The sequence below is a fragment of the Populus nigra genome, chromosome 12 (assembly GCF_951802175.1).
Source record: "Populus nigra chromosome 12, ddPopNigr1.1, whole genome shotgun sequence".
NCBI lineage: Eukaryota > Viridiplantae > Streptophyta > Magnoliopsida > Malpighiales > Salicaceae > Populus > Populus nigra.
This window is the reverse complement of record NC_084863.1, coordinates 7309803-7381891: the sequence shown is the minus strand read 5'-3', so window position 1 is coordinate 7381891 and position 72089 is coordinate 7309803. Positions and strand designations below refer to the sequence as shown.

The 72089-nt window shown below is 32.7% G+C and overlaps 4 protein-coding genes across 7 annotated transcripts; 3 read left to right on the top strand and 1 right to left on the bottom strand.

Annotated features, from left to right (window-relative positions):
* The first annotated feature begins 12554 nt into the window (after positions 1–12554).
* On the top strand, positions 12555–17099 carry LOC133669244 (uncharacterized CRM domain-containing protein At3g25440, chloroplastic). 2 transcript variants are annotated; one of them, XR_009833858.1, is made up of 6 exons: positions 12555–13043; positions 13132–13492; positions 13567–13968; positions 15891–16037; positions 16230–16367; positions 16712–17099. XR_009833858.1 is itself a non-coding variant. In XM_062089304.1 (5 exons), exons 1-5 carry the CDS (start codon positions 12958–12960, stop codon positions 16260–16262), a joined length of 1029 nt encoding a protein of 342 aa, XP_061945288.1. In that variant the 5' UTR covers positions 12555–12957; the 3' UTR covers positions 16263–16633. The 2 variants fall into 2 exon arrangements, 1 of the variants encoding a protein (XP_061945288.1); XM_062089304.1 differs by lacking the exon at positions 16712–17099 and having other exon boundaries at positions 16230–16633.
* A 14158-nt stretch (positions 17100–31257) lies between these two features.
* Positions 31258–32492, top strand: LOC133668907 (LOB domain-containing protein 15-like). Its single transcript, XM_062088912.1, has 3 exons — positions 31258–31455; positions 31605–31857; positions 31995–32492. Exons 1-3 carry the CDS (start codon positions 31442–31444, stop codon positions 32385–32387), a joined length of 660 nt encoding a protein of 219 aa, XP_061944896.1. The 5' UTR covers positions 31258–31441; the 3' UTR covers positions 32388–32492.
* A 10459-nt stretch (positions 32493–42951) lies between these two features.
* On the top strand, positions 42952–60644 carry LOC133669258 (protein TOPLESS-RELATED PROTEIN 2-like). 3 transcript variants are annotated; one of them, XM_062089323.1, is made up of 26 exons: positions 42954–43564; positions 43944–44123; positions 44344–44457; positions 44530–44688; positions 44888–45071; positions 45155–45281; positions 45370–45479; positions 45608–45746; positions 45854–45963; positions 46228–46297; positions 46398–46471; positions 46545–46640; positions 46718–46813; positions 46987–47114; positions 49733–49967; positions 50052–50219; positions 51335–51442; positions 51517–51660; positions 55382–55492; positions 55577–55759; positions 55885–56013; positions 56456–56551; positions 57522–57707; positions 58828–59000; positions 59394–59873; positions 59983–60644. In XM_062089323.1, exons 1-25 carry the CDS (start codon positions 43485–43487, stop codon positions 59599–59601), a joined length of 3408 nt encoding a protein of 1135 aa, XP_061945307.1. In that variant the 5' UTR covers positions 42954–43484; the 3' UTR covers positions 59602–59873; positions 59983–60644. The 3 variants fall into 3 exon arrangements, with proteins under 3 accessions (XP_061945308.1, XP_061945307.1, XP_061945306.1); XM_062089322.1 differs by having other exon boundaries at positions 59391–59873; XM_062089324.1 differs by lacking the exons at positions 58828–59000; positions 59394–59873; positions 59983–60644 and having other exon boundaries at positions 42952–43564; positions 55885–56024; positions 57522–57659.
* A 2211-nt stretch (positions 60645–62855) lies between these two features.
* LOC133669919 (uncharacterized protein At1g51745) lies at positions 62856–67339 on the bottom strand. The gene is made up of 4 exons (XM_062090252.1): positions 66699–67339; positions 65158–65735; positions 64693–64989; positions 62856–64512 (listed from the first exon to the last, which is right to left on the bottom strand). Exons 1-4 carry the CDS (start codon positions 66878–66880, stop codon positions 63242–63244), a joined length of 2328 nt encoding a protein of 775 aa, XP_061946236.1. The 5' UTR covers positions 66881–67339; the 3' UTR covers positions 62856–63241.
* Between the last annotated feature and the right edge of the window lie 4750 nt (positions 67340–72089).

The following is a 72089-nucleotide window of genomic DNA, read 5'->3' as shown; positions in this document are numbered from 1 at the left end:
AAATCAGATTGTGTTGAGAAAATTGTGAAATTTAAATCTTTGGGTTAAAATAAATGTTATCATCTAGACTTCAAACAATTAAATAAAATAAAACAATTATTTATTTAGTTTAGTTTGGCCATGACTAGTTTCATCCTGTCCATATAATATTGTTCAATATATCAAACATTATCTAAAAAATCTAGTTTATTATCTCACCTACTTCATTGTTCATATGAACAAAGAAGCATGTTTTTTTTAATTTAATTTAATTTTTTTTTATCTTTTACATTCTTCTTATTTATTTTATTTAATTGTTTTTTATTTTTTTATTCCATCATTCAACAAAAATAATTGGTTTGCCACCTCACCTGCTCTATTCATATAAATAGTGAAGCGGGTATTTTTTTACCCTTTCTTTTTTCTTTCTTTTTCATTTTTTTTTTCATGTTCATCATTTTCTTTTTCTCAGCTTTATATTTTAATATTTTCTTGATTTTGAATTTGTCTTTATAAATTTTTTGGATTTTTCGCGTAATGTTGATTCATCAAATTTGTCAGCATAAAAAAAAAAACAAAGAAAAATATCATTTTGAGAATGAATATTTTCATATTTAGTTAGAGTCATAAATTTAATTTACTTTTATATTATAAATAGAATATGAATATTTTTTTTTAACAATATAACTTTTTCATGATAATTTTTCTTTTGAATAAAATAAAATAAACATTCTATAATTAAATTATTGTAAATATAAGATATTAAGTTGAAAATTATAAATTATGGTTTTGATTTTTCTATAAAAAATATTTGTAATCTTGATATATTTTTTATTTTTTATAAATTATTTATTTTCATTTTCAACAAATGAACATATTTTCTAATTTTCCATTGAAAAATAAAAAAACTGAAAAGAAAAAAAAACTATTTTCTATTACTAAAAATACCCCCCTTTTTGTGGAATCTATTATTTTTTAAAATAAAAATATGAATTTTAAAAATATTGACAAAATGAAAACACATCATTCTCTGCTTACTATTTTCTGTTTTGACTTTTTAAACATACCATTTTTTACTTTTCTCAAATAACTTAAAAACAAAAGAGGAAAAAAAGAGAGCAAAGAAAAATATTTCAATCAAAGAATAAATAAAAACAATAATTAGAGATGAAATTAAAAAGAAATATCGTGAAAAGGGTTGAAATTGGCTAACTAATTAAATATTTGAAAACTAAGGACTGAATTAGAAAAAATACTACAACATGCAATGACCATTTTAATTCAATTAGAGAAGAAATTGAGAAAAAAATTGAAATTAAATAAAAATAATATAAAAATTAAAAATGCAAGGAATGGATTAAAAAAAATTAAAAGACCTCTTTAAAAACATGAAAATTTATTAAAGTTAAAACAACATTATTTCATTTGTGTCAAAACAATACCATTTTGTTTAAAAGTGAAATGACATGTTCCACTCTTGTAACAATAAAAAAGCATTAAAAAAATCTCATTTGTGTACATGGGTTCAAATAGTACCCTCTTCATTGTGCATGATTTCTGCCACTATTTTTCTTTCTCTTTTTTTTTCATGGTTTTGGTTGGAATTTTCTCTCTTGCATGCCTTTTACAAATGCCAAATAACCCACCATCCCTCCCCTCCATATGCAATGCATGCTTATAAAGAAATATTAATCTAACCCTCTAAATTCAATGCAAAAATGGTACAAAAAGGCCAATGTTTTAGCCAAAAAGGTATAACCATGGTGGGAAATTAAGATTACTGAAGGAAACAATGGTCATGATCACTTCATCAAGAGCAGTTCTAGGAACTTCCATCTAGCCTATAAATAAAAGGAAAAAGGAAGGAAAAAGGGAGACCAAAGTTAGAGGGAAAAAATGTCAGGAGAAAAGGAGTGAAGAAGAAGAAAAAAGAGAGTTTTGAGCTAAAAAACTAATTTTTTTTTTAATTTTCAAGCAATTTCTTATACCATAAGTATTTTAAAGAGGGACAATAGTCATAACCTATTTTCTTATACCATATATATATATATATATATATATATATATATATATATATATATATATATATATTAAGAGAAAGTGAGAGAAACACAAACATAGAGGAAAAAAGAACAAAAATTTCCTTTCATCAAAACTAAAACCTAGTCGTCCTCTCCTTGTTTTTTCCTTTACTAGAATCTAATAGAGCACAACCATCCCTCTTTTAACCACAATTAGTCATACACAAATACTATTTTCCATGCACCCTAATTACCAACCACAATCGAACTTTAATCTCTCTCCTAACATAGTCGCTCATCAAATAACCATCATTTTCTTCTCTCTTCCATGTCATAAACCAACCACTCTCCACCTAAACCAAACAATAGTAAACCTTCTTTCTCTGCTTATTTTTAGACAAGAACAACTCGACACTAATAGTCATCAGGCAACCATTCCACCTTTACTGAAAATCACATCAAATCAACAAATCTATATAGAGAGAGAAAACAAAAGAAAATTGAAACCTCCCTCATTCGTATCTCACTTCTCAAATGGCAATGCACTTCACCACCGATATAGAAAGATAGAAGTGAAAAAGACGCACCTGATCCAACTAGTCAAATGCTTCATCCTTGTTAAGGCATAAATTCACATGCCACATCCATGACAACATACTGGTGTTGTTCCACCACTAGTCGAAACAACTTCCAATAGCTATTAAAGGTTATTTTTATCTCTTGGTGTATTTTAAGTCATTTTTTAGATATCATTACTTTTTATATATATTATAAAATATTATAAGTGTTAGGGTCTATCTCGTTGTTTGGTAGGCGTGTGGGTATGAAGCCATCAAAGACTTATATTTTTAGTTATGATAAGCTTGAAATTAATACTCCATGATGGGGTTGGATGGATGGGTAACAATTAGATAAATAGAATTATAATTGTTTGACCTCGATATGAAAATTTTATATGTAGATGTATTTGCTTTCTTATTATGATATTAGTGCTTTTATTTTATTAAGTAAACAATATGATTATATATGCAACGACTCAATATTTTCACAACCTTTCGAGTCTTGACCCATTGAAATTAGGGTAATATTTTTTTTTAACATATTTGCATCATGTTTCCAACCTTTATATTATTTATGACTTTATTGAAATTTAGATAGAATTTCCTTTAATGTGGACTATTCTCAAGTCATTTACTCCTATATACATAATTATATTACAATCTCAACACTATTCAAACTTCCTAGACCTTAACTAATCACATTGCCAAAACAAGAATAGAATTCATCTATCCTTCCTAATTTCTCATTTCACAACTCATATAGATAAGACTCATTACAATGAGATTTGTTTTTGAAAAATCTTTGTATTTTTCCACCTGGATAGGTCATCCATTACAATGAAATCACTTCTAAAAAAAAATCTTTGTATTTTTCCACCTGAATAGGTTACCCATTACAATGAGACCCCTTTATGAAAAATCTCCGTATTTTTCAAAAAAAAAGAAAAAAAAAAGAATAAGAGTTAGGGTTTTAACGTTTATTTTTCTTTACAAACTTACTATACAAAGTCAAAAGAAAATGAATTTTCCAAAGCCTTTGCAACCTAAGTATTGTAAAGAGAAGACAACCGTTGTAACCCAATTTTGGCCCGTTAGCTTTCAATTTAATTTTAAAAGGGGTTTAAAATGTAAAATTAAAAGATCAGAAATTTATTTCGATAAAAAGTGTGATTTATCAACTTGCATGAAAACTAGAGATTACAATGTGCTTTTGTCATTTTATCCTTATCTTTAAGATAATGATAGTTATCCGCTTTTAAATTTAATTTTTAATCAAATTCAAACTTCAAAGAAAAGAATGAGTTTGATTAAGACTTTGTTTCTCATACATGATGTGACTTTTGTAGTATAAATACAGATCTCGATCGGTGTATGCACAAAGAAAAGAAGGAGAGGCCATTACAAGAAACCCCGGACAATCCATTACAAAAAAAAAAAAACCTAAGAGCACATCACTTGGAAAAAAAAAAGAACAAGAACATCATTTTGCATAACCAGCTTATCCTCACAAAAAAGAAGCTTGGTGTTTCACCTTCTCCTTCCTGTCGTCTTCACCCACAAACCAAGCTCAAGCCAACAACTCCTCTCAGCAGCAGCAGCAGCAGAGTTCGTTACTCCCAGTCATGGTAATAGTAAAGTTTCATCATTATGGTCATAGCATAACCGATGTTTCCTTTTCTACAACCCAGCAGCGACATGCATATCCTTTAAGCAACACTACTACCCACCAACTCCACCTCACAAGCCTCCTATATATCTCCCTGGGATTAAAGGCTGTTTTGTTTTCTGCATTTTTTGTTAAACCAAGAGCAACCATAACGCCATCCCTTAACCATAGCAGAGTTTGTTTCTTCACCAACAATAGAGTTCCTTCTTCTTAGCCGTCTTCACCAGCACGCAACCATCACCAACAGTTGCAGTTCCTCAGCCATCGTAGGTGTGCAAGCTGGCAGCAATAGAGGGGTACTTTCATCTCGGCCATAGGTCACTCCTCCTTTCCTCCTCACTGAAAACACTAGACACCTCCATCAGCTACACTCTTACTCCCCCAGCAGCAACCTTCTTTTAATGAACCGTGACAGTCACCACCGAGAAGATCTTCATCCAGTAACCAACTCTGCACCAAACATGAACCGCAGCAAGCTGCAAAAGGCAGGGGCGGAGCCAGGAATTTTTCCTATCCTGGGCTATGATATAAATAAACATAAATTATTTTGTATGATCAATCATTCACTCGAATATATAAATTTATCAAGTTAACAATAAATTTTTAATTCAAATACATAACATAAAATATATAAAAAATAAAATTTAAAGTACATAAAATTTAAAATAAAAATAAAAATGAATTATAATATCAAAGTTGCACACTTCGATGTTTTGTAGAATAGAATTCATCTATGATCGAATAGGAATTAATATCTTCAATAAGCTCTCGTTCAATGTAAATCATCATAGAATCTACTAAGAACTCCTCTTTTATTTTATTGCGAAGCACAGTTTTAACATGTTTCATAGCTGAAAATGCCCGCTCTGTAGTGGCAGTGGAAACAAGCAAAGTTAAAATAAGACAAATCAACCTGTCAATCAAATGATAGTGCTGCGACTTATTTGTTTCAGCTAATCCTCGACATAATTTAGAAATGGTAGACATATTCTGAAAGCTCTCATGATGAATCACATCAATCTGATAATGCTTTAGCTGAGATCTCAAATAATACATCTCTTGTTCATTGAAATCTTCAGGATAAAATTTCTCAGCAAGCTTGTAAATAGCATCAACTTTAAATGATTTAAAGTTGTCTTTAGGTTCTAAAGCAGAGCTAAGTACAAGGACTTCCACTATCTCATCACTAAATCTAGAATTTAATTCTTCCAACTGAAAATCTATTGTTGAGTTAAATATATCATAATGATAATGCTGGTAAACTGTCACTAAACCTTGTTATTGACATGAACGACCTATAGCCTTTTTATACGAAGTATTCATATGTGGTATGTCAATCTTATATTTTGTGCAAACAAATTGCACATTTGCAAGGAGAAGATCAAATCCGGCATCTCTTAAAGTTTGAAGCAATGCTTTAGTAGTTGATACAAAATCCATTACATTTAAGATGTCAAGAGATTTTTGCTGCAAAAATCAACAAAATTAATCAGTAATCCCCATTATTTTATGCATCAAATATAAGATGAATATAAATTCAAAAGATTTCATCACAATCAAACAACCACCAGCTTCTCCACGTATAGAATTAGAAGATCCTTCTTGAACCTACTTTCAAGCACAATAATAGTTGCACCATACATATTTATTAAGCTGCAAATATAATCAAAATGAGAGCTCCAGTGAGTAGTTCCACTTCGATGTAAATTACCAATTTGATTAGCCCCTCTACTAGTCTCACGTTCTCCAGTAGCTACCATATGTGCCATTTCTATAGCCTGAGCATAATGTAACTCGATATGACATTTGGGAGAAGCACAAATAAGGTTGATAATAGTTGTTAATTTTGAGAAAAATAACCAAATAAAAATCTCATTTCCAGCTGTTGCAACTAATGTCAGTTGTAATCGGTGAGCAAAACAATGTACATAATATGCATAAAGACAATCTCTGAGAAATAGAGCTTATAGTCCATTCCATGCGCCACGCAATTGCTAGCACCATCATACCATTGACCTCGCATATTGAAAATATGCAAGTTATATCGAGTGAGCACATCATAAATTTCTTTTTTAAGTGTTGAAGAAGTAGTATCTGAAACATGCAAAATACTAACCAAAAAACACTCTCGTACAAAACCCTGAATGTCAACAAATCTCAAAACAATAGCCATTTGTTCTTTATTTGATGCATCTTTGGCTTCATCAACCAAAATACAAAACTTTTCATTTCTAACTTCTTCACAAATCTTTTTCCTCACTTTGTTCGCAAGAATATGCAAAATCTCTTTTTGAATAGTCGGCGAGGTATACTTTGTATTTTTCAGAGCTTTTTCGAAGACAACATCATCAATGTCAACATTTAGTCTCCCTATAAGTCTTATCATCTCCAAAAAATTACCTTGATTATTAGAAGCTGAAGATTCATCGTGACCTATAAATGCACATGCTTGTTAGCTAAGCCATCGAACACCCTCAATTGTTGTCATAAGTCTCAACTGATTTTTCTGAACTTCTTCAACAATTTGTGCATTCAACACTTTATCAATATGTCTACTTACTTTCATTAAATCTTTAGCAGATTTCACAGCATTATTATGTGGTGAAGTGGGACTTCCCACATGCATCAAAAGTGTACATCTAATCCCATGATTAACCCTCTTCCAACTTTTAAAGCCTTCGGTGGTGAATGTGAGATGACGAGGCACTTTGTTTTCAAATATAAAGCATGTAAAATAAAATACTACATCCTTTAATAGAGAGTACTCTAGCCAAGGAAATTGATCAAACCAAGTGTACTGAAATCGACGATATTGTATCCCTGATTCAGTCCTTGGATACTCTGCTAACTTAGGTTGATATAGACCCATTTTGATATAAGCTCTTCTAATTTCATCTTATTGATTAATAGGATGTCTCCACACTGGAATTCGTAACCTAGGATCTCGTCCAAGAGTATTAACATCAATTTCAACTCTTTGAGATTTGAAAGAGGGTTGTTCACTACGATTTGACACATCAACATTGGAAGGAGAATGTCCTTTACTGGTTGATGTTTGTTTGTTTGGTTTAAAGAATGAAAACATAGTTTTTCCTCTCTTGTTTCCTTGATTTTCCATTATAATTTATAACCTATTCAAGTAAAAAGGATTAGGGAAGTCAGGTGCAAGATGAAAAGATATTAATGTCACAATAGAATATTCATAAAATGCAGAATATACAAGGATAAACTAATGATGCAAACTACTGGGAGATTTGGAGAACTTAACTTTGAAATAACCAATAAATTATTAGTACTAGACTACTAGTGTGTTAGCATACATCCATTTCTAGGATATAGTCTACTGTTTACTCCACTAATAATCTATTGTAATGAATGTGAAACATTGAATTCAAAATGAAAAGTCACGGCTTGTAAATTCTTACCTGATGATTTTACACTCTTGTGGCTCTCTATATAGATTCTTCTTCAAAATCCAAGCTAAATTTGTTTATTATTGAGAAGAAAAATAGCTAAAACCCCAAGTTATTTAGAAGACATATGAATTAATTAATTATTTATATTTAGATAGATTTGCTGTAAAATATAACTAATTAATTAGTATTGGAAGAAAAGGTAGGTGGCTAATTAATTAGTATAGCTGCGGAAAGTAAAGTGGCGGCTAATGGCTAGTAATTAATTTGTGTTGCAAGGAAAAGTGGGACACTAAGTTTGTTGTAAAAGATGCGGAACATGGGATATAGGTATGTTTAAAAGATAGGGAAAGTGGGACATAGGTTTACTATGTAAAAATTAAAAGGGAAAGTGGGTCATTAATTTTTTTTTAACCTAGGCTACAACCTTCTTTAGCCTTGTAAAAGGCTCCGCCCCTGGCAACAGGCAACCCTCTCTCCCCACCGTGCTCATCCAGCCAGCATCCATTAGCTCTGTCGTGAGAAGCTCTTCTCCACCGGAGTCAACTTCCTCTCTTCTTCCTGGGACCGCAGCTCTAGTTCAGCAACTCTAGGTGAGTCTCTTCCTTACTTTGCAAATTTAGCTATTTGATACAGTGCGAAGGTAATTATAATTACCTTTGCACTGTGCATAGCATGCATGAATAATTCACGCATGCATGCACAGTGGCCAAACCGGGTCACTGGTTTGGGCCGGTAACCCGGCTGGGCTGGCTGGATCCAGCCCCTAAAAAAAATTGTTTCTTCTCCATTTAAATTCAAATTTTGTGGATTTATTCACTAGCGTCAAGTTCAGAAACACCGTACTTTGTGGATTGTGCAATATTTACCAATGCCAGAGTTAAAAATATTTATAGGTGAATATATGCTAACGCTAGAGTTAGGAATATTATAGGATGACCTTAAAAATAGAACAAAGACAAACTCCTAGTAATTTAAGACAAAACCAGCAATGCAGTTTGCTTCAAGTATGACGTTTAAGGGGTGATAATATCTTTCATTTCGCGTAACCAGTCCCATACCATAGAATTTTTTGTGACCATTTAGGGTTCCTAGTGAATATAGTACTAGGTGACAACTCCTTAAACAAGACCTTTTTCCCCCAAAGAACAAGATGTCAGATATCTGTTATTTTTTCAAGAGATTTACTTTTAATCGGTCATCACGATGTCCGGGTATGACAATAGTATAAGCTATTTTACACCAAATGACATAAACAAAATATATAAACTAATTACATACAATATTAACTGAATAAAACTAAAGTAGGTTTAATGTCATATTACAACCCCAATAAAAGAGATTAATAATTAAGTTACGAAGCATCCTTAATGTTGATTTCATTTATGTTACAAAAGGTATTCAATGTATTAAAAAATTACATCATCATCACCTAACCAAAAGAAATGCTAGGTAAGGTCTATTGTTCTATCCGAGTCAGTGATATCCCTAAAAATAATTTATTTTTATAATAGTAGAGTATATTGCAATAAATACATATAAACACACATATATCAATGATATAAGCAAAACTAATTTCACCAACTTTTTAGTAAATACATTAGTCTATGTCATAAACTTTTATTTCATCATAGTACTTATTTAACTATAGCAATCACACTATGAAAATTCTTATTCCCAACACTTTTAATTCATGCCACAATTTGGTTCATCAAACACATCTAATTTGTATGGTTGTGTGTGTGTGTATCATGACAATATCTAGTTCACACCAGTGTTTTAATTCATAATATGTTTAAATTATGTCACTTTTCATCTCCCAAACATATTTATGTCCTTTCGGCTTCCAAAATACTTAATTTATTCTAACCAAACACTCATGTTCTCTTACCACGTGATTTGCTATTTTAACCTTTTGAACGATTATTTGACTAGTTTAATCTCTCATAGTCCATACTTATCATCACTAGGTTTCATCGTTTCAATTTCTTTTTTAACCCAAGTTATGATCCTTCATACTATTTTTTACTTTTTTCCGAAAAGACTTAAGACTTGCATTTTACCTTGACTTATTATTTCTAATGGAAACTTTCCTAACTTAGTGAGATTTTGTTTGAGTTTCTTTTATCCAAAAATCTATCTAACTGTTGTCTTGCCATTTCCTATACCAAACATTTTATAAAATTCCAACGTCACTATCACATGAGTAATTTCATATAATAACCTTATTTTTTATCGCATTTCAGATAATTTGCTAGACATGAATCATTAAAAATCCTAGAAATATTATTATTTTTATTTATCCATAAACATTTTAAACAATTTCATGGTTCAACAATCCCGGACCTTTATTATATCACAATTCAAGAATAGAATTCAGTAAAACATTTATGTCATGAACTCAATCACAAATTCTTATTAATCCAACACTTGATGCCATAAGCATAATTTACCACTTCTATTTAACAGTTGGGTTTCACTCAAGATTTGGTTAACAATTCAACTAGTCGATCATCTAGGCAATAATAACTCAACACAAGTCCATTTAAACCAAATTACATATTCCAGTCATCAAACAAATTGATGCCACTAGTCCATTGTCGGGCACTAGTCTCATTACTAGGTAACTAATTCAACAACATAGCTCATTATTGGGCACTAGCCCTATTACCAAATAACTAATTTCGCAACGTAGCCCATCATCGGGCAATAACTCTATTATCGGGTAACTAGTTCCACAACATAGCCCATCACCAGGCACTAGCCCCATTTTCGAGTAACCAGTTTTATAACATAGCCTATCACCAGGCAATAGCCTCATTTTCAGGTAACTAATTCCATAACATAGCCCATCACTGAGCACTAGCTCCATTGTCGGGTAACTAGTTCCACAACATAGCTCACACCGGGTACCAATCTCACGATAATATCCATTTATCAGTCGACTGGCTTTCTCACATGTTAGTTATTTTATTGTTCTCGTCACCCATATATTTTAGACGTTGACTTTTTTTTCTCTCGATGTCATGGTCAAACATGAATTACACGTGATTATTGTCATTATGATCAATAACAGTTCTTACATAGAAATTTTTATCATTGTGGTCAAATACAAATTAAACAAGATTATCACCGTTATGATTGATAATAGTTCATACATAAAAATTTATGTTGTTGTGGTCTAAAGTCAATTATAAGTAATTTATCGTTGTTATGGTCAATCACACTTTATAACATATCATGTGTTTTTCACTTATACATTTAATTACAACACATATCAATTCTGTCTCGAAAGCATAAGCCTTTAATTAATAATACAATACATAACACAATCAACTAACCATCACAAATTTAACAATTTCCAAACTACATTTAATTAGATAAATAGAGTAAATCTCTTATCTTAACTTTTACTGTCCAAGTTATCGTGAAATTGAGTCTTGCCCTGCACGCTTCTCCTACAATTCCACATAACAATCATTATCACTCACATATTCCAATTTAAATTTTATTGATTTTATTTTCTATACAACACATCCAAACAAGTTCACATCCAAACAAGTTCGCAACCAATTTATATTATGCATTTATACATAATTCCTTAATCGTCTACGTATAACCATTCCAATAATTATCTTATAACTCATACATACAATTTTCTTGAGATGCCTTACAATATGTTTTATAATTTATACTTTGAAATGTTTAACATTTATAAAAATTTAATAAATTCTTTCAAGTGTTAGCTTAAAAGACTTGAATTTAAAAAGTTAAGAACAAAGTAATAGTTTTTAATCACAAAATGATATTTAATTTTAGATAATAAAAGCAAAATTTTCTATTTATTATAATAACGTTGGTGAGATATTTTCAATATCATCATATGCATGGTCAGATTTTTTTTTTTTTGTAAAATCAAGTTACTAATCACAAATAATAAGTAAAAGGATTTAATATATATATATATATATATATATATATATATGATATTAAATTCTTGAATTCTATGTCACTTAAAGTTGGCTTGAATAAAATGGATTAATGACATGTTTTGTATCTCTATTTTTATTTATCTATAAAATTTGTTTTTATATAATTTTTTAGTATAAATAGCTTAATCTATCAATTATGTCAATTTAAAGATGGTGATGGTGTAAATGCATTTCGTGCTTTTAATCCATCTCAAATATTTTTATATTTTTTAAAAAATTGTTTTTGACCACTGCAGAGCGTGGGAATATGCTAACTATTATATTATTACTTAATGATTATTTTTTAAAACAAAATTTTAAAAAGAATACATTGAGATAATATTTTTTTTTATTTTTTAACATTGATTTTTTACATCATCACATCAAAATAATACACAAACATAAAAAAATATTAATTTGAATTAAAATAAAAAATAAAAAATATCAATTTTTTAAAGCATTTTTTTAATGCAAAAACAAACATGCTTTAATAAAAAAATTTGACCTAACCTGAAATGAAAAAAAAAATTATCATCACTCAACTTTTGTATAATATAAAAAAAGTTATATGAATTTTTTTTTACTGTATGAAAAAAATAAAATGAGTGAAAAGAAAGAAAAAATATAAAAATACAAAAAAAAATGAAAATATCTGGCGGCCTAATTAGACCCAACAATATTTTTTGACTAATAAACAGAAAAAACAATGCATTTTAGATGCTAAAGATGTTCATAGTATAAACACTATATCTATAATGTGGTTCTATATAGTATTTTTCTCAAGATTTTTAAATTATAGTATAATATGATAATCAAAATAATATTTTAAAAAATAAAAGTAAATGAAAAATGTTATTAAAGGAAATCAAACAAAAAATGAAATAAATTAACATTTATAAAATCCAAAAACTAATAAATTTTCTTTTAATCACAACCATTGATTAGCACCGGCTAAAACATAACATCATGCTGTTGACCAGCTTCCATAACCCACCTCCTCACATCACGTTGACACCACCCTAGCCACCATAGTTCCCACACGAATCTCAAATCCTCCATTGTGAACCACCCAAGATCACGCCACCATTACCAACCATGATATAAGAATTGGCCTTATATAGCCTAAACCACAATTACTAACCAGCTCTGCAAGCACTTTCCCTGTTGCATGAAAGGTTTTCGACAATTTGTCCCAATAAAACACACAATTAAAAAGAAGACATTTCTCTCTCTCTCTCTCTCACACACACAAAAAAAAAAAAAAAACAGCAGAAAACTTGAGTTGAATTTGCTACTAATAAATCAAGCTCTGAATGTGGTCATCAGCTATGATGGTTCAGTGAATTAATGATAATAATAATAATGTTGGGTATAGCAGCTTCAATAAGAGGAGGCGTAGGCATTGGTCGCCGGCTTAGCTTCGCTATCAGAAAGTGTGTTTTCATCTCCTCTTCTCTTCTCCTCTCCTTTTTTTTCTTTAATAATTTTTTTTTGTTCTGTGACTGCCATTTATTTATGCAGGGAATCTTTAACTTGGTACCGTAATCTAGTAGTTCAAAACCAGTCGGACAGTTTTAATTACACACCATCTGTTGTATGCTGTTTTTTATGGGCACAAAGACCTGGAGTTGTTCTTGAAAATTTTGCAAGGCATATGAGCACTGCATCATTGGAGCTGAGGACAGACAATGATTTTGTTAGATTTTCGATTACTAAAGATGGGTATTCAGCAAAAGAGAAGAAAAGTATGAAAAAGGTGCCCAGATATGTTAAAATGTCTAAAAAGGCGAAACTTAATGAACTCCGGTTCTATCGCCTCAAGGCCAAAAAGAAGATGAATTCTCCTAATCCTGAAGTTAGGATTAGATATAAACTCGAAAAGGTTGGACCATTTTTTTTATTTTACTTTTTTTTCAAGCTGGGCTTGCTGTTCTTAAATTTTGTTTTTTGGCTCAGGCCAAAAGGAAGGAAGCATGGTTGATTGAAAAGCTCAGGAAACTTGAAGTCCCCAAAACCCCAGGTGAAGCATATGATCCTGAAATATTAACAGAAGAGGAGAAGCATTACCTCAAGCGTACTGGCGAGAAGAAGAAAAACTACGTTCCAGTTGGCCGACGAGGGGTTTTTGGAGGCGTTGTTCTCAATATGCATCTTCATTGGAAGAAGCACGAAACCGTCAAGGTTACTTGCAAACCTTGCAAGCCAGGCCAAATTCATGAATATGCTGAAGAGCTTGCTCGACTTAGCAAAGGGATCGTTATTGACATAAGACCTGACAACACCATTATTTTCTACAGGGGAAAGAACTATGTGCAGCCAAAAATCATGTCCCCTCCAGATACCCTATCTAAAGATAAAGTGAGTTTGCCTAGTTTTTTTTTTATCCTTTGAAATATCAGTTGAATTAGCATATTATTTCAATTGAAAATATAGCACAGAATTATTTTTTTTCCTCTTCTTTTCTGCTGGTTTCGCTAAATGCCTTCTTGATAAATACATATTTTCAGGACTGTTCATTGCTTAAATACTTGCAATATTCTGGTAGGATATGAACTTCAAAAATTTTGTGGAGGAGCTAATAGTTCGAAGCTTCAGTTTTCTTAATTTTTTGTTTGATAGGAAAGCAATAATAGATCACTAACTTTCTTGTGAATTTTTTTCTGTTAATGGGCACATTTTATGCCTAAAAGATATTGGTAGAAGATTGTCCACTCAGGTTTTTATTCCTGAGGGACTTTTTTTGTGCAGCTATGTTGCTATAATTTCTTATCTTTTTTTCTGTTTTAGAGCTCAATGTTTTCTCTGCATCTTGCTCTCTTTTTCTTTCTTTCTGGTTCAGTATTTTCAATGACTCACTGAAATTGAAAACTATTTGGTAGACGAGGACACAGTTTGCAATCTTCAAGGTGTGAGGGGATTATGGGTTGGCAAGCTAGTACTCTTACCAGGCTTTTTCTCTTGATGTTGTTATGGAAATACTAGTCCTTGTAGTCATGTGAAGGTAAGCGTGGGAGGATTCGATTTTCAGAAGTTTGCCAACAACTGAAATTTCAGAAGGTTGTAGTTTGCATTCGGTGAGACTTTTAAAAGGTTTTGGCTTATTATGGTGGGATAGACTGATGCAACTGTCATTCTCTTACGGGGAAAGTATTTTCAGCTCTGACACAACATTTCCTGAGGAAATACTAGTCTTTGTAGGCATGCGGCAGTGAAGGTAAGCATGGGAGGATTCGATTTTCAGAAGGTTGCAAACAACTGAAATTTCAGAAGGTTGTAGGTTGCATTAGGTGAGACTTTTAAAAGGTTTTGGCTTATTATGGTGGGATAGACTGATGCAATTGTCATTCTCTTATGGGGAAAGTATTTTCAGCTTTGACACAACATTTCCTGAGGAAATACTAGGCTTTGTAGGCATGTGGTGAAGGTTAGTGTGGGAGGATTTGATTTTCAGAAGGTTGCAAACAATTCAAATTTCAGAAGGTTGTAGTTTGCATTAGGTGAGACTTTTAAAAGGTTTTGGCTTATTATGGTGGGATAGACTGATGCAACTGTCATTCTCTTATGGGGAAAGTATTTTCAGCGTTCACACAACATTTCCCGAAGAAAGTCTCATCAGGGCTTTGCCTTTTCATTCTTTTTGCTTTTTTTTGCCCCAAAATCTCAATGAACCGGGAGGAATCAAGTTTTTGTTATTTTGAATGGTTTGGATAACTGAATGGCACTTGAATGGCTTAATCTGTTATAGTGATCCAAGCATAGGAAGTGAATTGATGAAAATTCTTGATCCCTTGCCAAGGGGAAAAGGCCTGTGTTGTAGGTGGCAGCATATTATTTGGTCAAGTTATTTTGGCAGTAGTGACAACACATTTGACATAGCATCATTGTGTATTTAGGAGGTGGTTCCTTGAAAGGGAATTTAGTGTATAGTTTATGTATGGTTTTTGAATCATCTGGAATTTTGTATTTGACTAAATCTCTTTGTTTAAAAATTCTTGAAGATAGTCTATAAGCCAACCATTTAGTTTTATATTTTTTTTTTATTTTTTTTCTGGAAAATATGTACTGTTGGCCATCGGAAATCATGGTTAATTTTAACTCATCTTCTTAATAAAGTTACCAATGTCTTTGTCATGGTGACATGAATCAATTCCTGGTAATAAAGATTATTTCTTGGCTTGTTGACCACCCATTAATCCTGTGCAGTGAAGGTCTAGGTATTACTTTATCTTGTCAATACTCAATTACTGGCGTTATAGTGGTTTTCCTTTTGAAAATTGCAGGCCCTGGAAAAATATAGGTACGAGCAGTCCCTTGAGCATACAAGTCAGTTCATTGAGAAATTGGAGAAAGAGCTTGAAAATTATCAGGAGCATGTTGTTCGTTACAAGAAAAGGAAAGAAGCTGCAGTAGACAGTACGATTGCTGATGTATGAAAACAAAGATCTAATAATCTTTTAAAAGTTTTCTGGAGTCAAAGAACTCATGTCGAAGAAAAAAAGAAAGACTAATATGTGCAAACCAAATAAATGAAAAACTGCAATAGGAGCCCTTTTGGTTGACAAAGGCTTTTGTTCATGATATTTGTCGTTTTAGAGATGGCCTATTTCTTTGTTTTGCAGGATGGACTCTCTCAAATAACAAATCAGAGTTGACTGTTTTACATTAAGGGGATGGCTCCTTCTGCTGATTATGAGACGGAATTTTGCTTCATGGAACAGATCAGACATGGTAAAGATTTCATCAACTTACTTGAGCAGGTAGAGCTTTTCATTATAAAAACCATTTGTGTATCTTTTCTATGTAAGATTGTGTGCTTCTCTACCATCATTGAAGTCCTCTTATCGGCTCTGTCATCTCCTTTTCATTTCCGATCAAAAGGGAATTGATTCAATGATACTGCCATCTATATTCATGTTCTTGTTTTCTGGAATTTAACTTGGTAGGCATCTATGAACCATGAAGTTTGGCCCTCATTTCTGTTTTTGTATTTTGTTTGATGTCTATGGTAGCTGGTTTTTCTTCAGTTTTCTTCCTTGTATAATTTCTGATAGTTGGTGTTTTAAGGATTTTGACATGCCCATTAATCTTTTTTATAAATCAGAAACAAAAAATAGAAGATGACCAACTGTAATGCAAATTTGAGAGGAGCAGATGAGAAAGAGAGTAGCTGTACAAAACGAGAGTAGCTTACCGTAATTTCTCCCATGTTCAGTAAGCCAGTAACGTTAGAGGACCCCTAATTTATCTACTGGGTACTTTCATTTCTCCCATTGTTATTTTGAAGGGAAAAATCTCAATTTAGTGCCTAATTTTGAGTGACAAGACAGGTTCATAATGTTTCAGACATTTGTCTACTGGGTACTTTCATTAGATCAATGTTTGTTTTTTTGTTGCTATAAAACGCCGATGTCTGAAACATTTTGGATATAGCTGCTAAAATGTTTAGTTTTAGGACTGAATTGAGAATTGGATTATATGTTAGAGACTAATTTGAAATTTCACCTATTTTTCATCAAACGGTGGAGGAGCTGATTTGCATGTGTGAACTAGCTAGACCCAACAAAATATTATAATAAGAAAAACACATTATAAAAATTTTGTTTCATTTTTTTAGATGTTTAAGTTAGCTTGCGTGTATTTCAACTAATCTCATAAAATCTAAAATTAATAACCATGTAAGCTTTCAATAACTTTAATATTTGTGGAATTTAAATTAGTAACCTTTAGAAAATAAATATAGGGTTTAACCAGTTGAATTATACCCTTTAGAGTTAATTTTGTTCCATCTTAAAATCAGCAGTGGTGATGATTTTTTGTAGTCACGCTTGGTATTTCTATGTAAAATCATCTTTAATTCTATAAATTGATTCATTTTATTGAAAAATTATATATCAGGAACTTTGTAACTCTGTAAAATGCAACAACAAAAAAATATTTTATTAATTCCAAGATTATTATTAATTTTTATTTAATAATTAAAAAGTTTTTATATTAAATATTATAATTTTATCATTAAATTAAAAAAATATATTATACTCGAGCTTTATGAGTTCATGACACCTATATGATGTAAAATAATAATAATAATAATAATTTATCATTATATTTCATTTAATAATAAAAAAATTCACGATGCATCAAATTAATAATAAAAACACTAGTAAAAGTTAATCATTGCACTTTCTTTTCTTCTGCACTAGGATTAAGCACCCACATTGAATCCTTAAAAGTTATCTCACCATCAAAGCAATCATCCCAGCCACAATACCAATCCTAACATCTTTTGAAAAATGATCACCATTGAAATAATTTTGATTCACATAAGACATATTTATTTCTTTCTCTTTCTTCTTTGCTTTGCTGAGCTTTGCTTTTTAGCGAAGCAAATTTTATTTCAAACAAAACATTTAGCTGGACAAAATTGTTAAAAATAGACTTTGCTTTCTCTTCTTGATTAAACAAATCTGTAGCATTTCAAATCACAGATCTGTAGCATTTCAAATCACAGATTTATCAAAAGCAGAACTACATTTCCTATTTAAAAAACAAAAACTTCAACCTAAGCGTAAATCTATAAAAAATAAATGGGTTTTTAAGATTAAATACAAGATAAATGGATCAATAAACAAGTACAAGGCTCATTTGATGCTGAAAAGCTATACCTAAAAAGAGGGAATAAATTAATAGGACATATTCTCTCATGTGATGAGATTTGCTTCCATTCAATTTATTTTTGCTATTATCGCTTATTTGAATTGGGAGTTACTCCATCAATATAAAGACTGTATTTTCTAATAAATACTATATTTTTTAATAGATAATTAAACGAAGAGATTTATGTGGATCAACCAAAAGGTTTTATGATAGAAGAAAAAGAATACAAAGTTTTCAGCCTCAAATGTTTTATCTATGACCTGAAACAATCGTCTAGGCAATGGTATCACGATTCACTAGGCTATTATTTTGATTGGTTTTGTGATGACTAAGAAAGATCATTGTAAATAGTCATGCTTTTAGTGTTAAACAATATCCCAGGACAAAGGAATAGAAAAAGCAACTAGTAAATGTTCTTTATTTAAGTGCAATTGGTAGTTTGATGTATGCAATGATATGTACTCGACCTAATATATATTTTGTTGTTGGCATGGTTAGTAGATATTAAAGTAATCTTGGTATTGCGTATTGGAAAATAGTTAAAGGATTTTTCAATAACTAAAAGGAACAATAAATATTTCCTTATGCTACCACGGTGGCAATCTCGAATTGATCAGATATAGAGATGTTGATGTATCTACTAATAGAGATGATAGGAACATTAGGATATGTTTTTATTTTAAGAGGTGGGGCCATTTCATAGTGTAGTATAAAGCAATCTATGTCTCCTTATATATGATGGAGTTAGAATATATTGCTTACGTAGCCATTGAATAGGAGGTCATCTGTCTTAGATGATTCTTGCATAGCTTGAATGTTACAATACTTATAGAAGATGATGTTATTATTTATTATGACAACACTTTGCAATAGCTTATGCAAGGGATCCCAAATATCATGGCAAATCAAAGCATATTGATACCAAAAACTATTTTATTCAAGACATCATTTCATAGGGTCAAATTTTCCTTAAGCATATCTCTACTCATGAGATGGTTGTTGATCCATTTATCAAACCTCTCCTAAAAGACATCTTTCTTAGGCATGTCAGAGGTTTACGATTATATAGGATTTGATAAGCTTGTATTTTACATGATTGAACATTGTGGACCTTTATGCATTAATAGTTCATGAGTATTCTTCTTGCATAATTATTGTTAATTTAAATTAGTGCACAATATCATATTAAATGTAAATGTCACCAGGGAATGATTGTCATTCTCACACAAGAAATTGCCCTATCGTTGATAAAGCAAATAGGACGAGATATATTCCTATCATAAGATGCATTTTTATAATGCTCATGATATGCTTAGCTCTTAGTGAGCTAACAAGGAAATATTTCTTGTTATTTTATGTCGTCTAACTTAGAGTTAAGATGAGACTTGTAAGTAAAAAATAGAGAGGTTCACATCTTTATAAAGCCTCTTAAATAGTCGAATGTGAGAATTTCAAGAAGGCACTAGAAGAGTGATTGTCTTAAGATACTGAGGTTAGGAGCAATTTTTTAGCTTTTAAGCCAAGGTTTGTATGGTGTATAAGCATGACATTCCTTGTAGTGGGAGCTCTATCATAGCATATAGTATCATATTATATGTACGTCGACCGTAAAAGGAAGTGATATAATTTATCCCTTCTTTGTCATTGTGTGAATCTTATAATTCTTTGATGAATCCATAATTATACCATCTAGAACTTAGAACTATGTCATGATGTGGAGATTTCGTGTTGCTACTTTAGTATGTTATCCAAGAGTTATAAATCAAATAGTCCAATGATGCATGTATAGGAAAGCAATTAAGTTAAAGTTAATTGACATAAAGGCTAAGGAAAAATTATTTGAATCGCCCTAATGATTTATGACTTATTGCCTGAATGATTATGATAGATAAATATATTTGAGATAGTCATAATTATAAATACATATAGTGAGAGTTCTTGTGTAGCTCTTAATATTATCTAAGAGGGATCAAAGATGCTTGATCTAGTGTGATTATTTAGTTTGGGGTATAAAAGAGATATAAAGTTATAATGTTATGTTGATTTTGATAGTGACTCAATATAACATCCTTACCTATGATTTTATTGTTTGGTCACGCGTACCATTTTCTATATGAAAATGAGAACAAAAAAGATACATCATCATAAAAATAAGGTTATGGTTTAGAATGTCTAATATGTACAAATGAGAGATGTAGATAAATGTCTATATGGGTATTCTATTTAGAAGATAAAGTCTAGTTTTATTAAGATTAAGTTTGGAGAGCCAACTTAATCTAGGACTCTTGTTTGAAAAAGTCCAAATAAACTTATAACTCTCCATCTATCTAAGGATGCTAATAGTTAATAGGTAGTGGTCTCTCTGAATATATTTTTTTTGTTAGTCAAAAACAAAAAACACTCTCTCTCACAATATCGTTGTTTGTTCTCTATAAAACACCATCAAAAGTTCTAAAAACTTTTAACATGTTATTTATTTAGGTGACTCTAATAGTCATTTAAAGAACGAGATTGATTTTTTTTTTTTTGTTTCATACAACATCAAAGAAGTTTGTAATTCAAGTGGACATTCTGGCTTGTAAATCTAGTATGTTACATTAACCTTTTTATTTAAATATACCAACAATATCCATCTTTGTCGTCTTGCATAAACTTCATTGATTTTATATGTATTTGAGATAGAGATAATTTTGATTTTTGAAATCACTTTCCTAACTAAATGTAATGTTTTTTTTATTCAATACTTGTCCCTTTCATTAAATATTCCTCCGAATAAAAAAGCTATCTAAAAAGAAAATGAATATGGGATATAAGATAACTATATAGTTTTTAGATTGAGTGATTTAAAAAAAAAAACAATTTCTTTAAAGGAAATGAGGGGCTATGAAATACTTTTAGTTTTGAGACTGACAATGTGCTCACTATCAAATAATGAAGAATAATTATTTAGATTCTAAGTAGAGCACAAATAATATTGGTAAGACTTGAATCTCTTAAAAAATTAAATAAAGTGAGATCAAGGTGTGTTATTATTATTATTATTATTATTATTATTATTATTATTATTATTATAACCCAATATTTGCCCCCAATTCCAAAATATTTTAAAAAATCCAAAAAAAATAAAAACTTAAAAAAAAGTTGTTTTTAATGCATTTCAATTTTTCGCATGTCCATTTTGTAATGTTCAACAATTTTATCTTGTTGATATCTTCTCAAAAAATAAATAAAAATACCCAAAAATATATTTTCTACACATTTTGACTATTAATGTGTTCATTTCATAATACTTGATTATTTTTCTTATTGAATTGGTGTTAATGTTGTCCTTTGAAAAAGAACCAAAACATAAAAAATACGAGAAAATCAAAAATCAAAATAGAAAGCCAAATAGATAAAGGACTAAAGTACAAAAATAAAAATAAAGGATTAAGATAAAATGGAGTGGGAGTGGCTTGAGAACCAAGTAATCAACAAAGAAAATGACAAAAGTCAAGTGGGCTAAAGTGTAAAACAAGAGAAATGAGGGACCAAAACAAAATTAAGCTACTTGGAGACCAAGGTAACTACAAAGAAGATGAGAAAATTTATTGGATATAAATACATGATTGAATTGTCACCACCATTTACTGTAACCACCCTCCAAACATCACTATACAACCCAGAAAACACCAGCTACAACCCCTACAAAATAGCCTTGAAAACTCTATCGAAATCAGATCACTACTCGGTTTTTGGGTCATTACTAGAGATAAAGATAAAACATATGCCTAAAACTTTCATGAAAAATACAAAACTCAAGCCTACCATTTTAAAGCTCAAATCATAGCCAAAATAGAGAAGTCAAAATCTATCTAAAAATTAACTATAGCTCAAACCCTATTTCAAACACTGCTAGTTTTTTAGATCATAATTAGAGCTACACACCTTGGTTTTAGGTTTTATTTATCTTGATGGAAAGATAAGACATAGGTATAAAACTTTCATAGAGAGTGTAAATCCTAGTTCTTCCATTTTAAATCTCAAAGCATAGCCTAAATAAAGAAGTCAAAATCTATCCAGAAGTTCATTGTAGCTCAAATCATGTTTTGGTTTTTGGCCTCTGTCTAGAAGTAAAAAAAAAAGTAAAAGCAAACTTAGAAGCATTGGAAATCTTAAAAGTAGATATAAAATATTTTTTTAAGGGTCCAACTCCAAATTATATGGTTTCAATGCTCTAAATCTAGCCATAAATTGTATAAGAAACAACAATATTACTTCATAACAACAACAACACTGTCTAGCACTTACCCCACTATTCCAGCCCTTTTTCTTTCTAGTCAGCCACCCCTAATAGATCCATTTCAAACCTCAAACCTTTATTGAATAATTCATCTTGCTTTATTGATGATTTTAACATGTTTTATGGTGAAATTTGTAGGATTGAATAATTTTTATTATATTGATACTATTGCTTGAATGATGTTAGCTAAGTCTATAAATCATGCATCCTGTTTTACAATTGATTCGATAAGGTTTTGGGATTGAGCAATGTTTATTAGATTGATATTTGTGTTTGAATGCATTTGGTCAAATCCTTTAAATTTTGCATATTGTTTCATTTCATGTTCTTGGTGATTTCATTATTATCATTAAAATTGCAACATGTTTTTCTTTGTGTATGAATATGAATCTATTCAATAATATGTATTGACATGGACTTTTACTTCAAATAGTAGAAAATCAATACTCATTCATGCATGCATCTATATAGGGTTTTGTAACTTATTTATAAAAACTCATTAAGGGTTCAACCCACATTAAAAGGCCTTAAAAAGGCCGACAAACCAAAACCCTTAAAAAAATATTTTTCTATTTTGAAATCACAACAAAAAAATATTTTGTTATTCACACGTCATAATCAAGATAAATATACTCATAACAAATCCTTTAGAGTGTTATTTGGTCTCCATCTTACCTAGGAAACTAAATATGTTCTAAAAATGTTTTTGAATTAGAGTTGATTTTTTGTTATAATGTTTTAAGGTATTTTCGAGTTAGAAATAGTTGAGAAAAAGGGGTGTTTCTATTTCAAAAATATTAGTGTAAACGGCACACCATCTAGTTGTTGACAATGCCGACTTAGCAAAATATATATATATATATATATATATATATATATATATATATATATATATATATATATATATAAATGGGTCATCAGGCCCATACTCAATCTTGGATTAGTATCTTGAATTTTTTAAATATTTATTAATGTATATAATCCTTAATTTATTTGATTGTACACACAATTAGTTGTTTTTTTTAGAGACAAATACATTTTTTTTTCATCTTTTAATATATATCTTAAATAACAAATTTTTTATACATTTAATTTTTTTTTTCTAATAAAAGGATAACAATTTCATTAACTATGTGAATCAAAGAAATAAATCACTATCTCAATGGTATATAGTGATAAGAAATACTAAGGTAGGAACACAACTTGTTGCGTTTAAAAAATTGACAAAACCTTTTAAAATAATAATGGTAAATATCAATCTTTCTGGTAACAAATAGTTTTTCATGACAAAACCCTTTAAAATAATAATGGTGAATATCTCTTTTAATGGCATCTGATTGATAAGACTCACTACATAAAATATTCAATATTTTTTAATCAAATTTAATTCATAGATATTAATTTGGACTTGTGACTCATTACGAAAAATAATTTTAATACCTCTATGAAACATGTTCAATACTCATTCCGTTATTCACTCATAAATTGCTTATAAATTAACAGTCACCTCTTTCTCTAAAATAGAGTATAAAGAAACCTTTAAGGACATTATATAACTAATTTCTCTAAAATAGAGTATAAAGAAACAAGAATGCAACACCCATGAGAGCTTATACAGGACATCACTTGACAAAACTCTGGCAGGTCTTACAAATAAAGAAAGTAAAAGTTCACAGCAGGATCTAATATCATGTTCTAATGTTAAAGCCTATATAATCTCACAATTTACGTTATTTCATGAGTGAGCATTTTAAAACAAAAATAATATGTTGAACAATATGGTTTAAAGTAGATTTCTTGATAATTAAAGTGAAGTGTTGCTAGAGAATCATACAAATAAAGGAAATTAATTAAACAACATTATAATACAATAATATATATATATATATATATATTCTCAAAACAGGACTAGCAGACTCAAATGGTTTGCACAACCAGAAAATTATCAAATATAATTGAAAATACCAATAGAAAAATTATCATCGATAAATTACGATGATACTTACCGATAGAAAATAATGTCACTATTTTCATAGGTATTCACCGACTGAAATGCTTCCATCAGTGAATACCAAAAAAATTACAAGTATAAGTCAACGAATAAAAAAAGGTAGGCAATCCCTCGTTATTTTTATTGGAAAATATGACATGTCAATATTATAGATGAAATTACTAATGAAAACTAATCGTTGCTAATATCAGTCAGGAAAACAAACTGTAATATTTAAGTTATAAAATCTCAGAAGACCCCCTGCCCCTCCCACATTTCTTCTTCTTCTTCTTCTTCTTACAGAACACAACACTCTTTCCCTTTTATTTTGTCACAAATCAAGCTTTTTCATCATCACAAGTCCGCCACCCCAATACTTAGTCTGTCAATATCCTTGTTCTGATTCAATTTGAATTAAGATTCGTCACATCAAATAAGCAAATCTACCTATTTTTTGTTGTAATCTTTTTTATGTTAATATTTTGACATGTTTATATAGTATACGTAGTTTGTTTATGTATTTACATGTTTTATAGCTTTTTCTTATAGAAATTTCTTGTATGAATGTATGATTTGTACATGTTAAGGTTTATTTGGAATTTTGAAAAGTTGTATTTGTTTGTTATTAGATGGTATTGTGTTTGATTTTATAACTTAGGTGTTTTATAATGAAATAAATAATGAGTTATTTAATGGGTATGTTTCATATTTTGTCAATTTTATTGTTAAGTTGGAGATTTAGCTAAATTTGGAGGATTTTGATTTTTTTTAGGAAAAATTAATTATCATTAAAGGGTACTATTAAAATAGATTAATAATTTAAATTCAACCAATGATAGCTAATTAACTCGGTATCAATAATTTGTTTACTTTACATTATTAATTAATATATGTTGTCATTAATATTCTATATATATTTCATATAAGTAATGGATGATCATTTTTTGATATATTGAGTTTCACTTGAAGGGTTACGTAACATGGATAATTGTAATGGGGTTGAGGGTTTTATTAACTATGTGCTATCTATCCAAAAAATATTAGTGGAGGCGGTATTAGATGTTCATGTAAGAGGTGTAAAAATAAAAAGTTTTTCGATCCAAATGTTGTTACAATATATCTTCTACTAAAAGGGTGTGTGGAAAATATTTATGTTGGTTTGCACATGGAAAACCCTAAATTCCTTCAAAATCATGGTAGAAAGAATGATTTGGTCAACTTCTAATTTTAGCAACATGTATAGAGTTGTATATGATAATAGTAATTATTTTAAGAGTATAGTTATAGATGTAATAAGAATGAATCAAGGTGATGCAGGTGAATGTTCAATTGTAGATGAAGAATCAAATGCAAACGCAACTATTTTTTTTTATCTTTTAAAAAATTCTAATGAACCATTATGGGATGAATGTATAAATTACAGTAAATTATCAGTTGTTGAACAAGTGTTCACCTTCAAGTCAGATCATGAACTGAGTGGGGTCGGTTATGAAAAATCATCAAATGGGCGGAAAGCATTTTACTTGAAGGGAATAGACTAAAAGAAAACTTCTATGCTACTAATTCCAACCCTTTAGTCCAAGATACAAGAAAATTGACATGTGTCCAAACTTCTGAATATTATACTATCTAGAAAATATAGATTTCATAGAGTGAAGAACTTGTTGGCATGCTCAGTATAAACTCAAAACTGGTAAAGGAAGGACTTTTTTGCACATTGAAAACTGAGATACTTCCTAGTCTTTCCTAGACTATAAAGGTTATTGATATCTCCAAAGATAGATAAAGACATGACATGACATGACATCATTTACATGATGTGTTAAATGGAGTCATGATATACTCTTATAATGGTGAAGCTTGCAAGAAGTTTAATTGGGTGCATCCTTAGTTTCAATAGAACCATAGTAACTGAGAATATTTTTGCTGTTGTTAACATTAAGGACTTAAATGATATATTGAGAACCAATAGACATACATAAATCGATGAAGATAATTATGATGGATATGATGATGATGAAATTGAAGAAGAAGACAATTATGATTAAAAAGATTTTGAACTGATTTTATATGTAAAACATTAGCGTGTAATGAAATTGACTTTATTGTAATTTTTACATATATTGTTGCTTTACAATGAACTATTAACATAATTGGAATGTTTATTGTTGTGGTTTTATTACTATGTTATTGAACATAATTTGTGGTACTATGTTATGATTTTATTGTATTGACAGGTTGTATAGATATGAAATACAAAAACAATGGGGAAAAATTATTGTTTTATAATGATGGAAATATCGATGGACAAAGTCTCTTAGAAAATTCTAGAGAGTTGAAAAAAATTACAGAACTTTCCACTGAAAATTACAGATGAAATTACAGACAACTAAGTTATTCGAAGAGTTTAAGAGTTTGAAAACAATTACAGATAACAATTAATTTTTTCGATCAAAACTTTGAATATCTTTCTTTTAATACATTTTATTTATTAAAAAAATGGTTATTTCAAGACAAAATTATAGCTAAAGGAAAGTTGCAATTTTTTACTGTTGAGTTATGATTCCTAAAATTGAAAACCCTAAGAAATTTGTCAATTTAGTTTTTTAATCTCTGTAATTGCGGGTTTATAAAATGTTTTTACCATTATATAACTAAATTAGGCATGTTTAAATGGAAATTGAACAAAACCTAAGAAAAGAGTAAAAGGTAAGGAGATGTGAGGTTTTTGCATTGTTTTTCTCATAATGTTATTGTTCTAAGATGGTGATACTTATTTAAAAGGATTTATATATAATTCTATATATAATCTTGTATGTTGGTTAGATTTACTAATATCTCTTTCCTTCTTTAACTTCTTGTATATAATCTTGTTTTTTCATGTACGTGGTGTGGTTATGAATTGAGTCTCTCTAATAATAGCCTTGATGATCTTATATAAGATAACAATACCTCTTTAGAGTTGTATATATTTTGTGTCCTGCCGTGTAATCTAACTGCCATTTGTTCATAATTGGACTACCAAGAACTTTAATTATTTGTTAATGTTGCTGTGGCATGTGTTAGTTTAATGTTTATTGGATTCTGATTATCATTCTTTTATCATTTGATGGGTTATTTAGAAATTTGCATGTATTGAATACAGAGTTTTCATGTTCTTTTATCTATTTCCTCTTGTTTTAGAAAACCTAAAATTTAATATTATGGTCTTAATGGTTTGTCATTTGAAGGGATGTGCCTGCATATGCCAGAAAACATATATCAACAAGTATATAAAAACATGTGTTTTGAACTTATGATGGATTTTATTATGATGAAGGGGAATGTCTTCTTATGTTTTATGCAATTGAATGACTCGATATACCTTAATAGTTATTAAACAATAATTGACCTTTAAAACCAAAAAAAAATATTGAACTAGTGTCTAAGAGATATTTATTTTTCTAATTTCATGCATTTTTTTGTTATTTAAGGTTCATATTCCTTAATAGTTAGTTTTATTTTTAAATTAATTTTAGCAATTTGAGAGGAGGGTTTGATGTATTAATTGTGAAATTAGTGATGTTATTGTTGTTAATAGGACGATGTAAAAATTATTTGTGGGAATTTATAGGTTTAGGTTAAATGAGATTAAATTTTGAGGTTTTTATTGTTTTGATGGTTTAATTGTAAAATATATTAGGATGTTAATAAGCTAATTAAATTTCATAGGTTGTTGTTTAATTTTAGTAATTTGATTATTTAGGTTACATGGGAAAAAAAAAATTGGAATGCCTTTTTTTTTGTTTATTTTTATTTGCAACTTGCAATTGTCCATACAAATTTCAAAATAAATAAAGTAAATATTAGTTATAAATAAAATCAACTAGTTTATGGCTTTATTTATTGATGCGTATTTATAGGTTTTAAAATTTTAGATAATCTCCCATGGAGTGGAGGTGCTGCCAATTTTTTTTTAAAAAAATAGGATATGATAATAATTTTTTAACTTTTTATCAAATTTGTTTAGATAACAAAGAAAATGTCATTAGAGAGTAATATGGACAGGAGTGTAGCTAGTTTTTTTGGCAATACTTCTGATGACCATAAATCACTAATTGTCGACCAAGACAAGGCCCCTCAAACATAGGTATCCTCTCTCGACACAGGCTTGTCGAGTGCAAGGGTGACTCGCAGAGGGGTGTCATTTATGAGCAAGATGTATACACTGGGAAGTATATTGCTCAGTAGAAGCCCGATCACAGTATATGAGTTTGTTTTCCTTTCCTACATGATAAAAAAAAACAACAATGAATAATTTTTTAATAATTAATTTCAATAAACAAATGGAAATTTAGGTTTACAAATATGGAAGTTTGCGATTGATGCGTGGAAGTGCCTTTGATTCGATGGAGTCATGTTTTCAAAAATCTTGAATGGAAGTATATGATTAATGCATGGTTCAGAAAGGTCAAGGTTAGCATATACATAAATAGTTTTTTTTTTTAATTTGGTTAGTTGTTTAATTTTAATAAACTAATTATTTTATGAAATTGCCATGTAAAGAAAGATTTTACTATTTCCAGTCGAGTGTGGGAGAATCATAATGCCATTAGGTAGGATTGAATTCAAATTGTGATTTTTTAATGTTACAATTTTATTTTTTGTAATACTAACCAATGATTTTTTTATATGAACCAGGTTGCATGATTTATGGCAAGAGGCCCATAAAAATCAAAGAAATATATGCTAAATATAAAGGTCTTCCAGGCTAGGAAGACGTGGTCATGTGGAAGGATTTCAAACCTCCACACGTCTTAGAGGGTATCTAAGATGCTTATATCCATCTCGTGACATCTAAACATTTCTTATAGCGATCACAGTCTAGTGCGAGCAACCGGAACAAGGAGATTCATAGTTCCATTACCACACACACTGGTCGATACATTCCATTTGTTTCGTATACAAAACAGATTGTAAGATTTTGTTTTGCAAGATACTTTTTTAAAAAAAAATATTGTATTATATAAAAATGTTTAACTAACAATAGATTTGTTTTGTAGGCTATGGTGCTTGGACACGATCCAAAACCAATGAAGCTTTTTGTTGAAACTCATGTGTGAAATGAGAACCGTTGAAAAGAAATACAAAAGCTTATGGATATCCGAACTTAGAAGTTCATGGTAAGTTGGATATCAACAACAAAAATTGAAGTTATTTTTTTTAATTTCTTGACTTTTTTTTTCTTTAGAAAACATATAGCACTTGATTGCATGAGTGATGCAAGGACAATATTTCGCCCCATCCGGGGCACGATCCAGATTTGTGGTTGGAAGATTCATCTAACAGTGAACCCGATATAAATCAAGTTTATGATATCTCCAACACTACGGCCAAGGATAAATGGATGGGTCGTAGTGTATTGACTATTGGTTCCTCACTATTGAGATTAAGCTAGCAATCTTTAGACATCCTGGCGATTATACGAGAACAAGTTGAAGCTTAGACACCCAGCTTAGTGTTAATATGACCCAACTTAGGTATGACATAGCTGACCTAAAGGATAAAGTGAATATCCTTGAGCAGCTATTGGCAAACCCTCACTAGGATATGTGGTTAACCTCGTCGCCATCTTGATTCCAACAAAGATCTGTTCCCACCTCCTCCTTCAGCTTTTGTCCACTAGATAAATTGTAGTCAATAATATTTTTTAAATTAATAATAAAGATTTGGTTTTTTTATTTTATTTTAATTATTTTTTTATTTTTTTGTATTTTAAATTTTAATATTTTTTTAAGTATTAAAAACAATATTGACAGAATTATCGACATAATATAAATTATGAATAGAATTACCAATGAATTACGTCCCTCAAAAAAGTTTTAGAGAGTTAAAAAAAACTACAAGAATTTGCCACTAAAAATTACATATAAAATTACCGATAAACTAAGTTCCTCAAAAGGTTTCAGAGAGTTAAAGAAAAAATTTATAGAACGTGACACTATTAAATGTAATTCTCTTACAGTTACATTAAGTCGGTAATATATATAATCATTTATGGATTTACTTATGAAAGTAATACTTATAATTTTTATTTTGTTTTTGCGTACTCTTTCTATTTGTAAATCTATTAATAATTATATTACTACTAGATTAACCTACAAAATATAAATTACTGACAATATATTTTTGAATGATTTTTTTTATTCATGATTTCATCAATAAAATTAGTTTTGATTGAATCATTGTTTAAACATAGATAAAATGTGATATATAATATTCTGGCAGTGTTGATGTTTACAAGTAATCATCTTTCATAGAAGGGATTGCTGTAACTACACGGCGACAACGATCGATATTAATAAAAATTGATTTTCTGAACTAGATCCCAAGATATGATCTTTTCGGAGTGGAAGTGGGTCGTCCTTGATTGTCACAAGAAGCTAATATATATACAAGGCCAGTGGCTTTAAACTAATTAAGTACAGTTCATGAGGAATTAATGATGCCTGATCCTTTAATTTTTTTTCTTTGATTCTGCTCTTGATCAAGTCTCTAATCTATGCTTAAGTTGGAATAATTATTTGACAAAAACATGAGCAATAAGAATAATAATAATAAATAAAAAAAGAGTACCTAGACAAGCAAATTAAGACCACATGTAGCCATGAAAGCATATTGACCTTAATAAGCAAGAAGCTTTATATATATATATATTATCGTCTCTCATTTCAGTCTCTGATCCACTCATATGTATCCCTTTTGTCTATTTCTTTTGAGTATTAACTTAAACTCTGGTCCGCTTTTAAGCACTGTCTGAATCTCCCTCTCCTCTTATTTTTCCTTTCTTCTTCCCTTCAAACCCTCACTCTCTCTGCGCCCAATTTCTCATCCGTAAATTTATAATTTACAGAGAGCATGCCTGAATGTCCAGAGAAAGGTAAGAAGGACAAATGTCTATGTTTACATCTCTAGATCGATCCCTCTCTCTCTCTCTCGTGTAAAATTAATCCATTTTGTCCATGTAGCATGTACTTATCTGATCAGGTGTACTAATTTGATAATCAACCCTTCTTGCTTACTGTACAGGAAGAGATTTGATGAGTTAGGCAAGAAGATCAAAAGAGATCAATCAGATGCCACTTATCAGATGGGAAGAAGACACATGCTGGGTCCTCCTGGAGCCCTAAACACAATTACTCCTTGCGCTGCCTGTAAGCTCTTAAGAAGGAGGTGTGCACAAGAATGCCCATTTTCTCCATATTTCTCTCCACATGAACCTCAGAAGTTTGCTTCTGTTCACAAAGTTTTTGGTGCAAGTAATGTCTCAAAGATGCTGATGGTAAAACCCTTATGCCCTAACCAATTATAAATATTGTTTCCCTGAATATTGATTAGCGTTTGCTATTATTCGCGCTTCTTGTTCCTGATTCACATGCTTTCTTCAATTATATGATCTGCTTTTGGATTATTTTTCAGGAGGTGCCACAGAACCAAAGAGCTGATGCAGCTAATAGTCTTGTTTATGAGGCTAATGTGAGGCTAAGAGATCCAGTTTATGGGTGCATGGGTGCAATTTCAGCTTTACAACAGCAAGTTCAATCGTTGGAAGACGAACTTAATGCAGTCAGGAATGAAATACTCAAATACAGATATAGGGAAGCAAACATGATTCATTCTTCTCATGTAGCTTTGCTTTCCTCTGGGGCTGTTTCAATTGCTGCACCGTCACCAGCCCCCCCTACGCCACCGCCCCCAACAGCATCGCCCCCTCCTTCTTCCTCATCTTCCTCCATGTACACCCAACCGACAAGTAGTGCTGCTGCAGATTATAGCACAACTTCGACTGAAAATGTCTCCTTTTTTGGTTAATATTTATATTTCGAGACTGAAAATAAAACAATTATTTCTTTATCATGCATCAGGTTGAACAATAAAAAGAAAAGGAAAAAATAGATATATTTATTATTTATTGCATCGGGGTTGTTCAATTAATTAATTAATTAATTTTTAATTACAGTCCAAATACTTGATTCAAGTCTACAAATATATATGTCATTTAGATAGCAGGTTTCTTTCATCTCCTCTCATAAATTGAATTTCATGCTTTCACTTCTGTATCAGCCCTCTTCATTCAAAGGCTACTTATCACTAGTATACTGAATCAAACGTATTGTATAGCAGCCAATACAATTTCAGGAAACCCCTTCCATAGATGCACCATCAAGAAAATTAATGCCCTAGCTATATACATTACTGAATATGTTTCTTGGGCCTCCTTGTTACTTCAAATATTCACTTTTTATTTTAACTCCACATTTGATTAAAACCCTAGCTAGAATTAGCGCTGTGAACAGTTATAGATTCAAGGTAAAAAAGTGAGCTAATTACTTAATTTGTTGATGAGTTGCTGAGTGTGTTGGGATTCGAATTTAATGAGTGAACTCAATTGCTAGCTGGATTACTACCGACAATTTTGGCACATGTAAATCTGTACTAGTGAAGGATCTAAAAGTAGTTGCTCGGAGTTGGGGAGACAAAAGGTATGCTTTTGATCATTCCTATGAGAGTTAATCAATTCATATTAATATTAATATTAATGTGGTAGAAAGAATGGTAATGGTTATTTTTTAAAATATTTTTTGTTTAAAAATATATTAAAATAATATATATTTTTATTTTTAAAAAATTATTTTTGACATCAACATATTAAAATAATATTAAAATATCAAAAAAAAATTAATTTGAAGAAAAAAATTAATTTTTTTCAAAAAAATTTTCGAAACATTTCAGAAACGAATGAGCTTAATAGCATTCAAAATTGTTATTAATTTTTTTTATATGTTCTTACTTTAAAAAAAAATAAGAAAAGGGAACATGAAGACGTAGGAAAAAGGATAAAAAATGATATTCAAGTTTCTATTTAGGCTAAGCATTTTTATTTTGTTGTTTTGAGGGTAATTTAATACAATGGAGCTTAGTTCATGTTGCTAGCTAGTTTGTGAAGCAATAATGTGTAGTCGATGGACATTAGTTTTGGCAGCTATATTATTGTTTTGTCAATGTTAGGTTTCTTTGGCCTGTAGACTTCAGCTTCATTAGTCTATTGCTTTTATTTTGTATGTAAGATATATACCTCTCTTTTATTTTTATTTTTATTTTTATTTTTATTTCTTTTCACCTCTTAAGAAATATTTATTACCTTGCGTTCTAGCTCACTATACATAACAAATTAGTGTTGTAGATAATATAGAATTTAATTAGTCTCTCTCCTTCTAGTCGGGTGAAGTCGGAGATGTGACAGAATCTAGTCTCGTGGCATGGTTGCATGAAATAGCAGCATCTTACCTCTTCCTTAGTAACAACTCTCCTAGATTTGCCTTGGCCATGTTAACAAATAACAAAGCTATCCCCATTCTCCTCAAATATCCCAAAATCTCATCTTTCTCCCTTCATACATCATCGGAGGATGACGACTCTGCTTTAGAAACATAGGAAGGGATTTAAAATAAATTAATTTAGTAGAGAAACTATCTCATTGAAACATTAGAAGACTAACTTTGAAAGAGAAGCTGATGCAAACTCTAGCGGAATTTAATGGAATTCGCAACTCCAAGATCAATCTAATCCAAGTTTGTTGAGATTTGAATGAGCTTATCACAATGGAAGATTTGCTCCAAGACAACAAGACTATAAACCAATTCGATCACAATGCCTACACCTGAAGATGAGCAAAGAAAGTATAAATTCACAATAAAGAATGGTCAATTCTTTGAAGAGTTGAAAGTTCAATCGAGAACCAAGATTAAGCAACTAAAAAGTCGACTACAATGCTTAAATTATTATCAAAAGTCTGATATAAAATTATTCTTAAATAGCATTTAAACTCCAAGTCAAAACCCTAGCTTTCCTAATGGGTCTCGGATAAACTCAATTTAAATAATAATCAACTCAAGTTAAAACTAGCCCAAACTAGTTAAAATAAACAAAATAAACAAGTCTAAAACCCAAACAAAATGTCTCCTCTCAAAATAAATAAAGTTTGATAGCCCAACTAATTAAATAAAACAAGTTCGTTGTTTTCGCATTCTGTTTGTTAGCAGCAAAGCCCAACATAAAATGGATGGTTCTCTCTCGTCTTAATGAATTAGAAGGCGTGCCATATACCGTTGGAAAGGTATGGAAGTCTAGTTATCAACCCAACTAGAATCACATCAAAATTCGATCTGTAGATCCATTTATAACCAAAATAGTAATGAAAGGTCAAACTGTCTGAATCTAGTCTTCTTCTCATTGTGTAATGGTCTTGGTTCCACCAACAAACCCCTCTTAAACATGAATCAAATTAATCAAGACTTGCTCTTTATTATTACAAATCCTCTTAAAGCCCATCTTAGCCCATGTATCTTGAAGAAGCCCATTAAAAGCTTCTTTTGAACTTTTTAGCCCTAAGCCTAGTAACTGGACCAACCGGAACCTCCAATGGATCCTTTGACGGTTGGATCGCATCATCCCCTCTCTCCTCAAAAGAATTCGACTTCGAATCATCACCTACATCAAACAAATAAAGATTAGAAACATTAAATGTAGCATTAACACCATACTCACCTGGTAGATCCACTTTGTAGGCATTATCATTAATCCTTTCTATAATCTGATAAGGACCATCTCCTTGAGGCATCAACTTTGATTTTCTTTGTTCATAAAACCTTTCATTCCTCATATGCACCCAAACTCAATCACCTGGTTCAAATCTCACCAATTTTCATCCCCTATTGGCTTTGTTTGCATATTGTTCATTTTTCTTTTCTATTTGTTGCCGAATCTTTACGTGGAGATCTTTCATCACCTGTGCTTTTTTATTACCATCAAGACTAACTCTTTCATCAACAAGCAAAGGAATCAAATCTAATAGTGTCAAAGGGTTAAAACTATAAACAATCTCAAATGGTGAATAATCAGTAGTAGAATGCATACTACGATTATATGCAAATTCAATGAATGACAAACAATCTTTCTAATTTTTAAGATTCTTTTGAAGCCCTTAACAATTAAATCAAAGTTTGGTTAACAACTTCAATTTGGCCAAAAAGGTGCCTAAAGGTTGTTAGTAGTCTTTTTAAATCATAAAATTATGAATAACCAAATTCCACAAAACTAATGGTTTTCATAGTAATGTGTAAATCATATCGTTATGCCCCAAAAGGTGCCTAAAATGGCTAACATACTTTTTAAAGCACAAAAATACGAACAAAAACCCTATTAAATAAAAGGTTTTTGCATCGCCAAGCAAAATCATACTTTGAGCCCCTAAAAGGTGCCTAAAGGTGATCGATGAGGGGTTTTAAAAGCACAAAAGTGCAAAAAATCCAATTTCATAAATTTATGGTTTTTGCATAAATATGCAAAAACATATCATGAGACCCCACTAAACATGGCTAATAAGCTTTTTAAAGCATAAAAGTGCAAAAAATCCAATTTGGTTTTCAATAAGTATGAAAAAACATTTTGGGATGCCTTAAATGCTCACATAATTATGGTTTTCGCACAGGCATGCAAAAAAATAAATAATATACTACATGTATCCTACCACATATAGTCTTTTGAAATCTATATTTTAACTAGTCATACAATGAGATAAAAAAATTCATAAGAATGAAAATGAAAATGAATAAAATCATGAAAGAAAAATGTACTTTTTTTTTATCAAAATTGTCTTTTCTTATTCTTGTATTTGTGCATAGTTCGAACAAAAATATGTGTTTTCATAAGCAATATAGTTCATTAAATAAAAACACAACAACAATGAAAAAAATATTTTTGAAAACTATAATGATTTGAACTTTAATTTGACAGTGTTATGAACCCCGGGAAAAATAAAGGTTGCTTAAATTGCAAACTAACTACATGAGAAATAAAAGTGAAGAAATTTATGTATAGGGTTAAATAAAAACAGGAATTCAGAAATTTTTGGATATAAATTACCGGGCAAAATAATTTGAGACATTATAAATTAACCTGGTAATATTGAGGGTTGGATTTAATTGAACAAAATAAACTAAACGAAAAGTTCTAGGGTGGAGTTATAAGAAATAAAAAGAGGTATAGCTTGATTATAAGAAGAAAAAGATGTGGGGGCAAAAATAATACACTTAAAGGAAATGGAGCCAAAGTACAAATAAGAAAAATCATATAGTATAAATACTCCTCTCACCACCAAAAATCTGCAGCAACTAAAAGAAAAGAAAAGAGGGAGTTTTTGTATCAATTCTTACAAAATAAAGAGAGAAACACCAAAATTTCAAGAACTCATCCAAGATTAAGGGTTTATAGATGGAATAAACACTTGTGGGCAAAGGATTAACAAGAAAATTTGAACAAGAAGAGAAGAAGAAGAGCTGGCTGTCATTAGAAAAAAAGAAGGAGGGAGTCGAAAATCTTCAACTGGTTGAAGATCGAAACCTTATTTCTTACCGGGTAAGGTGTTCTAAACATAATCTTATAATTCATTTCAAATTCAATTATGAATTGATGTCTTATGTTGACTTATAGATTAGGGTTTTTAGACTTGAATTGGGGAAAAAGTAATAGATGTTAAAATTAAGTTAATTCATGTGTTGCATATGATTAAGAGCATGAAACCATGATAATTTACCCAGACAATGTAATTTGTGAATGTTATGTATGAATGGAAGGGGTGACGAATCTGGACAGGCTCGTCTCCTGACTTTCGGTGAGATTTCAGGTAAGAGGATGAGGGAATTAGGATCATGTTCCTTCATAGAAATTATAGTTTTAGATGTTGACTAACTAAGAAAAGTGGTCTTGCTTAATTTAGAGCTATAGAACTCCAGTTATAGGTTACCAACCGAGACTGGGTCATGACAGACCCTATAGGGTAGTAAGTCTGATTTGTTGATGAGCAATTTTGACTGTCTTTAGGGGAGAACTGGGTTCCCTTTCCTTCAGAGAACTTGTAGCCCCATGTCTTAGCTTTCTAACTCGACCAACCTCGCTTGAAATGGAGTCCTAGAATTTCAGATAGAGCTAAAAATATGAGATGAGGTCGAAATGAGACCTTTGCAAAGAGTAACGGTTCAAAAGAGTAACAGTTTGAAAGAGTAACGGTTTGAAAGAGTAATAGTTCCAAATATAAAAAAAAGGAATTATTGAAAGAAAGACCTATTGGCTGTTGATAAGGTTATTATAAAATGTATCCTTGAATGAGTAAAAATTATGAGATAAGCCTATGATTGCAGGAGGGACCATCGGAGTGGTCCAGCAGCAGTAACAGGGGAGCACGAGTAGAGCTTATACTGCAGGTAGGTGATCCGCACATATATTTTCTAGTTAAATTCCATGATTTAATATGTTATTGATGTGAAATGTGAATTATCGAATGTTGGATATATGAAAGGAGAAAAGTTTGCGTAATGATGTTGATATTGTGGATAGTATTCTGAATGTATGTGTATTCAAGGTGAAAGGTTGTTGTGTGAATTGTTAAGTGATGAAGTTATCGCTGACAACGGAAATATGAGAAGTATGATATGAGGCGTGGACTAGCATATATTTAGTGTATGTTAGGATCTCGGGTAAGGGGATCGTCATGTTTGGACTAGCATACATTTAATGTATGTTAGGATCTCAAGTAGGGGAATCCTCATGTTTTGACTAGCATACATTTAGTGTATGGTAGGATCCCGGATAAGGGGATCAACATGTATTGGCTAGCATATATTTAGTGTATGTTAAGATCCCGGGTAAGGGGATCATCATGTATTGGCTAGCATACATTTAGTGTATGTTAGGATCTCGGGTAAGGGGATCGTCATGTTTGGACTAGCATACATTTAATGTATGTTAGGATCTCAAGTAGGGGAATCCTTATGTTTTGACTAGCATACATTTAGTGTATGGTAGGATCCCGGATAAGGGGATCAACATGTATTGGTTAGCATACATTTAGTGTATGTTAGGATCCCGGGTAAGGGGATCATCATGTATTGGCTAGAATACATATAGTTTATGTTAGGATCCCGGGGAAGGGGATCACCTTACATCGACTCTTACGGGATGATGATAATACCAATGAAATTGGTATCGGTAATGTGTTAAGTGGAAATAATCATAGTTGATCTTATGAAATCCTGAATGGAGGTTGATAATGAAAGAGGAAACAGTTTTTAGTAGTTGAATGAGAAAGAGTTTCCAATGAAAACCAGAAAGGAGAAGTGAATAAAATATGAATGCATGTTTGTCTTTTTATATTGTTGGATATTTGTGTTGTTATATTTATTGTGATATTCATGTTTCAATAATATGTATTTTGTTTCAAGATCATCGCATGTACGACAGGAGTATATCCTAGCTTATGTTCACTTTTTTGTAATTTTAGGTTCTAGGGAGTATACCCTTGTATTTTGTAATATTATAACTTTTATATAATTTAATTTGTATAATCAATATTTAAACTTGAATAGATAATCTTAACTCTGAATTTCATATGATTGTCTCCATGTATACATGTTTATCTCATTTATTTCTCTATAATGATATTTGTTGTTCAATATATGTTATAAATATTATGGTTGTGATGACGATGATGTTTGTGGGATTGAGATCCAAGACAATTGGGTCGTGATTGAGTTATGAGATGTCAAATATTTGAAGTGTAAACAGGTTAAATGTCGATAACTTGGGACATCCTGATATAGAGGAGACTCTGTCGAAATTTTAGTGAAAATTTCGGCAAAATTTAATATGAACACCTTGCGCGCGCGCGCGCACATACACACACACATATATTAATTACCTTGTGTATCAGTTGACATGAGATTGTTGCTTAATCCTAGATATGGGGAAGTTACAGATAGAATATTCATAACCATAAACTTTAAGAAATTCTTCATAGTAGGTTAACATATAATAATTAATGAAACAATTTCTAACATTATAAAAATGTTATAATCTTATTCAAAAATAAATTCCAAATTAAATAGCAGTAATGAAATAATATCTTAAATATAAATTTAATTATTTTTATTAAAATTAGTTTTGGTTAAAATCTAAAAAAATAATCATGAAAGGTTGTCTAACAAGGGTGCTAGATAATATAAAAAAACAAATTTGTATAATCTTATTTAAAAACAAATTCAAAACTAAATGGTATTTAATGGAATAACATCACAAATATAATTTGATTATTTTATCTCAATGAAATTGTAATTAAAATTTATGAAAAAACTAAAAAAAAAAGCTTTTAAAACAAATCATAAACACCTAAGCTAGAGTGGGCCAGGTGTTGGCCCATATTTTTTTTTTTGTTAAATTGGGTCAGTGACATGTCACCTGCCCAATTTGTTTTAAGAAAATTAAAGTAAACAAATATATGGTTCATTGGTAGAATTCTGAACACCTTAAGTGATTGGAAAGTTGAGGTCCGACTTTTATGATCGAAAAAACTCCTTTTCAATATTTTTTTAACCTAAAAATATATAAGAAACATCATAGATATGTAAATAAACTCACTTCTAACTTCAAACCAGCTTTTAATTGTGTGAAAAATGAAAAATCAACCTGAATAAAAAAAACGTTGAGTTGAGCCTCAATATACTTTTTCCAACAAGATGAAGGGTAAAAAACACATTAATAAAACTCATATTATCAAATAGAATTTTTTGACACCAAAATCAACTTTTTTTTATTGTAAGAGGAAATGGCCAATAAAATGCTTTCTTTCTCCTCTATTATTTATCTGCGACTTTATTTCTTCTTTTTTAAACTCAATGATCTAAACATGAATAAAATGAAGTTTTGGACCAAAACTCAAAATAATAAAACTAAAGACCTTAAAAGAAGTCAATGAAAAATATGTGGACTAAATTGTATTTTTCCATGTGAATTTGTTGTACCACGTTGATTTTATTTGTTTCTATGTATGATCCATATTTTTTTAATTGTATCTTTATGCTGCAAATTAAAATTATATCTCATTAAATTGACCTCCAATCAAGTTATGAAAATCTTGTCAAAATCTTCAGTTTTCTCAAGCATTTGCAAAGTAAAAAACCCATCAACCCACAAAAACACACAAAAAAAAACACATGAAAGGATAAAATCAAAGATTGATGATCAAATTAAAAAAAAACTTACTATTTGAAACCTATAGTGAATTGTGAGAACTCGAATAATGCACATATATAAAGTAAAAAACCACACAATTTAGTTTTATTAACAGTAAAAACACCACACAATTTTTTTTTAATGATGATGATGTCGACAACATCGACAATGATGATAATAATGATAATAAAACGTAATGTAACATGTACCACGAGTCGGTTGTCATGCATTACCATGGATAACTTTTTGGCATTTTTATTAAGCCATGTTTAATGGTTTAATGTTGTGACTTGTTGACCTAAACTTTAGATCAAGTCGGGTTTCAAAGTAAACTAGGTGGGAATTGACTTGGTATGGCCTGGTCGACCTAGTGGACCACCTAAGACTTGGTTAACTCAACCAAATTTAGCCAAATTTAGCTTTTTTTGTTCCAAGAATTTAGCCAACTAACTATTTTTTCTTTCCTCCACCATTTCCCAGCAACATTCTCTCTATTCATAAAGAATAGAGATGGTAACACAAAACAAATAAAGCGTTAGACTGGAATGTCAAAACCTTAATAGACAAGGACTAGAAATGAAGAAAGAAAAAAACTTTGGGACTAAAATTTCAAATCCACGCCTCATGAATAGTTAAAAAAAGAGAAAAGGATGCTGCCTTTTTTATTCAATGTGAAATTTGGTCCCCTCAATTTCAATTTGTTTTAAGCAATAAAATTGAGATTTATTTTGTCAAATTGAGCATTAACTCAATGTTAAGATGTTTTTTAACACCGCAAGAGCTCATAGCAAGTTAATCAAAACAAATCATCATATATAAATTCTATTCAATACAATATGAAAGGATAAAATTAAAAAAAAAAAACTCAGGCAACTAGAGTAGAAAATACTTAAGGACTAAAAAGAAAGAAAGAAAGAAAGAAAATATTACTCTAAACGACATTGCTTTATGTGGGGAGTCACGATATTTTTTTTATACCTTTTTTATTATCTGTAATGGAATTGAAGCTATAATTTGTACTAATGTAAGCGAGCGAGAGAGAATGGATTCCAGGAGACACAAAAGTGCCAAACACAACAAAATGGTACTGATATAAAGAAAGATATAGAAAAGGAAACACAAAAGGAAGAAGAAGAAGCCAGGACCAAGTTTTGAGAGAGAGCGAAGATTGTTCAAAAAAAATTTTAATATGGGTGTTCGGATTAATTTGCATGTACCTTGATTAATTCCACGGACCCTGAAGTTAACGATCATATAAGTCTTCAGTAACTATTATATTAGTAATTACAGAATTTAAACTTAAAACCACAGGAAAAATAATCTTTTTTGTCCTAAATTTTTTCTACTAAACCACCTATTAAATAATAAAAAACAAAGATTGCTGTAATTATTGGTGCTGGAGCCGGAGCACAAGAGAACGAAATAGAGAAGAAAACCCTCTAAAACTTAAGAAGAAATGCTTATTTTATGCTACGGTGAACACTAAGGCCTGCTATTTTTCTTCTTGATTCTTAAAATTAAGTTAATTATTTTTTTAATCTCTATTTATTCGGTGATATGAAAATTTAAAATTATCTAAATGGCACTCTTCGACCTTTTTATTCTTAGAAACTGGCCAGCTGATTCTTTTTCCTCTATTTTTCAACAACACTCCTAAGTATAGGGATTTAAATGTAAAATAAATGTAAAATAAATGAAATACATGACTAAAATATCAAAACTTCAATAAAGGAATAAAAAATGAAAGAAGGAAGAAACTTTGAGGATTAAAATTTCAAAATTTGCTCATCATGAATGGTTAAAAAAGAAAAAAAATGATGTTTTATTTATTTATTTCAATATTAAATTTAATTTGTTTTAAACAATAAAATTAAAATCTATATTGCCAAATTAAATATTAACTTTAAGGTGAGGATTTTTGTTTTTCTTGATGTCTCATGAGCTCTAAAAATTAAATTTCAGTGAAATAAAATTAAAAATAAATTAAAATAAAAAATATTTAGAAAATTAAAAGTAGCATGGAAATTTAGTAATTATTATTTTTTAAAGTGTTTTTTTGTTAAAAAAATATATTAAAAAAATATTTTTTATTTTAAAAAAATTATTTTTAATATTAACACATCAAAATAATTTAAAGACACAAAATAAATATTAATTTAAAATAAAAAAATTATTTTTTTAAAAATAATAAAAAAAAAACATAAAAAAAATAAATTTCTAATCGACAGTGCTGTATGCAGGGAGTCGCAAATTTTTTTCACCTCTTTTGGATTTCTTTCTTATCTAATTGTAAAAAGGAATTAAGTGTAATGTAGCTGTCATTTGTAATATAGCCCGAGCGAGCGAGCAGAGAGAATGCTAGTGCCAGAGCGCAAGAGAGAGTGAGTGAAGGTTGTTGTTGCTGGTGCTAGTGCCAGAGCGCAAGAGAAAGAAGTAAATAAGAAAACCCTCTAACCTTAGAAAGAAATGCTTATTTTCTGCTACGGTGAACAGTAAAGCCTGTTAGTTTTCTTCTTGACTCTCTGGATGCACAAATGGAAATCATAAAGTTTGCATTTTGTGACAATTTATTGCGAAATCAGTCTTCTTAAACTTGCTCTAGTGTTTCGCATCTCAAGCTTGACTTACTTTGCTGGATCTGTGTACAAGAAGCTGAGAATTAGGGTTTTATTTGCAAGGGTTTAGGGTTTTTGTTAAGTCACTTCTAGGTATTTTATAGTTCATCAGACTGATGAGTATTTAGGGCTTTATAGTGAGACTTGCATTGGCTATATTGGGAAATTTGGGTGCCTTTGAGTATAATATTCAATCGCTGCACTGGAGCGTTTAGGGGTATCGGGGACTATGTCTTCCTTAAGCAGGGAACTGGTGTTTCTGATCTTGCAGTTCTTGGACGAGGAGAAGTTCAAGGAAACTGTTCATAAGTAAGTCTTTTCTTGTTTTGGATGTTTCGTTTCATCTCAATGCTATGTTTGGATGCTGAGAAAACATGGGTAGACTATAAAAATCAAAAGTCCATGCTTGTTAAATGGATACCGTAAAAACAAATAAATCTTCATCATATTTTTTTCTTTGGCTTAGATGAAGGCAGGGTTTGGTTTTCCTGGTTCTAAATTTTATTAGAAAATTGATTAATTTTGACTTCATGAAGCCACATAAATACTTTTACACTGCTTACCACTATGTACCATCATTCTGTTTCCTGACTTCTCAGCTAGGAATGGTGATAATGAACATGTACTTGAATAGAATGCTAATGTACTGTTTTTGTTTTGTCTGTTGTCATCAAATGCTGATTTTAAGGTTAGAGCAAGAGTCTGGTTTTTTCTTCAATATGAAACATTTTGAGGATCAAGTTCAGGCTGGTGAATGGGATGAGATTGAGCGATATTTATGTGGATTCACGAAGGTTGAAGATAACCGTTACTCTATGAAGATATTCTTTGAAATAAGAAAGCAGAAATATTTGGAGGCTCTTGATAGGTGAGTTTTGAATATTTTGCCACCTTAATTCTCTTGTTTGTGCGCTTCATTTTAATCAGAAATACTTACCAGCCACTTGATAGAAAATAAAAGGAGAATGCTGACATCTGTCAATGGGGTTATAATTTAGTGATTTGGTTTGTTTTGGGGTTATGAACTCTGAAGTTTGCTTATATTTTGTCATGCATGTTTTGACTATTTTAATATTTCCTGCCATCAGACAGGATCGGGCAAAGGCTGTTGAGATTCTTGTTAAGGACCTGAAGGTTTTTGCATCCTTCAATGAAGAACTTTTCAAGGAAATAACTCAGTTGCTTACACTTGATAATTTCAGGTAGCTGCTCTTGCATCCTTTTCATGTTAGTTGTGATGTTCTACCATCAACATTTGTTTTCTGGACTATCAGGCAAAATGAGCAGCTTTCGAAATACGGGGATACAAAATCGGCTCGAAATATCATGCTTGTCGAACTTAAAAAGCTGATTGAAGCAAACCCGCTGTTTCGAGACAAGCTTACTTTCCCACCCTTCAAAAGTTCGCGACTTAGAACGTTAATAAACCAGAGGTTATCCTTGCATATTCTTCTATAAGCTTCACATGGAAAAGGCAAATTTTGTTATCTGATTTGTATTATGTAGATAACTTGCATATTGGTATGCCTTTACAGTTTCTGAGTGGCATGTATAGGATTCTTACTTTTGCTCTTAGAGCTCTTCGTCATGAAGTTGCTTTTCAAAGGCTTATTTTTCTTTTGGAACTTTCAGTCTTAATTGGCAGCATCAACTTTGTAAGAATCCTCGTTCAAACCCTGACATCAAAACTCTATTTATTGATCATTCTTGCACTCCTACAACTGCTAATGGGGCTCATCCACCCCCTCCCTCGAACACCCCCCTTGTGGGACCGATTCCTAAGGCTGGGGCATTCCCTCCGATTGGAGCCCATGGCGTAAGTTCTTTCTTGCATCTGCTCTTCCCTAAGTGACACTTGTGGGCTTTCATATAATCCTTGCAATTACTTGCATCATGCAGCCATTTCAACCTGTTGTTTCCCCAACTCCGGGTGCTATTGCTGGTTGGATGTCGGCCAATAATCCTTCTTTACCACACCCTGCTGTGGCAGCAGGCCCCCCTACTCTTGTGCAGCCTTCTAGTGCAGGTGAAGCTATTAATACTCATGTAGTTTGTGGTGCTCTTACCTTTTTCTAGCTTGGTAAAACTATATAATCATTCATGGATTTGCGCAGCTGCATTCTTGAAACACCCAAGGACTCCCACAGGAATGACAGGAATGAATTATCAGTCAGCTGATTCAGAACACTTGATGAAGCGGATGCGCCCTGGCCAATCTGAAGAGGTGTAGACAGATGAAAGTTCTTTTTTTTTTCTTTTCTTCCTCAAGTTCAATTTTCATGCTTGGTTGATGTTAAAGTACAAGTGGCCTTCATTTTGTTACTGTAATAATTATCTGGTTTCGTATTGCAGGTTTCCTTTTCTGGTATAGCACATACTCCCAATATCTATTCCCAAGACGACCTTCCCAAAACTGTTGTACGGACCCTTAACCAAGGATCCAATGTCATGAGCATGGACTTTCATCCACAGCATCAAACCATCCTGCTAGGTTAATATTTGAACATATGTTACAAGTTTACAAAAAAAAGAAGAAAGGTTTAAGTTTCATTTGATAGGATTGATGTGTTGACAGACCTTTCGAATTATATTTTTTAGTTGGGACAAATGTTGGTGACATTAGCCTTTGGGAAGTTGGCTCCCGGGAAAGGTTGGCACATAAACCTTTCAAAGTTTGGGATCTCTCTGCTTCTTCAATGCCACTGCAGGTAGTTTGAGTTTCAACTGCATTGGAGATATTAATAGATCTAATTTTTAATTTATCTGTCTTTTGGTTGATGTCAACACCCATAAATCCTCTAATCTTCAAAAGTTTAGTGACAATGTGCGCCTTTTGGTATTGCTCTTTGGTGACCTTGTTGCTTGGCAGGAGAATTAATTATAATTGGGAATTGGAGTTTTAACTGATTGTTCTCTGTTTTCCTTTTCTTTCGGACTGATCCTTCTTGCTAATGGTTTGTTCATGCTAACAGACAGCATTGTTGAATGATGCTGCAATATCTGTAAATCGATGTGTGTGGGGGCCAGATGGACTAATGCTTGGTTTGTATTTAAATTTGACTACTTCCTGAGTATGATTTATTTTATTGTCATCTTTGTATGACATTGTTTGCATTGTTTAAGTGATTGTTTCTTTGTATAGGTGTTGCATTTTCGAAACATATAGTGCAAATATATACTTACAATCCGACTGGAGAACTGAGGCAGCATTTAGAGGTAAGTTCAGTAATCCTGGAAACTATATCATGCTGGATATTATATCATGTGACTGCCTGATTTTATCTTTTAGATTGATGCCCATGTCGGTGGTGTGAATGATATTGCATTTGCTCATCCCAACAAACAACTATGCATTGTCACATGTGGTGATGACAAGATGATTAAGGTATCAATTATCAGAGGCTAATTAGTTTCCTTTCACTAGGAAGAATGGTTTCTTTATGGTAGCCTCCTGCATGACAGGTTTGGGATGCTGGAGCAGGAGGCAGACAATATATATTTGAAGGCCATGAAGCGCCTGTGTATTCATTGTGTCCCCATTACAAAGAAAATATCCAGGTAAAACTCCTTTATGAAGCTGGGTATTGGGTTCTCACTAACAATTTAGTGTCTTCCATGCTGTATGTTGTTAGCAGAGTGATGTCAAATTATCAATACAAATTTAAACATGTTTGGAGGTTTTTATCATTTTGGTCACCTTATAATCCATCTCACTTGGTCTATATTTGCAGTTTATTTTTTCAACAGCAATTGATGGGAAGATTAAAGCTTGGCTATATGATTCTTTGGGATCTAGAGTGGACTATGATGCTCCTGGACTTTGGTGCACCATGATGGCATATAGTGCAGATGGGACTAGGTAAAATATGTCATAAAGATGGTTTACTTTTTGCTTTTGCCCTTTGTTTTCTGTATTACCAGTGTGCTTAATTTATGTCCACTCACAAGGATACTAGTAATTTTAGCACTTGCATTATTCAAGTTAAACTAAGCTTACATTGATTTATAAGAAAATAAAAAGATCAATTTTCACACTAACTTATATATATATGTGTGTGTGTGTGTGTGTGTAATATTCCTAATGTTGGTAGATACATATATTTACCACCATTAGAAACATGATAATGCTATTTTTTTATTCAAAGGATTTTTAAACAATATGAATTGTTTTCTTGATTCTGTCCTTTTTTATACAGAAATAGTTTAGAGATTAGATATTTTGCTGTTTTGGCAAAATTTGCAGTTTTGCTCAAGATTTTGAATCATAAATTAATTATCTATTTTAAATACTAAAAATGTGAAGAAATATGAAGAAAATTCCAGACATGTTGTTGTTATCATCATTATTATTTATGTTATTCTTACATTTTTTTTTAAACCGTCTTTATTGAATATGGAATAAACAATATGGAATTATCTATTAGAGACCGAAGAATTCTTCATATTATGGGAAAGAAAAGACTTAAATGAAGGTCACAAAGAGAACAAAACGTGGTAAAAGGGGAAGTAACCACCCTTTTCCTGCATGTTTGAGAGCGTGGTAGATGTTATTTTTCAAAGTGTTTTTTTTTTTGGAAATGCATCAAAATAAAGTTTTATTTTATTTTATTTTTTAAAATTTATTTTTGACATCAACACATCAAAACGATCTAAAAACACATAAAAAAATTAATTTGAAGCTAATTTTTTTTTCTCAAAAATACGGCTGGACCGCAGTGCCAAACACCACCTTAAACAACAGGAACAATTTTTCTCCTTTGTTGTGAAACTAATGTTTATGGAAAGTAGAGTAATTTTATCATTAATCTTGGCCTTGTTTCAGATGAAAGGTTGAATTAATCAATGTAATATAAAATAGGTAGTTTATTAATCAAATGTTTCAATAGAGTTCTCTCTCTCTCTCTCTCTCTCTCTCTCTCACACACACACACACACACAGGGGCTGAAAATTGGCCAGTTTAGATACTCTTGATTAATAAGAGCAGTGGCTGAAAATTATATAACTCTAGAAATCTCCTTTCTCCAAAGATTTGTAGCTGAGGAGAGAAAAGAAACTCCATAGAGAGCACACCTTGATTTAGGGGTGGGGTTCTATGAGCTATATATGGTTAATATACATTGCTCCAAGCCAATTTTACACCGGAAAAGATGTTGCATAGCCTTAAGAGTCTTTCAATGTATAACTTGTTCCCAAAGATGGAAAGGGAGCTCTTGGCTCCCTAGGGTTATTTACTCTAGCTCTATCAACACCCACACTTAAAACATCCTGTGTAGAGTAAACTATTGCCCTCTCGAGACCATCAAGTCAGTCTCCAATGAGGCACAAATGCTTTAGATATATTGTCCATATCTATATTGAGCTCATATGTAATAACTATATTTGCCTGATAAAATATTATTGCCTTGTATACCTAATGAAATAATGAAAAGTAGTTGTACTCGATACATATTAGGTGTGTATGGATATGTTCCAAATGCATGAGGTACATTTAGGATATGCCTCGGATTCGTGATACATTCTTGAGGCAATTTTCTTTCTTCTACCTATTTCATTGATTTATTTTCATTTGTTTGTTTTGTAAATGTTCTATTATGAGATATATATATATATATATATTTCATGAGTTTAAAAGTTTATAATGGCGAGTTTTATTTTAAATACCTCATTTTGTTACTTTTGGATGAAAACAGTTTTTTTTTCATTTCATTTTTACATGATGAATTTGAAAACACTTCCAAACATATCTCACATTGGCTACCATTGGTATCCCTGTAAATATAAAAACAGGCATATAGCTTTAGTAACTGGAATTCTATCTTGTATTACACCCATTTGACTTGACAAACACTTAAAGAGTCTAAAATACTCATGCCAGATAATGACACTCAGATTAAAAAAATGACATTATTGGGCGCTTCAAACCAATGGAAAGATCCAGGACATTCTAGAAAAAAAACCAACTGTAACCCCTGACATGCTCTTGTATCTGTTACTCGTATGAAATCCTAGCAACTTGGATTAATAATATTTCAAAGTTAGAGAAGTTGATTTTTCACTCCTATTTTTTGTGCCTATACATTTTGTCTATTGTAGTACATATACCATTTTGTTTTAGTTCCTAATCTAACCTAAATTACATCATGTCTTGTCAGAAATAAAAATTGCATTGCACAATCTTTCAAAACTATCTTGCCTTGGACATTTTATTCTATGTTATGGATTTTGTAGTCATTTTTTTTTTTGTATTCCATGTGTCCGTGATTTTTAGGTTTCCTCTAACCTCCTTTGTTTTAGCTCAGGTAGCTTTTCAGTAGACTAGTTTTGGGAGAGATTACTGTCCTGGGCTTGACATAAACCCTGCTTTGGGCACTATCTTTTCCTTCAATGCCACTTGTATTATCCCTTACAAGGTGTGATTACATGAATATAAGCATTCAAAATGGTATGGGTGATGTATTGCTGTTCCATTTTCGCAGGCTCTTCTCTTGTGGAACAAGTAAAGAAGGTGAATCTCACCTAGTTGAGTGGAATGAGAGTGAAGGATCTATCAAACGAACATATTTGGGTTTCAGGAAGCGTTCTTTAGATGTTGTTCAGTTTGACACAACAAGGAGCCACTTCTTAGCTGCTGGTGATGAGTTTCAAATTAAGTTTTGGGATATGGATAATACAAACATGTTGACAGCTGTTGATGCAGATGGGGGGTTGCCTGTTAGTATTAGTGTGCATTCCTTTTCTAATTGTTTAGGGGTATAAATGTAAGGTTTTGCAGTTCATCGTTAGTTTTCTTTGCAGGCTAGTCCTAGACTGAGATTTAACAAGGAAGGTTCATTGTTGGCAGTCACAACTAGTGACAATGGTATTAAAATTCTAGCCAGTAGTGATGGATTGCGCTTGATAAGGATGTTGGAGAGCAGGGCTATTGATAAAAGTCGAAGCCCGTCAGAACCAATCAACTCTAAGGTAGTTATATGTTTTGGTTTGATCTATTTATTTTTACCTTGTGTAAGGTCTGTACAATATGCTGTGTTGAGGTAAGAAATAAGATTGTTATCATAAAAAAAAAAGTTACTAAGAGAATCCTTGACTTGTTCACATGCAAGGAGAGCCTGCTTAAAGACATCAGGTTAAAAAAACTACCCTTTGTAAAGGCCAAGGCATTAATATTTCTTTAGTGAGCAGAAGTTTGGTCAGCAGGGTGAAATTAGTGAGGTTGTCATGTGCATGAACTCGTATAGATCTGTTTGGTACTTTTACCAGTGGACCTTAGATTCCCTTATACCAGAGTATCAAGAATTTCCTTTTAAATAGGGCAGGCTCCATTTGATTTTGATGAAATGCTGTTATCAATTAATTCTAAGTGTTCCACATTTATCAATATTAAGTGTTCAATATCTTGATGCATCCGACACATTTTCTTCTTACACCGTTTCATTCAATTCTTGCAATTTGTTTCCAGAGAAAAGATTCAAAGCTCAAGTGGTAGATGCTGAAGTAAAATTGGATTAGCGAACCTAATAACTTAGATACAAAATGATTGTTTGATAATGGTATAGTTCTTCAAAGGTGATGGATCATTTGTGCTTTGATCTTGTGTTGGAAGAATGGTAGCTTAAAGGAAAGGAAACTTTTCTAAAAGTGCTTTAAAATAAAATAAGAATGCAGCAGGAAATGTTTATTTTCCTGATAACTTGTTAAATCAGAGCCTGGGGATCTAGAAAACCATGATATTAGTTCAATAATGTGTTTACTGGTTGAAGGGAAGGAGAATTTCATGCTTAAATTTCAGTATTATGACGCTTAACAAAGGAAAACCTTATAAATATGATGCCTTCCGTTGATCATATAGTTTTCAAATGATAGCATCCCTTGCTAAGTCCTAATTTTCTGTTTTGAAAGAGGATGGTGGCTTATTATTATTATTATTATTATTTTGAGAAATGGCTTTTGGAGTTGAAAACCACAGCATGCCCGTGTATTGTTTTTGTTCTATACTCCTATATCAGTGCATTGGATACTTACTTTGCCAGGTGGCATGTTTGCGGTGCTAATGAGGTTTCTTATACCTTTTATTGTAGCCTCTGATTGTTAACGCACTAGGCTCTGTGGCAAATGTTTCTTCTGGCCTCGCATCATCACTGGAACGCTCAGATAGAATCCAGCCTGCAGTTTCTATTGGCAATCTTGTAAGTTAAGCAATTTTCAGTTCCATGCTGTTAGTGCTACCTGGTCTCTAATTTTATTTTGTTTAACATAACAGGGTACCATGGACAACAGTAGGCTTGTTGATGTTAAACCTAGGATTTCAGATGATACAGACAAATTGAAAAGCTGGAAGAGTGATATTGTAGATTCATCTCAGCTAAAAGCTTTGCGGTTGCCTGACTCCATAGTCGCTGGCAAGGTAGGTAGTTAAACAATATGATTGATAACTTATTTCTTACTGCAAACTAGTTTTAAATTGGGAAAAGATGTTTACACACACAAGCACACACATTTATGTATACCTATGTATGCATGCATGTATCATGGCATTTTGTTTTTCTTCCATGTGCAACTTTGCCACTTGTAGCAGATATTTTTAATTGCATGGGTTCTTAGATTCTTTTTGCTATCATTCTGGACTTCTGCCTCTTATTTGTATGGTTTAGTGTTTGTGGTCGGCATCGTGTTTACTTTATCATTGAAGCTGTTATTCCCATATTGCTTTCAGAATTGTATGGTTTTTGGACTGCTATTTTGCATGGTATTGTTGCTTCCTGTTTAGCTTGAGTACATTGGCTGTGGTGCGCTTGAGTACATTGGCTGTGGTGCAACTCCACTGCATAAATATTTCCTATTTGAGAGAAACATCACCGGTAATTCATCTGCAAAGGAGAGGATTGCTGCAAAATCAGGGAGCTCGTGAAATTTGCTTCTATATGAAGTAGAAAGGGGTGGCTAGGGTAGCATATAATTTTCAGTCTAAAAAAATTGAAAGAATAATAGCTAGTACCCTGTAGAACATGCAATATTTTTACAATTGATCAATGAAGAACTGTAGGTATGTTTCAAAAATAGCTGTTTATTTTTCATCTCTATTTTAGAAATATTTATCCATATTAAACTAATACAACATGTTTAATACCATTAGTTGTCCAAAATATGGAACCAGAGCCTCGTTTATTTTGTCTTTTAAGTAAAGGACAGGGAGATTAAGAAACAGAACTCAACTGTTGTTTTCTAAAGCGTGGAATTTGGAAAACAACTTAAGTAGTTTTCTGGTTTTCTAGCAAATGGGGGAGGGGAAAAAATAGAGAAAACTTGCATTTTGAAGAAAATAGTTTTACTTTTGAAAAGTAAACTCCTTTCTACAGTTTTCTGTTTTCTTGAAACTATTAATAGAAGTGGATCATTTCTCACAACAGAACCCCAAATCTTTTTCCAGCAATATGATTTTTGGCTCTACGTTACGCGCGAAAAATGAACTTCTCTATTTGGTGGTGGGAAGGCATTCTTCCTCCTAGACCAAGTTTTTTACGTTTTCCAAAGTTGGAACTGAGAACTGTACTTTCTTGAAGAGAGTGTTAACTCTTTAAATGCAAATCCTTTTTATATTCTAAAATGAAAGAATAAATAAATATTGCAGTTGAAGTACAGGAACAATGTGTGTATTATATGTTAATACATCCTGATGTCATTGTAAACAATTGACTTATTCTTGAGGGAAACTAAATTCGATGCAGGCAGAAATTTGGAGGAGAAGGAAGTAGGAGAGAAGAAAAGCTGCAGCTACTAGAACTGTAGACATGAAAAATTCTATTCTCAATTCTCAATTTGTTGCTCTAACAATAGGACAGGTGCTTAATATAAAACCAAAAAGACAACTGATAAAACCATAAATCAAACAGGGAAATAAAAATAAAATGAACACGAATCCTAATTAAAAGCTACCTAATAGGTCAAGTATAAGTGAATCAACTATTAAATAATAATTAAAAAAGAAAACCTAACATAAACTAAAAGTCCCATATAACTAATAATTGAGCCCATAATTGTTGGTTAATTTTTGCTTTGGGATGCAAATCGAGGAAGAGTGGTTCACCAAGGTACCTTGTACAAGAGCCCATTTCATTAATCAGTTTTGGCAAGATTACAATGCCTTTGGCACTAATTAGATTGATGACATTATTGATGCCTTAGATGCTATTATGCATATGGGTTCTGAAATTTATAAAAGTTTGATGAACAAATTAAAGCCTGCACTATGATGACTTGAAGCTTCAAGTGAACAAGGAGAGAATGGAAGTTAGTTACGAATTTTTTAGTCTCTGCTGAATCTTCTCTTGGCTTGATTAATACAGAGATTTCAGCACATTTTTCACCAAACAATGTTTTCCTATCATCTTCTGTACTTCCCTTGAGTCATTTATTCAATCAACTTCCTTAGGGTTGCATTGAAGTTGAGACTTGTTTGTAATAAAAACCGGACCCTTCTTTTTAGGAGCTAGTTCAATTAGCTGGATAAGATTTTCAGATATGGGGAAAAAATGATATTATGAGGATGATGTTTCTTATCATTTTCTGCCTTTTTTCTTCTGGCTTCACCATCAATTTTTATTTATTTATTTATTTATTTATTTGCAACTATTAGAAGGGGTTTTTTTAACCAAACCTCATTCTATCTTTACCATCCCCACCCCTTGAGTTTAGCTCCAGGGAACCCCAACATCTGATATGGATTTGGCATGTTCAAGTGTATTTAAATAAAAGTTAGATTTGGTAATCTGACCCAGTACAGCAGTGTTGATCTCCAAATTACTGGTTGCCAATGTTTCTTTTTTTGGTATAGGCATGCACATTTGCCTGAGTTCATGCACAAGCAATATATTGTTGTGCATGATTATTTAAAGCTGATTAGCTGAATGCAATAGAGAAATTGGATTAACAACTTTGGAAGGGTCAAAATAGAAGACTGGGAGTTGGTATTTGTGTTCCAAACAATTGGTTACTTCTTGTTAAGCATTCTTGCCATGTTTGGAGAGATTTTCTTTCCAATAAATAAGAGCAATATTGAATAAATTTCTTAACCTTGTCAGTCCATCTATTGCTTGCTTTGTTTTTGGTAAATGGTAATGGTGATCTATACAATATGCGTTGACCCCTTCCTGTTGTCAAAATCCTCCTCTAGCAAGCTGAACCTGTTACCCTCTTACTTACTACTAGAGGAGAAGCAGCACTTGTGTTGCAAATGGTGGTGGTATTTTTGGGTCAAACCAATATAGTCAGCTGATAGTTAGTAGTCAGAGGGAGTGGGAGTGGGAGATGGGGACACAATATATGCAACACTCATGCCTAATTGTGCATGTTTTGTGATGCATTGTAATAAGCTTTCGTTATATTTGTAACTAATTTGGACATTCATTTGAGCGCACATGGCTTCTAGTCTCCAAGTTCCCTCAATTCTCCCTAGCAAACTTTTTATGCAAAGATAAGGTTCCCATAACATTAAAAGCTTGTTTTGGTTGTCAATCATTAAAAAAAAAAAATACTGATAACATGTTTCAGATAAGAAGACCCTCCCAAAGCATTGTCTCCTAAAGTGCTTTCTATGGATGCCAGTAGTGGTGAAACTCCCAAACACTTATTTTTGCATTGCCTAGAACTTGGATTGTGGTGTAACCTTTTCTGTGTTCGGAAAAACTTGGTCTGTCCTTTTAGTTTGGAGGAATTTCTTTGATATGTTTTTGGGTTTTAAGAAGTGGTAGCAATTTTTTATGGCAATGTGCCAAATTTTCTGTAATTTAGTGCGTCTGGAACAATTGAAACTCTATAATTTTCCATGATGAATGATTGTATTTTCATTTGATATGGGATAGACTGATTTTCCTAGCTTCACTTGAGTGCTCCGCCTCAGATGTTTCAGAGGTGTCTCTTTCGCAGATGTGCAGACTTGAAAGGAATATTGTTCAGTTTCATTCTTTTTTTACTGCTTTTTGATTAGGATATCTCATACTTCTATTGCACATTTCTGTTTCTTCCTATCAATGAAGTTTTTTTTCCTATTACATGGGTATACATGATGTTATGCTTTATATAGCTGTCTCTTGCTGTAATAATCGAGGATAACAGGTCAGTAATTCCAGGTTGTGCGGCTGATTTATACTAACTCAGGGCTGGCTTTATTGGCCCTTGCCTCTAATGCTGTCCACAAGCTGTGGAAATGGCAGCGCAGTGAAAGAAATCTGACAGGAAAGGTCTGGCTCATGTCTTTAAATGGTGAAAATCTCTGCCCCTTTTGACTGTTTTTTGTGTTTCATTTTCTGCGTGAAATCTTGTAGGCTACTGCATCAAATGCACCACAGTTGTGGCAGCCTCCTAGTGGAACTCCCATGACTAATGATATAAATGAGAGCAAACCAGCTGAAGAATCTGCTGCATGCATTGCACTATCCAAAAATGATTCTTATGTCATGTCTGCCTCTGGTGGGAAGGTCTCTTTGTTCAACATGATGACATTCAAGGTCTATTGTTACAGCACTTAATTGATTTCTGATTTAAAGTTTATTATATTTGTTTCTGTTTTTAATATTTAATTTGGAACTTTGGTTTGGCATGACTTAATAAAACTCTTGAGCTTTCTTCTTAGGTCATGACAACATTTATGTCCCCACCTCCTGCAGCCACTTTTTTAGCATTCCATCCTCAAGATAATAACATTATTGCAATTGGCATGGAGGATTCTACTGTGCAAATATATAATGTCAGAGTTGATGAGGTGATCTCTATGTGCGTGCATCCATGTGTGTGTGGGTGCGCTGGTCTTTTGATTTTGCTAATGCTTGCTCATTCTTTCAGCCTAACTAGCTTCCTTGTGATTTGGAAGTTCTGAGAAAAAATTGGACACAATTATCTATGCTTATGAAAAGATTCCTTAAAAATAAAACTATCACATACTACTACCAAATGATTGTAGATTCTACCTTTTGGATTATTTATATTTTTTTGATTTGATTCCTGTCACCTCACATTGATAGTAAATCAAACAAAGCTCCATAACAAGATAATGAGGAATTCTGTTCTGTTCTTGAATTCTGGAAATTAAGAACATGTGATATGTACTGTTGAAGTTATTGCAGTATCTACCCCTTATCGATCTTAAGGTTTTCCTTAAGGCATCTAGTTATGGGTGCGAAGTTGACTTTTGAAATTGACTGCAGGTCAAAACTAAACTCAAGGGCCACCAGAATCGAATAACAGGACTTGCTTTTTCACAGAGTTTAAATGTGCTGGTGTCTTCTGGGGCTGATGCACAGGTCAGTGATTAATAGTTTAAATGGGTTGGGTTATTTGATGTTATCCTGAGGAGAGTCTGTGAAAGCTTATGCTTGAAGCAGGAAAAATTGGATAGTTTGTCCTATGGAACTCACTCTCCCATTCTGCTATGTTAACATGTCTGATAAATAACCTCGAAAGATCTCAAGCCTGTTGCTCTTTCCTTGTCCATAAACTCTGTAAAGCTTTTGGTTTTTCTTCCTCGAACTTTCCAACTTGCTTTAAGTTATAAGTTTCCTCTTTGAAGTTTCGTTATTGAGTTTTCTTCTTCTCACAAATCGATGTTGCGTCTCTTAAAAAAAAATCCTTTTTCACTGAACTTTACAAATACAGGGCCTTATATCTAGAATATCAGATGTTAAGAGAGTTTTTTTAAGGCCCTTACGTTGCCATTTACACAAACATGGTGTGTTGTATGATGCCTTCATGGCCTGACACTTGAAGAATGTCAATTCAGATCACTTAATGCACCGGCAATGTGCTACTTTGTCCTTTTGCAGCTTTGCAATTCACTTTCTTTGTGATGTTTTTAGGAGGTCCTCATTGGATTATATCCCCCACTGCCCTAACTGTCTACTTGGTCCTTAATTCTTCCCTACTTTTCCATCGTCACAACATTATTGATGTTCTTTCTGATAATTCAGAATGGTCCTGAAATGGACCTTGCAAAAATTTTTATGGAAAGTTTTCATGGCGATCACATTATTCATTGTTCACTATTTCACAAACCAATGCAACTGTTAGATAAATTATAATTTACTGGCACTGGTTCCATAGAAGTATTGGATGTATATGGCAGATGCTCACTCCAAACTGGAATATGGATTCATAAAGTCATCTCATATTGATTTTAAGCCATTTTGCACTTTTCTTGTCAATAGAAGTACTTATTGAAGCTTTTCCATGTGATGTATTATGTATCAATACTGCCTTTGATGGGTTGAGTTGCAGTTGTGTGTCTGGAGCATTGATGGATGGGAGAAAAAGAAAATGAGGTTCATTCAAGCACCACCTAGTCGTCAATCCCCTTTGGTAGGCGAAACTAGAGTCCAATTTCATAATGACCAAGCACATTTGTTGGTTGTCCATGAAAGCCAAATTGCCATCTATGACAGCAAACTTGAATGTTCGCGCTCAGTAAGTTTTCCATCATATATCTTTTATCACCATAGTATTTTTTTTTTAATGAACAAAACCCAATTTGAAGTTGGATCATTGGTCAAATGAGAAAAGAAGGCAAGATAGGAATAAGCACCATCACTTTAGCAACCTAGTTGCCTTTGATAGTCCATAAATAGCTATCTAAGGAAATTCTGTCAGCACCCTATTTATAAAATCAGGTGGTTTGTTTATTTTATTATTCGTATCAACTTCTTCCATCAACTGTAGTCTCAAGGTTAGGGGACAATTTCAAATACATATTAAACTAAGTAAAAAAAAAAGCCCTACCACCCTTCTCCCCTCAACCCTCTGAAAAACAAAAAATTGAACTTCATGTTTTAACCCTGGTCCCAGATATTGAACAAATTGCTGTACTTTCGTAAATTCATCACACAACCATATTCTTGATACTTTATGGAAGTTAATTCAATTGTGTGCCAGCTATCCCACTAGTTAGTTAGAGCATGACCAGCATTTTCTTTTGAATTCTGTTAGCACTATGAATGCGTGTCAGACTTGTAAGGATACAAGGGTCTATTTAAAGTCCTTTAGTTGGTCATTTTCAAGTCAACTCATTGTATGCTATTTCTTGTTAATGAAGCTATTGCATTTTATTCTCTTGTGAGCATGTATTGTATGAGCAATTGCATTTCAGCAACGAACAAAAAGGAATACTGGACGAGGTAGATTAGATGTGAAGGAGGGATTACTTGTCAATATCTTTTATGGTCAGATTTAGAGAACCTGGATTTTGTGTGTTGTTTAATTAAATTTTTACAAGTGTCAATCTGATTTTGACTGCAAGTCCTGACTTTTAGTTTATGTCTGCGCAAGAATTGGACATTCATGTCAAAATTGCCAACTTTGGGGATAGACGTTCTTTATTATGTTCGCTATAGTCATGAACGAGACAAACATTGAGTCATTTACAGGTTTCTTAAAAGATCGGAAGTTGATAGTTTGCAGTAATGAATCTATTCTGTTATTCTGTAATCAGTATCCTTAAAAGGTGATGATCAAATACATGAAACATGGTTAGTCTTGCAGTTTATTAATGATGTGTCAATTATTTTTTCACTAATGTATGATCTTGTAGTGGTCTCCTAAAGACACCCTTGCGGCTCCCATTTCAAGTGCAATATATTCAAGTGATGGTTTCTTGGTTTATACGGGTTTTTGTGATGGTGCTGTCGGAGTTTTTGACGCGGACAGCTTAAGAATCAGATGCCGAATAGCACCTTCTGCTTATATACCTTCACACCCTGCAGGGTAAGCTGGATTTTTTGTTAATGGGAGCTTGGGCATTTCATTTCTTCTATTTTTTCAGTACTTTTTTTTTTTTCATTAAGAGGGTGGGGGAGCACATGCGTTTAGGACCAAAATTCTAATTGATGAATCTAATTTGCGTAAATAATAATTTAATCCTTCTTGTTCCAGTCCCTTGCCCGTGTGGTTGTTAATTTTTTCTGCTTAGAAAATGACCAAGTTGCCCCTAGGTTTCTTTCAATTAGTGACCTAATTGGTGACAGCCTAGCTCCTTATTAACAGGTGCTTAATGGAGGGACTAAGTTGTAAATGGAAATAACAAAAATAGGGATGTGATGTTGGGCTTTTTAAACCAGAGGGACTAATTATTTTGACAAAAACCATTTGTTGCAGCAGCACTGCCTATCCTTTGGTTATAGCTGCTCATCCATCTGAGCCCAATCAGATTGCACTTGGTATGAGTGATGGTGCAGTACATGTGGTTGAGCCATCTGATGTGGAGATGAAGTGGGGTGGCCCATCCTCTCAAGATAACGGGACCCTTCCGTCTAATACATCGAATCCTTCTCCAAGTGGTCACCTGTCAGAGCTCCCTTCCAGGTGATGGAGCATTGTTGGGCAGTTGTAACCACCAGGACGACGAATACTATGGAAAACTTGCTCAATTTTAGTAATTGTCATTTTTTTTCCCTTGCGTTAATAGTTTGTTTGCATTTAATCAAGGTCTGATATTAATATTCATTATCCCCTTCTTTTATCTTCTACTGGGGCCATCTTGCTGTTTGAGGTTTGAAAGGAATTTGTATATTTTTGTCGCCCCTAAAATGATGCAAGACAAGAGGCTTTGCCCCCGCAGCTCTGGAGGTTTTACAATAGGTATGTACGTTCCCCCTTTAATGAATTGTGTTTGGAAGGATGCCAAATTAATCAGTTTTTAATTTGTTCTGTTACCTGCCGTTGCGGTGTTTAACACCGATCTGAACAGGGTGGTTAAGACAGAAATAATAAAGAAGTATTTAACGAGGAATGGTGATGATGAAAATGAATATAATGAAGGCTACAGTGATGACAGTTTGATAATTCAATATAGTCTCGAGGGGATTTACTAAAATGGAGATGTTGATTCCATGATCAGCCAAGATAAAGGCATTGAGTTGTATACCTTTGAACAAGTGATTTGCTGACAAGTTTATTATAGAAGGGAGGAGTAGCACCTCATTTTCAACTGTCAGAGTTGTAGTCAGTTCTTCCCGTTAAATGGCCCTGACGATAAGCTTTGCTTTTGGACAATAGCTTTTAAAAGATTGTGGCGTGCATGTTAGAAAGGTTTGTCGAGAAGTAGGAGAATGTACGAGGTTGTCTTCGATGTTCAAAGCAAGTTAAGAGCCAGCTAATGATGGTGCTCCTTCCTTCGATGAATGAAACTCTAGCGAAGGCAAGTTTCGAAGATAACTTGGTTGATGATGCATGCTGTCGAACAAGCAGATAGTTGGGAAGCACAGTTCTTCGCACTTTCTTTGCAAAGGACGAGCAATATATATATGCTTAAATCAATAGGCTCACTTTATTTCAAGAGTTTATATTTTATTGTGCCAGCTATATTACCCTCTTCTTACACTTTAAAATTATCGATTAATGTTTTTCTTCTTTCTGTTTTCTATTTTTCATATAAAAAACCTTTCATAACATTTATTTTTGCTTGTCTAATTTCTCTCATTTATAAAATAGTTTTTAATAGCAACTTTTTTTATATCATTATTACAAGTCTTGTTAATAATCAAATCAAATTTTGATAGTAAAAGTAAAAAAAAAGATATAATTCTTTATATTTGTAAATCTTGTTTTAAAAATATAAAGTTTAATGATAATTAGCATGGTGAGATGTTCTAAACCTTTTCTAAGAATTATAGTAACTAACAGGAGTAAAACTATATGATAATAAATCATATGAATGATGTATTCGCCCTCTCCCCACCTTCCTTTCTCATGGTAAAAAACCAATCAACCCCTACTCTTTCTTATTTATCTCCCACCGACAGTTCATCAAGACTGTCCTCAACCACAAAGCAGCCGCCAGCAGCACTTCCAACTGTCATCAACCACAGAGCAGCCGCCATCACCAAAAACACCCACTGTTTGAAGATATGGCATGGTTGAGATTCCAAAGTTTTGTGTTCCAAGAAGAAGGAGATGTAATATCTCGTGTCACATTTAATTGTGCCTTGAATGAGACTTTTTCTCTCCCCCTTGTTCTCTTATAATCCATGAAAATGATGCAATGATAGGGATATTCTGAATATTCTTTATGCTTTAGATGCAGCTTAGAGCTAGATGAGGATGGATGGCTATTTGTTGACGGTGGGGACATATCATTAGGAGTTATAGGTATTATTGTGTTCATGATTTTAGAGGAATGAGATTTGTTTGGGAATAGAATCTGGACTCTGCTTTCTTGTGTTGAAGAAAAGAGGAGTCATATCCTTGTAGCAAGCAAGTGTTTGCAATTAGTGGGAGGATATTGAACTAAATTATTCAAATGATTTTCAAACCCTCATATATTCTAGCTTTTTGATTTTAAAGCAAAAAAAAAAAAAAATTAACCCAGGCGAATCAAACTAGTTTGGTTTAAATCAATTTCTAGTTTGGTATAGGTTAAAGTTTTCAAAAATTAAAAACCTGGTTTGGTTAGAAATTTTTACCTGGATCAAATCGGGTTTGGAACACCCCTAATTAATACAAATAATTGTCCAGATTATACTTTTGCAAAAGAAATTCTGAGATATAAGAACATTACAGTAATTGGAACAAAGAAATTTAAATGAAAGATTGGTGAGTGCTACTCATGACTCATATATAGGAGGTCACACAAGAATACAAAACTCTATGTTTTATTCGCAATTAATAAAGAAATTAGTTGAAAAGTTTGTAAGGGAATGTGATATTTAAAAACAACCTAAAATGGAAATAATAGCATATCATGACCCACTATAATCTCAACTAATACCATAAGAAATATAGAGAGATATCACTATGGATTTTATAGAAGAATTGCCTAGGTTAGGGGAGAAGGATACAATCATGGTTATAGCTGGCAGATTCACCAAGTAAGGATACTTTATAACTCTATCACAACCATTTATAGTTCAGGAGATAGATCAAAGTATTCATGGATTATTTTTACAAATTTTATAGTTTGCCGGTAACTACTATAAGACAAAGGTTTTCACAGGTATATATACTGGAAGGAGTTGTTCAAAGTGTTGGGGGTTAAGCCGCTAATGAGTTCTGCCTATCACCTTCAGATTGATGGCCAAGCTATAAAGATATATCAGTGTTTGAGGATCTATTTAAGGTGTAAGACAATGCAGGTGGCATCATTTATTGTCCTTAGCTCATCAAAAAATGGTGGTAGAATTTTAGTTTTTATTTTGCTACCAAGATGAGTCCCTTTTATGCCTTGAATGGATATCCTCCACCTAGCTGGCAAATGACCACACAGGAAACTACAACAGCAGTGGCGATAGTAGAAGAGGTGATTCGGAGGAGGGCTAACATGGATTAGTTGTTGCAGAAACAATTGGAAATGGCTAGACATAAAATGAAGCAGATGGCAGACAATGGAATAGCAAAAGGGAGAAGGATTCATTTGTAGCTAGTTAGATGGTTAGTAGTTGAAGGAGAAAGATTTATTTGTAACAGAGATGTGTAATAAGAAATCCATTTAAATCACTTGGTTTTGCTAGGAGGATCTTAGCACTGTTTAGTTGTAAATTTATTTCCTTCCAATTTAAGCGAATTGGCTCTCATCTTTTCGAGGAAAATAGCCAAAGCAAGAGCCATGGCTCTCAGCTCATCTAATGACCTTTAAAATGAAACCATAGATTCAAAAGCAGAGTGATCTGATCCGTAGCAAGTTTCTCTATGCCTTTCAAAAAGATAAATTGAAAGTATAGCCTTATCTAGAAGAAAATATGTACACATCTATCTGAATTCCAAGCTAGCTTCTATCATCTGTGATAATTTCTAATCTTCTTCTTTTGTGCCTAAAGCCTCCATTCCAGGACACCAGTGCCCAGGAAAAGCTGCCACTAATGATACCAGAACCACAACGTTGCCATGACTGATCAGTATATAAAAGCTCTTCTCTTACACCACACCATCTAATTGAAGAGACAAGATCCTCACATTGCCATGTCTGACAAAGTACAGTGCAAAGTAGCGATTGATAACAATACACATGTTATCTATGAAGGTTGCCTATCCCCATCCATGTTCAAGACCACCACTTTGATAGCTGTTTTTGATGGTGGTCTATTGATCTTCTCAAGTAACCTACTGAAAACTAATTTGACAGGTATGCAAGCAACCGTAGTTGGCGCAGATGTCTCAGGTTTGATAAGCCCATCCATTTGACCATTGCTAGTATCGTGCATGGGCTTAGAAACAAAATTTTGCTTGACACCAATTGATGACAGGGTTCTCGTTTTTTGATTAGACGGTAAGCTTACTTTCTTTGGCAGTTTTCTCGGGAGCTTCTTGTCCGCTGAAGACCGGGAAATGTGGGGAAGACTCTTCCTCACCAGGTTTGCCTTGTAACTGAAACTGCCTGCACTTGATTTCCTAAACGGAACTGTTCTTTCTTGATCCATAAATGGAATATCCTCAGCACCAGTATCAACTCCCAACACTGATGATAAATGGGGGCGAGGTACCCTAGAATTGGTCCTTCTTGCAGTTCGCCATGCTGGTGGCAGTGAAGTGCTTTCATCATGGTCAACTGCTTCATTGCTATAATAATCATTCAGAGGGAAATAAGTTTCAGATGAACCATCTTCCACAGCTTCAATTAAGATCGGATGTCCTATTATTGCCTTCCCATCAAACTTGCTGATAAGGGAAACAATAGGAACACGATCTTTTTGGTAGCTTGATTTGACCTTTAAATCCACATCTATTAACATAGATCTTGCCCTTCCCCCAAAATGGCGATGGCCAGCAAATATTGGATTAGAGTGCTCCCCTCTGTCTTCCCAGTGTCTCCTAAAGGTATGTCGATCCTCCAAACCCATGCCTTCCCATTCTATCATATTACGACCAGTATTATTTTGATCTCTGGACGCCAATCTTGATGAGTAAGAATAACCTCTGTTTCCAGGACAATACGGTTTGGACCCAGTATATTTTCTGCCCAAATTGGCATCTTGAGCACCATATGCCCTTTGGCTAGACATACTTCCTTTCACCCTGTAAAAGGTTCCGTGAGAAGCTCCATTAGAACCTTTTCCATATTCCATGTTGACAGGCTTCTGTGTAAGATATCGAATGTTCCTTTTCCCCTTCAATTGCCATTTGGACACTGCTTCATTTGCAAGATAGAGGTCATCATGATAAAGGTTATCCATGTCATCAGAAGACATTGATCCATCAGACTCGTCACTGCATGTACTAGCATGTTGTGCTGGTGCATCAGGCTGTCCCAGAACATCCTGTTCAGCTTCTATAGGCACAGCAACATCTAGACAGCCAAGTAAATAAATACACACCAGTGAGATAAAAGTAAAAGACAGTGCCTTCTGAAGTAGAAGAGACATTATGAGCCATGACTTCAACAACTGACCTTTAAAACAAAAACAATCAATTTGCAAGTCCAAAAAGGATCGCAATATTTATGAGAACGGAGTAATAAATACTTAACCTGAAAAAACAACCATTTCTTTGTCCATATCTGGTTCAGTCTGAGAAGAATCACACATGGAATCAGATGAATTAGATCCAGAAAAATCAGATTCAATATCTTCCATAGATCCAGAGGACGACTCCTCTTCATTTGATGAACCAGCATGGGAACGCACCCTGTCTTCAAAGCAAGAAGAAGACATCTTATTCTGGTTTGGAGGAAGTTCTTTATCATCTGTAGAATCACTAGAATCGGCAGGCAAGTTAGAACATCCCCTCCTCTTTGCCTGGAAAATATCTCCCATCTTCTCCAACCCTGAAAGATGGAAACAAAAACAGTCAGATTGCAATAAATGAGTAAATTCTAATTTAGCAATATTCTGCAATGCTAAAATAAGTAAGCAGGCCACATCACATCCCTTGACTAGATATTCCCCAGTCAACCCTTCTGTGACCACCTTCATTTATCTAAATAGTGTTTTACCGTTTGCATGAGCAGTTATTTGCACAAGAGGGGCACTGTTAGGAGGATCCTCATATTTGTGGTCTGCTATAGGTCTCCTCCAAGAACCATCTAAATCAACAGAAGGCGAAAGTTTTCGCTTTAAAGAAGTCCTCAGCCTGAAGTCCTGCAAACCTCTCGTCCGCAGCATTTCCTCACTGCGATCTTCTAAAACTGGTTGATCTCCATCCTTGGCTTTCAGTGGAAGTGGACTGCCTGGAATCTCTGTATCAACTTCTCTAGAAAGCAGGTTCGATTTAACATCCTCAGGTTTTCCAATATTACTTACTAAGCCTTCTGAAAATGCACCCAACTCGGACTTCACAGGCCCAGATGATTTACTTCTTGGGCTGCCCTGGGCAACAACCAATTTTCCTTGCTTTATCAAGAGTCGCTTTTCAAGCTCAAGGGCATGAAGAATTGCATCTTCTCGACGTGCATATTTCTCTCTTTTCTTGATTGGCATGCCCAATGCAGATTCAGCCCTTTTGATGCAATCAGAAAATTCAGCACACCGAAATGCTTTCACACGCTTTGACTTTTCTAAATTGTACCAGTCCCTGTGAAGAAGCAGAATAACATAAAATCAGAATGAAGATGTGACAGATATATTGAAAGATGGGGAAATAAAATAACTTGAAATAAGGGCAAGGAACACTTGGTTTAACACTTCCAGTAGGGAAAAGGAGAAACAGAGTAGCAAAACATTTGATTGAATATCAATAACTTAAAGAACCAATTGTTTGTTTTTTTCATCACGTCAAGTTTGAGAATATTTAAACCTCAATAAGCTATTATTGCATAGAAAAGAAAGAGAGAACACAGAAAATTAACAAAACAAAGACCAAAAAAGTGTCATGCATAAAGAAATGCGATGCTTGTTAGGTTTTCAAGAAACAAAATCATAGATGATTGCAGACTCTATGGACTATGCACAGAGCGTTATTTTATGGGAGTCGATCTTGACAGTATGCCCAACATGTTTGTTTTATTTCACGACAGATATTAAAAGGCATTTAGAAGATTTGTATATCACACAATAACTTTTCATTTTGTTCAGCATGTGACAATTCCAAGAGGTTAGAAATGGACTTGGGCAAACCTTATATTGATTATCAATGCATAAGGAAGGTGGTGGGAAAAAGCCTCCGGCATTTGGGGACTTGATCAAACTAGAAGCCACTGTTAAAATGAAGCAATAACCGTAGAATGAAACTCTACTAGGGAGGTTATGGAAGAATGATTCCATCAAACTATTCCCAAGTAATCCAATATGATTTAAGATTTTGCAAAAAGGAGCAAAAGGGATGTTAGGATTAGCTTGCGCAGAATGAGTTTGTTCATATTTGTGTATAGAAAAGATTACCTGATGGTATTTCCTACCTGCCTACAATCCAATCTAAACGGAGTAATACACAATTTAGCAGCTCATTTACAGATTTTGTTTTATTTATTTACTTGTGAGCAAATCATTTCTCTTGTCATTACAACAATCCCAAACAAAATTAACAAGAAAGACTTACACGCTAGCATCATCCCTTCCAAGGAGTTTGACCGGAGTGCCTGTTCGCGGCGATGTTAGATTATACTCTGCGAGCTCATCCGCCTCCATTATGTGACCGGGCCACCACGACCCGTTTCTTCTCCGCACCCACACAATCGGACCTATGCCACCATCGGCCGCCGTCCCAGGACTCTCCTCCATCCACGAGCGCGCGCGCTCTCTCTCTCTCTCTCTCTCTCTCTCTATATATATATATATATATATGTATGTAAATGCAGTTTTTATTTTACAGGAAACAAAAAAAGAAAAAGAAAATCAATCAGCCTCCAGAGAAGAAGAGAGAGAAGCGGATGAACCGGAAAGAGGTGTAAGTGGATGATCTGGGTAAAGAGAATCGGATTTCCATTCAGAATTGCTGACTTCTCATTTTCTTCCCTTTTAGGGTTTGGTTTGTTTTCCTTTCTTTCACCGATCTGTTTTCGAAATTCCCTTGTTTTCTTATCTAATATGATATAAAGGCAGATTGATGGATGGATTGGTTTTTGTTCGGTTTTTTTAAAAACGAAAACAAACAAGCAGCAGCGGCATCAGCGGCAGAGAATGAAATTGAAGGACGAGTGGTGTGTTCTGCTGGCTCACTGATTGTTGACGCGGAAACTCGCCTCGACTCTAACTAAGTCCAGTTTCTTATGGGCCTCCTATGGTTTTGGGTCTAATACCTCTTTCCCCTAACAAAGCCCATGGCTCGACTTAAAAGGGAACTCTCGTTCCTTGAAGAAATTCCACGTGTTCTAATATATATTTTAATTAACAAAGCTCATGACCATTGTTTTATATATTTTAATGTATATATCTCTTTTGTAATTAAATAACATGCAAAATTAAATTTAATTTTAAATTCAGCTAATAACATATTACAATTTTTATATTTGAAATAAAATATCATACTACATAATTGAATTCAATTATTTAGTTTAAAATATATGTCAAAATGAATTAAATAAAAATTCTTAACTGTTTTTTTCTTAATTCAATTATACTATTCGATGAGCTATTTTACACATAGTTTTAAAACTCGGCCCGGTCAGATGGGTTGACCTGAGACCCGACAAGACCCAGTCAAAAACTCTGTTGCAACCTATTGACTTTTTTTTACCAAAACAATGTCGTTTTAATTTTTTTATTTTTAAAAAAAATTAACTCGAGTGACCTAATGACCCGGTCAAAACCTGAAATTTAAATCTTGAACCAGATCGGGTCTAAAAATTATAATTTTACATGAAGAGTTGTCGCGACACTAATCTAATTCCATCTCCATGCTTTCGGGAGGGCACCTTTGAGTTTTAGGCTTGCTAATTAGGACTAGAATTTCATTACTTGCTCAATATAATTTTTTCAGTAATAATAAAACTTGAAAATTTATAATAATGAACTGATGCGTTTTTTTTTAGTTAGGTGGCATTAGAATTGTTAGTTTCAATTCAATATCAAAAAAGGATGAATCTCATAATGATTGAATTTTATTCCAAGGTCTCAGCATTATATTTATTTAATTATATGATAATTAAAATAAATATTTATAAAAAAACAATGAATAAATTCTAGAGAGAAAAAATATATTTTTTAGTCAAAATTGTATTTTCTCATTCATTTAATTTTTTTTAACAATAACATGTCCAAGAACCTAAGACCTAATGTTATGTGGGATACTAGTCATCCATACTGTAAACAAATTTCTAAGACAATTATTAAACATGACAACTATTAGAGCTTTAGGTGCAAGAACACGCCAATAAATGCACACTGCCTAGAATTCGGTAAGAACACGCCAATAAATGCACACTTCCTAGAATTCGGTAACGATTGACAGTGGTAGCCTTGCATAGGCAACGACAAATTTGGCAAGTAGTGTGCAACAATTCATGCAAGTCATTGAGTTCTTGAATTAGCATGGACGTGGAGTTCGGATCATGGACTTTCTAAGCTGGCAGCAAACACAACAGAAACTGTCAGTTGGGACTAACAGTTAAGACATGTTAATTGTGGGTTAGTTATGGTAGTAATGGACACCAAGATCATGAGGGACAGGTGGCTGAACGTAGGGCATAGCAAGGGTTACTCTACAAGCTACTAAGATCATGGGAATATTGGGGAGAAACTGTTCAATACTTGCTGAAAAATAGGCCACTAAGTTCATGGAGAACATGGGAAAGAAAGTGTCCCGCTATGTCCTGAAAAATAAGGATAATAGTCATGCCTTGTAATTCACATATCCTTGTCTATAAATAGGTTGGAAAGTCTTGGTTGTGTAGTGTGCAATCTTTATGCATAGAACACACACTTATCGTGTAATCCTTTGTTTATGAGATTAATAAATGTTGGGAGATTTTCCTTTATTTACGATGTGCTTTAAGTTTATTTACTTGTGTTTGTTATTTGCTTACGACAACGCAATTATAGAAACCTCTTTGGGTGAGTGAAACACATAGTTGTAGGCAAACACAAGTGAAAAGGGTGAGGTAAGGTTTAGTCTAGTCAGGACTAGACTACCGCATAAGGGTGAATTTTGGGGTGAAAAATTTAACCCTATGACAAGTGGTATCAGAGCACGATTTGTTCTAAGATCATGCAACTTGAAGTCATGGAAGTTATTAGGAAACGGTTGGTGTGCCTTAAGACTTTGATAGGGCAAGAAGAAGAAGGTGAAGAACGTTATATCATTGATCAATTAAAGGAAGCTATGGAAAGTGCTGAAAAGGATGAAAGTTTGTACATTTCTCTTGCGGCAGAATTGAGTGAACGATTGGAAGCTACTGAAGAGACTATTGTCATTTTAAAACGAGAAGTAACAAACACTCTTATTGGGAAAGTACATCTAAGCCTAAAGTGCTTGAACCGAAGTCTTTCGATAGGGCAAGAAGTTCCAAAGAACTTGAGAATTTCTTGTAGGACATAGAGCAATACTTTAGTGTTGCTAGGATCGACGTGGCTGAATAAGTAGATCTCACTGTGATGTATCTCACGGGTAATGCTAAAATTTGGTGGAGGATAAGAACCATAAAGGACTTAAATGCTGGATGTCTGAAAATTAAGATGTGGGATCGTCTTAAGCAAGAACTGAAAAAGCAATTCCTTCCAAACAACATATCTTGAATTGCGCGGGAGGAATTGAAAAGGCTCAAACATGAAAGGTTAGTTCGTGAGTATGTTAAATCGTTTAGTTCTTTAATTCTCGACATTGAGAATATGTTCGAAGAGGATAGGTTATTCAACTTCATGTTTGAACTTCAACCTTGGGCACAAGCGAAACTAAGACGATAGAAAATAAAATATTTGTCATCCATTATTGTTGTTGCGAAAAGTTTGATTGATTTTAAATCAACTACTATAGAGAGTTATGTGTCAGCCTCCTTCAAGTCTAAAGTAAAAGACAATGAGGAAAAGAAGAAGAAAAAGTTTGGTTGGGATGCATCAAATGTTGTCGTGAATAAGGGCAAGACTAAGTTAATAGGTGCACAAGGTAAAGATACTAACTGAACTTTGCTTGCTTCATTTGTGATGGTCCTTATTTTGTGAGGGAATGTCCGAAAAGGGAAAAGATGAATGTTATTCGGGTTGGAGATAGTGGATGAGGGGGTAGTTATGCACGTCAATCCTATACGTGTGTTAAACTGCCTAGTGGCTGACTCAAAGGATTGCGGCTACTGAAACCAACCTTATTAATCAAGACTTGGCAAGGATTGATGCGTTGCAAAAAGAGAAATCAGGGTTTGCAAACAATCTAATGTATGTGAGAATTGGGAAAAATGGCAAAGACATTAATGTTATACTGGCTTCAGGTGCAACTCACATGTTTATAGTTGATCGATTGGTGAAGGAACTTGGCTTACGATTGAGTAGTAGCCATACATCGATGAAGGCAGCAAATTTAAAGGCATAAAAAATTACAAGTATGTCTTATGATGTGCCAATAATGTTGGATCAATGGAGAGGTAAACAAGACATGTTGGTTGTAAATCTTGATGACTACAATATTATTCTTGGTCTTGATTTCTTGAGAAAAACCAAGATTATTTTGATGTCATATCTCAATAGAGTCATGATTGCAAGTGAGGGATGCTTATGTTTTGTCCTATGTTGTAATGTCACGATGACAAATGTCATTAGAAATGGAAAAAGCTTGATCTTAGTCATTGTTATTGAGAAAACATTACGAAAAGGTGGAAAAGTGTATCTTACGACAGTAGTGGATGAGAAAATAGATTGTTTTAAGGAGGTGCCAAAAGAAATGGCTAATATGCTGCAACAATTTGAGGATGTGATGTCGCCTCGGGCATCGAAGAAAGTCCCACCTAGGAAGGCCACAGACCATCGAATTAAGTTAGTCCCTGGAAAAAAAACTATTATCTCAAGCCCCTTACCGAATGTCGCCAATGAAATTAGCAAAATTAAGGAAGTAATCGGAAGAACTGATTGACACGGGTTTTATCTGTCCTTTCAAGGCTCTAAATGGTGCTTTAGTCTTATTTTAAAAGAAAACAGATTGGAGCTTTCGCATATGTGTGGACTATCGAGCACTTAACAAGGTAACCATTAAAAATAAATATCAAGTTCCATTAATTCAAGATTTGATGGACATATTGTGTGGAGCCTCTATCTTTACAAAGCTAGACTTACGATCGGGATATTGGCAAGTGCAAATTGCTGAAGGTGACGAGTATAAGACTACTTGTGTGATGAGGTATGGCTCATACGAGTTTCTAGTTATGTCATTCGGCCTAACTAATGCTACATAAACATTTTGTAATCTCATGGTGACATTTTATATAATTTCTTAGACAACTTTGTTGTAGTTCACTTAGATGACATTGTCGTCTATAGTAAAGGAATTAAAGATTATGTAATTTATCTTTCATAAGTTTTAAGTAGATTAAGGGAATATGAATTATATGTAAAGAGAGAGAAATATAAGTTTGCAAAAATTGAGATTATGTTCTTAGGGCACTTAATTGGGGAGGGACATGTGAAGATGGATCCATGAAAAATTCAAGCCATCGTTGAATGGTCAACACTAAAAGACAGTCCTCGAGTTGAGATCTTTTTTGGGCCTAGCAAACTATTACTGGTGATTTATTGAGGGTTATAGCAAGAAAACACTCCTCTCTCAGATCTTCTAAAGAATAATCAGAGATGGGAATGGTTAGTTGATTGCCAACAGGCCTTTGAGAAGCTGAAAACAACGGTAATATCAGCTTTAATCTTAGGGCTACCTGATTTTGAGAAGTCATTCGAAGTGCATACTGATACATCAGATAGGGCTATAAAAGGAGTGCTGGTACAAGAGGGACATCCAATTGCTTTTGAAAGTTGAAAGTTGAAAGATGTTGAACAAAAATACTCAACTCACGAG

What these genes read in the sequence shown, in the direction of transcription:
- LOC133669244 (XM_062089304.1), top strand. Translation starts at nt 12,958, where the DNA reads ATGATAATAATAATAATGTTGGGTATAGCAGCTTCAATAAGAGGAGGC. An exon ending in TTAGATATAAACTCGAAAAG is followed by an intron (nt 13,493 to 13,566) that starts GTTGGACCATTT and finishes TTTTTGGCTCAG; the next exon opens with GCCAAAAGGAAGGAAGCATG. An exon ending in ATACCCTATCTAAAGATAAA is followed by an intron (nt 13,969 to 15,890) that starts GTGAGTTTGCCT and finishes TGAAAATTGCAG; the next exon opens with GCCCTGGAAAAATATAGGTA.
- LOC133668907 (XM_062088912.1), top strand. An exon ending in ATGTCTCAAAGATGCTGATG is followed by an intron (nt 31,858 to 31,994) that starts GTAAAACCCTTA and finishes ATTATTTTTCAG; the next exon opens with GAGGTGCCACAGAACCAAAG.
- LOC133669258 (XM_062089322.1), top strand. Translation starts at nt 43,485, where the DNA reads ATGTCTTCCTTAAGCAGGGAACTGGTGTTTCTGATCTTGCAGTTCTTG. An exon ending in AAAGAAATCTGACAGGAAAG is followed by an intron (nt 55,493 to 55,576) that starts GTCTGGCTCATG and finishes GAAATCTTGTAG; the next exon opens with GCTACTGCATCAAATGCACC. An exon ending in CTTCTGGGGCTGATGCACAG is followed by an intron (nt 56,552 to 57,521) that starts GTCAGTGATTAA and finishes GTTGAGTTGCAG; the next exon opens with TTGTGTGTCTGGAGCATTGA.
- LOC133669919 (XM_062090252.1), bottom strand. Translation starts at nt 66,880, where the DNA reads ATGGAGGAGAGTCCTGGGACGGCGGCCGATGGTGGCATAGGTCCGATT. An exon ending in GGAAGGGATGATGCTAGCGT is followed by an intron (nt 65,736 to 66,698) that starts GTAAGTCTTTCT and finishes GCTTCTTCACAG; the next exon opens with GGACTGGTACAATTTAGAAA. An exon ending in AATAACTGCTCATGCAAACG is followed by an intron (nt 64,990 to 65,157) that starts GTAAAACACTAT and finishes TCCATCTTTCAG; the next exon opens with GGTTGGAGAAGATGGGAGAT.